A 72,089-nucleotide genomic window follows, 5' to 3' on the forward strand; every position below is an offset into this window, starting at 1 on the left:
AAGTGGCCATGTAACAGATGAGTTCTCATCCGAAACCCTGATACTCGGAAGGAGTTTGTCCAGTTTGTACACGAAGTGCGTCCGGTTTTTGCCGTGACCCTCTCTACTCTTTCGCGCATGCTATGCGGGTGATATGATGATACCATGCCAAGTTTCAACATTTTCAGGATTCATTTTGTAGTGATTTTCAATTTCACGGTCATTTAGCTCTCTAAACAATTAGGTAAATGACCGAAAAACAACAAATGATGTCAGAACATGTTGGAAATTGATGACGTCGCTTTAAATGCTGCATACTGAACACAAAAGAAGTCCGAAGTTCAAATAAGTTTAAAAAACATTGAAGTGGCCATGTAACAGATGAGTTCTCGTCCGAAACCCTGATACTCGGAAAGAGTTTGTCCAGTTTGTACACGAAGTGCGTCCAGTTTTTGCCGTGACCCTCTCTACTCTTTCGCGCATGCTATGCGGGTGATATGATGATACCATGCCAAGTTTCAACATTTTCAGGATTCATTTTGTAGTGATTTTCAATTTCACGGTCATTTAGCTCTCTAAACAATTAGGTAAATGACCGAAAAACAACAAATGATGTCAGAACATGTTGGAAATTGATGACGTCGCTTTAAATGCTGCATACTGAACACAAAAGAAGTCCGAAGTTCAAATAAGTTTAAAAAACATTGAAGTGGCCATGTAACAGATGAGTTCTCGTCCGAAACCCTGATACTCGGAAAGAGTTTGTCCAGTTTGTACACGAAGTGCGTCCAGTTTTTGCCGTGACCCTCTCTACTCTTTCGCGCATGCTATGCGGGTGAAATGATGATACCATGCCAAGTTTCAACATTTTCAGAATTCATTTTGTAGTGATTTTAAATTTCACGGTCATTTAGTTCTCTAAACAATTAGGTAAATGACCGAAAAACAACAAATGATGTCAGAACATGTTGGAAATTGATGACGTCGCATTAAATGCTGCATACTGAACACAAAAGAAGTCCGAAGTTCAAATAAGTTTAAAAAACATTGAAGTGGCCATGTAACAGATGAGTTCTCGTCCGAAACCCTGATACTCGGAAAAAGTTTGTCCAGTTTGTACACGAAGTGCGTCCAGTTTTTGCCGTGACCCTCTCTACTCTTTCGCACATGCTATGCGGGTGATATGATGATACCATGCCAAGTTTCAACATTTTCAGGATTCATTTTGTAGTGATTTTCAATTTCACGGTCATTTAGATCTCTAAACAATTAGGTAAATGACCGAAAAACAACAAATGATGTCATAACATGTTGGAAATTGATGACGTCGCTTTAAATGCTGCATACTGAACACAAAAGAAGTCCGGAGTTCAAATAAGTTTAAAAAACATTGAAGTGGCCATGTAACAGATGAGTTCTCGTCCGAAACCCTGATACTCGGAAAGAGTTTGTCCAGTTTATACACGAAGTGCGTCCAGTTTTTGCCGTGACCCTCTCTACTCTTTCGCGCATGCTATGCGGGTGATATGATGATACCATGCCAAGTTTCAACATTTTCAGGATTTATTTTGTAGTGATTTTCAATTTCACGGTCATTTAGCTCTCTAAACAATTAGGTAACTGACCGAAAAACAACAAATGATGTCAGAACATGTTGGAAATTGATGACGTCGCTTTAAATGCTGCATACTGAACACAAAAGAAGTCCGGAGTTCAAATAAGTTTAAAAAACATTGAAGTGGCCATGTAACAGATGAGTTCTCGTCCGAAACCCTGATACTCGGAAAGAGTTTGTCCAGTTTGTACACGAAGTGCGTCCAGTTTTTGCCGTGACCCTCTCTACTCTTTCGCGCATGCTATGCGGGTGATATGATGATACCATGCCAAGTTTCAACATTTTCAGGATTCATTTTGTAGTGATTTTCAATTTCACGGTCATTTAGCTCTCTAAACAATTAGGTAAATGACCGAAAAACAACAAATGATGTCAGAACATGTTGGAAATTGATGACGTCGCTTTAAATGCTGCATACTGAACACAAAAGAAGTCCGGAGTTCAAATAAGTTTAAAAAACATTGAAGTGGCCATGTAACAGATGAGTTCTCGTCCGAAACCCTGATACTCCGAAAGAGTTTGTCCAGTTTGTACACGATGTGCGTCCAGTTTTTGCCGTGACCCTCTCTACTCTTTCGTGCATGCTATGCGGGTGATATGATGATACCATGCCAAGTTTCAACATTTTCAGGATTTATTTTGTAGTGATTTTCAATTTCACGGTCATTTAGCTCTCTAAACAATTAGGTAAATGACCGAAAAACTACAAATGATGTCAGAACATGTTGGAAATTGATGACGTCGCTTTAAATGCTGCATACTGAACACAAAAGAAGTCCGGAGTTCAAATAAGTTTAAAAAACATTGAAGTGGCCATGTAATAGATGAGTTCTCGTCCGAAACCCTGATACTCGGAAAGAGTTTGTCCAGTTTGTACACGAAGTGCGTCCAGTTTTTGCCGTGACCCTCTCTACTCTTTCGCGCATGCTATGCGGGTGATATGATGATACCATGCCAAGTTTCAACATTTTCAGGATTCATTTTGTAGTGATTTTCAATTTCACGGTCATTTAGCTCTCTAAACAATTAGGTAAATGACCGAAAAACTACAAATGATGTCAGAACATGTTGGAAATTGATGACGTCGCTTTAAATGCTGCATACTGAACACAAAAGAAGTCCGGAGTTCAAATAAGTTTAAAAAACATTGAAGTGGCCATGTAACAGATGAGTTCTCGTCCGAAACCCTGATACTCGGAAAGAGTTTGTCCAGTTTGTACACGAAGTGCGTCCAGTTTTTGCCGTGACCCTCTCTACTCTTTCGCTCATGCTATGCGGGTGATATGATGATACCATGCCAAGTTTCAACATTTTCAGGATTCATTTTGTAGTGATTTTAAATTTCACGGTCATTTAGCTCTCTAAACAATTAGGTAAATGACCGAAAAACAACAAATGATGTCAGAACATGTTGGAAATTGATGACGTCGCTTTAAATGCTGCATACTGAACACAAAAGAAGTTCGGAGTTCAAATAAGTTTAAAAAACATTGAAGTGGCCATGTAACAGATGAGTTCTCGTCCGAAACCATGATACTCAGAAAGAGTTTGTCCAGTTTGTACACGAAGTGCGTCCAGTTTTTGCCGTGACCCTCTCTACTCTTTCGCGCATGCTACGCGGGTGATATGATGATACCATGCCAAGTTTCAACATTTTCAGGATTCATTTTGTAGTGATTTTCAATTTCACGGTCATTTAGCTCTCTAAACAATTAGGTAAATGACCGAAAAACAACAAATGATGTCAGAACATGTTGGAAATTGATGACGTCGCTTTAAATGCTGCATACTGAACACAAAAGAAGTCCGAAGTTCAAATAAGTTTAAAAAACATTGAAGTGGCCATGTAACAGATGAGTTCTCGTCCGAAACCCTGATACTCGGAAAGAGTTTGTCCAGTTTGTACACGAAGTGCGTCCAGTTTTTGCCGTGACCCTCTGTACTCTTTCGCACATGCTATGCGGGTGATATGATGATACCATGCCAAGTTTCAACATTTTCAGGATTTATTTTGTAGTGATTTTCAATTTCACGGTCATTTAGCTCTCTAAACAATTAGGTAAATGACCGAAAAACAACAAATGATGTCAGAACATGTTGGAAATTGATGACGTCGCTTTAAATGCTGCATACTGAACACAAAAGAAGTCCGGAGTTCAAATAAGTTTAAAAAACATTGAAGTGGCCATGTAACAGATGAGTTCTCGTCCGAAACCCTGATACTCGGAAAGAGTTTGTCCAGTTTGTACACGATGTGCGTCCAGTTTTTGCCGTGACCCTCTCTACTCTTTCGTGCATGCTATGCGGGTGATATGATGATACCATGCCAAGTTTCAACATTTTCAGGATTCATTTTGTAGTGATTTTCAATTTCACGGTCATTTAGCTCTCTAAACAATTAGGTAAATGACCGAAAAACAACAAATGATGTCAGAACATGTTGGAAATTGATGATGTCGCTTTAAATGCTGCATACTGAACACAAAAGAAGTCCGGAGTTTAAATAAGTTATTAAAAATAAAAAAGTGGTGCAATGCTGGTTAATTTGCTTCAAGCCATTCGGAATAGTGTAGACTGCACTGCACATAGCTCAGTGCAATCTATGCTATTCCGCAAGGCTTGAAGCTAATGAACATGTAGGTGAGCATTGCAACTCTTCGTCATTGTTTGTGCACTCACGGCTTATAAACCGCTCATACTGCCTCTCTCTTGGCGAGGTGGGACTAAAAATCAGCTTACAAAGATACTCTAGTACCGGTTCATGGCATGAACCGGTACTAAAGGTCTTCGTGGGGGCCCCAGACTGACCATAGCCTGACACAGCCTCATTAGTACCAGTTCGTGGCATGAACCGGTACTAAAGGTTACCCACGAACCGGTACTAATGATGCCCGCTCGCCTAGCAGTTGGAACCGGCACTAATGGCCACATTAGTGCCGGCTCAAATACAAACCGGCACTAATGTGCTTCACGTTTGACCCTTTTTGTACTAGTGTAACGTGGTCATATTTATAGCAGCCACCTACCGCGGGCCCACGTGTTAGCCAGTGGAAGCTTCGGGAGGCCGTCCTTTCTTAATCACGCGTGCGGAGGGGCCAGCCTCATCCACTTCCACTACCCGTCCACATCTAGCCCCACATGCTCCCCCGCCGGCGACAACCAAACCCTAGCCATGGGTTTCTTTAGCGGCTCCGGCAAGATCAAAGGGAAGTTCACCCTCGGTGCTTCCCCCTTCTGCACGTTTCCTCCTCCGCTGCTGCTGTGGCCTGCCCATTCCGGTGCACTAGGCATGGTGGCACTGGCAGTACCGGCAGCTATTGCCATACCCAGACGTCACCCTGCCACATGACTGACATTTGGATCTGCAGCGGATCCCGGTGCTAGTGGTGCCGCAGGCGGAGCGGGCGCATGCCGAGGAGGTGCACAAGCGGCGGGCGCTCCTGATGCCGAAGTAGTGCGCGCATCCGGCATATGCGCCGGACTCTCCCGATTGGGAGATGTGGTTTGCCCTCGAGCACAAGGAGCAATACCGTCTCGACGTCCAGCAGCACCACACCAACCAGCTGCCGCCCCCAGTGGTCCAGCTGGAGGAGGAGGAGGCTACGTACCAGGCCGCGCTGGTGGCGGCCATGGATACCTCCATCGAGGACAAGAGGCGCAAGGAGGAGGAGGAGGAGGAGGCGGCCTATGAGGCTAGGCTGGCGGAGGCCCTCGCCCTCTCTACAGCTAGCGACTGCGTGGTTCTGCCGTAGCCGCCGTCGAGGCTCCCGGAGCCCAAGGCCAAGCCGCCAACGCCGGAGTCGGAGCCCACGGAGCGCTATGTCTGGACCGGCATGCTGCGCGAGTGGGTCAGCGCACTCCCCTCCCTGTGTGGCTCGGCGCGACACTGGCACAGGAGCAAGCCTACCTCCAGCAGTGGAAGGCCCAAGCCTTGGTGATGTACTGGGAGGAGGCGAGTAGCTGATGCAGCTCGAGCGCGAGGAGCAGGAGGAGCGTCATGCATGCGACCGAGCAGTCCAGCCGGCGATGCAGGGCGACGTGGGCCTGTTCTAGGAGGCGGCATTCCCTTAGGGTGGCTCGACACCGGAGCTGGTCGACCTCACTGGGTCGGACGACGAGGAGGCCTAGGGCAACACTTGCGGTGGCGCAGAGTTTTTTCTGTTTGATTAATATTTAATGTTTAGATGGACTTTGGCCGGCGGTTGACCGGTTTTTAATGTATAATTATGTTAACTTTGGACATGATTGCTCTTTCTTTAAAAAAGTATGTATTTAAAAATATGGGTCAGTCTAGTGTTGGGGGTGCGCGGCGACCCAAATGAAAAAGGGAACACGGGGGACACGGACGTTCGTGCGGCCGACCCAAACGAACGAAATACGGACAAAGTGCGCGTCCGTTTGGGTCGGCGCGTTGGAGTTGCTCCTAGGGCAACTCCAACGCGGCGACCCAAATGGATGCGTCTTTCATCCACCTTTTTCCGTTTGGGTCGGCCAAGCGGACCGGTGTGTCCGTTTTTTTGATTTGGATCGGTCGGTGCGGCCAACGAAAGATAGAACCATATTTACCCGTGTCCAAAAACTAAAAAACACAAGGCTGAAATAAACATAGTTAAACATAAATGGCCGGCCAACCTCCGGCCAAAGTCCACTTAAACATTAATTAAACAATAAAAAAACTACGCACCCGTATGCTTCCCTAGCGCCGGCCTTGCCCTTGCCATCGTCGCCGTCGCTGGTGAGGCCGATGAAGATGGCTGGCGGCCGAGCCCACCCGAACACGCTTTGTGAGGCCACCAGGGCAGCCTCCTCCGGCGTCTGCTGCTGTGGCGGCATTACAGCGGGCACGCTCCTCCTTCTCCTCCTCGTGGCTGAGGGGGTCCTGGATTAGGGGGTCTCCGGACAGCCGGACTATATCCTTTGGCCGGACTGTTGGACTATGAAGATACAAGATTGAAGACTTCGTCCCGTGTCCGGATGGGACTCTCCTTGGCGTGGAAGGCAAGCTTGACAATACGGATATGTAGATCTCCTCCCTTGTAACCGACTCTGTGCAACCCTAGCCCCCTCCGGTGTCTATATAAACCGGAGGGTTCAGTCCGTAGGACAACAACAATCATACCATAGGCTAGCTTCTAGGGTTTAGCCTCTACGATCTCGTGGTAGATCAACTCTTGTAATACTCATATCATCAAGATCAATCAAGCAGGAAGTAGGGTATTACCTCCACCGAGAGGGCCCGAACCTGGGTAAACATTGTGTCCCCCGCCTCCTGCTACCATCCGCCTTAGACGCACAGTTCGGGACCCCCTACCCGAGATCCGCCGATTTTGACACCGACATTGGTGCTTTCATTGAGAGTTCCACTGTGCCGTCATTGTAAGGAAGGATGGCTCGTCTCTTTGTCAGGGAGAACATCACCTCTGGGGGAGCCCTGGCTGTAGGCCAAACTCTCCGACTAGGCGGCTTCGTCATGACCGCTCGTTCGGCCGCTGCGCCGACGATGACTTCTCGGGTCATCAAAAACAGCCTCCACATCGGCTCGGAACTTACCGAGCGGATGAATCCAATGGAGCTCTCCTCTCTAAACGAGCTCTTGGATCGCATTACCGCTTTGGGAGTTGCTACGGACTATGATCGGATTGGGCTTAAACCCGACCAAAGGGAGATTAACTCTCCGCCGGTCACCCATCAGATAGTGGTGGTGGAGGAGCAACGTGGCGATTCTTCCTCTATCTTAAGGACAAACTATGTCCGGATTCCCGAGCTATCTGAGCCGGATACCTGTCTATGGGAGGATACCGCCCAAACCCTGAACCTAGAATCAGGCAGCAGGCTAGACCTATCGGGCAACATCCCGGAGCCCGAACTCCCAAGATTGAAAACTCCTCTGCCCCTGGTCTCAGATCGGGTCAAGGTTCGGACTTAAATCCACCCACCCACCCAGACATAAACAATCTTTCCCACATTAGACAAGAGCTCCAGGAGACTGTACACCACTATTGGGCCAGATTCCTCCTTGTAATGAACAAGGTCAAGGACTGTCGCGAGGAAGACGCAAATTCATTCTTTTGCAATAATTGCACGGACAAGGGAATCCTCAACGCCATAAGTCGCCGCGACATAACACGCTTCGCAGACTTGGCGGCCATAGTACGGAAGTACTGTGCGATGGAAAGCGCCTAGAAAACCCAAACAAAATTTTGGGATAATCCGGCTCTGACAAATCCCCCAGTCCGACTTAAAAGGGTGCGCTCTCACAAGTCGCCCGACTCAATTACAAAGAAGAAAAAACCCATTATAGGGCATGGAACCGTATTGGAGGGATGGCTTAACGGGCCCTGCAAAATTCACAGTACAGCGGATACCATATCAACACACAGCCTTAGAGCATGTTGGGTACTCCGGCAGGTGGGCAAGAGCGGTGAGGATCTCCTCATTCAAAACACCCAATACAGTATTGACAGTCTTCGAGACCTTTGCCTCCAATAATAGGCGTAAGCGAGCACTCCGCAGCCTTGCCGAAGTCTGCCACGTGGCAGCAATAAATCCATGGAGCGACACGGCTATCACCTTCAATGCCAGTGACGAACCTAAATTCCGAACAGTCCGAGCACCAGCCGCCTTGATCCTCAGTCCAATTGTGGACGGCTTCCGGCTTACTAAAGTGCTCATGGACGGCGGCAGCGGATTAAACCTCATTTATGAGGAGACTCTTCAAAAGATGGAAATAGACAGAAACCGCATTGAGCAAAGCAGCACGACATTCAGAGGAATCATCCCCAGTCGGGAGGCACGCTGCGCTGGGAAAATCACACTAGATGTGGTATTCGGCACTCCGGAGAATTACATGTTCGAAGAAATTACATTCCAAGTGGCCCCGTTCAGTAGCGGATACCACGCCCTTCTAGGGCGGGAGGCATTCACTATCTTCCAAGCCATACCCCATTACGGGTACATGAAGCTCAAAATGCCCGGGCCCAATGGAATTATCACTCTAGCTAGTGATCTAGACATAGCACTCCGCGCCGAAAACAAAACAGCCGCAGTGGCCGTCGAGGCGTTATCCGAAGCCCTCGCGGCGGAGGAATTAACCGCGCTGCGCTCAACAGTGGACAGGGACGACATGATACTAGACAAAAGATCCAAGTCCACCTCTTTTAAACCAACGGATGAAATAGTCAAATTCCAAGTCCACCCAACGGACCCTACAAAAACAACATCCATCGGGGCACAGTTAAACCCCGTTGTAGACGCCGCACTACGGGAGTTCCTGCGTGAGAATTGGGACATATTCGCCTGACATCCTTCAGACATGCCAGGAATCCCAGGCAGGCTGGCCAAGCATAGCCTTAACATTATAAAGGGATTCAAGCCGGTCCAGCAGGCTCTTCGGCGTTTCTCTGAACCTAAGCGACAAGCCATGAGAGAGGAGCTAGCCAAGTTAATGAAGGCCGGATTCATTAGAGAAATAAAAGATCCGGACTGGCTAGCAAACCTGGTGATGGTACCAAAAAAGAACAAGTCCTGGCGCCTATGTGTCGATTTCAAGGACCTTAACAAGGCTTGCCCCAAGGATCCCTTCCCCCTCCCCCGCATTGATCAAATTATCGACGCTACCACGGGACACGACTCATTGTGATTCCTCTACGCATACTCCGGCTACCACCAAATTAAGATGGCGGAGTTTGATCAAGTCGCAACGGCATGCATTACTCCATACGGCCCCTTCTGTTTCAACACAATGCCCTTCGGGCTCAAAAACGCCGGCGTGACGTATCAACGCATGATTCAGACTTGTCTGGAAAAACAGATGGGCAAAACAGTGGAGGCATACGTAGACGATGTGGTCGTTAAAACCAGACACGTTGAATCCTTAATAGAAGACTTGAGGCTCACGTTCGACAATCTCCGAACATACGACATCAAGCTCAATCCGGAAAAAATGCATTTTCGGTGTTCCCGCCGGAAAACTCCTGGGCTTCATCGTCTCCAGCAGAGGAATTGAAGCAAATCCGGCTAAAATCCGAGCTTTGTCACAGTTGGCTATCCCAACTGACCTCAAGCAAATCCAGAAGTTAACTGGATGTGTGGCGGCCTTAAGCCGCTTTATCTCCCGATTAGGAGAAAAGGCACTACCCCTTTATCTCCTCCTTCGGCGCACCGAACACTTCGAGTGGACGAACGTAGCCACGGCCGGATTGGAAGAAATAAAGGCCATCCTGGCCACCAACCCAATCTTGGCCATGCCAAATGTCGGCGAACCAATGTTGTTATATATATCGGCCACTCACCAAGTTATAAGCGCAGTGCTCGTCGTCAAACGAGAGATGGACGGACATAAATTCCCACTTCAAAAGCCGGTATATTATGTATCCGCTGTCCTCACTCCATGCAGATCACGGTACCCACATTATCAAAAGATAGCATATGCGGTATTCATGGCATCCTGGAAATTGCGACACTACTTTCAAGAGTGTTCAATTACGATGGCCTCAGAAGTACCACTCAACGACATAATAAACAACCGTGATGCCACAGGCCGGATTGCCAAATGGGCTATTGAGCTCCTCCCGTTCGACATAACATATAGACCACGGCGAGCCATTAAGTCGCAAGTACTAGCCGACTTTGTCGATGAATGGACAGAAGCCAAACTCCCTAAAGAATACGACGCGTACTCCAATTGGATCATGCACTTTGACGGCTCTAAAATGCTGGCTGGTCTGGGGGCTGGCATCGTTCTGACGTCCCCCACCGGAGATACAGTCCAATACGTACTCCAAATACTATACACAGACTCCAACAACTCAGCCGAATATGAGGCCCTGTTACATGGTCTCCGGATGGCAGTTTCCATGGGCATTCAACGCCTGGAGGTGCGTGGGGACTCAAACCTCGCAATATCTCAAATAAATGGAGACTTCGACGCCAAGGATCCAAAAATGGCAGCATACCAAAACACCGTCCTCAAAATGTCAGCTTGGTTCGAGGGGCTTGAATTCCACCATGTGGCTCGGGAAAACAACCAGGCGGCGGATATCCTCGCCAGTATCGGCGCTAAGCGCGACCCTGTCCCACCTAACATCTTCTTGGAAAGGCTGTTTAAGCCATCCGTGGTATGGGAAGGAGACACCGGTAACAATAGTCCGGACCCGGCCACAACACCAGATACCGAACACTCTGACACAATTGGAGGCTCTGCCACCGAAATAACACCTTCAGCCCACGTGATAATGGCCGTCATCGCCCCGTGGACAGAACCATTCCTGGCCTACCTAACCAGGCATGAACTACCCGAGGACCAAAATGAGGCACGCTGCATAGTGTGGCGGTCTAAAGCCTACAAGGTCCACGAGGGAGAGCTTTCTAAGACAAGCACTACCGGAGTCCTTCAAAGGTGCATCTCTGGAGAGGAAGGGCGTAAACTTTTGGCATAAATCCATGCTGGACTCGGTGGCCACCACGCCGTAGCCCGGGCCCTTGTAAGCAAGGCCTTCCGTACAGGTTTCTATTGGCCGACGGCCCGAGCAGACGCACAGGACCTCGTTCAACGTTGCGTCGGTTGCCAGGTTTTTGCAAACCAAAGCCACATGCCGCCCACCGCTCTCCAAACAATCCCCATTACTTGGCCTTTTGCGCTCTGGGGGCTCGATATGGTCGGACCCCTCAAAGGGGGGACCCATAAGAAGAAATACCTATTGGTCATGGTGGATAAATTCGCCAAATGGATAGAAGCCAAACCAGTTAAAACGGCCGAATCCGGACCAGTGATAGACTTCATATCTGGGGTCGTACACCGTTATGGCGTCCCCCACAGCATCATCACCAATAACGGCTCGAACTTTATAGCCGACGAGGTAAAACTTTGGTGCAGCAACATGGGCATCAAGCTCGATTACGCTTCTGTCTATCACCAGCAAACTAATGGTTAAGTCGAGCGAGCAAATGGTCTTATCATGAGCAGCATTAAACCCAGATTAGTGCGGTCCTTAAAGGAATCAAACACGCACTGGGTAGAGGAGCTCGACTCTGTACTATGGGGGCTGCGGACCAAGCCAAATCGCACTACCGGATACACACGGTTTTTATGGTGTACGGCGCAGAGGCGGTTCTGCCCTGCGACATAATTCATGACTCACCTCGAGTGCGCATGTATGAATAAAAAGAGGCCGAGCTCGATCGGCAGGACAGTTTGGACGCCCTGGAGGAGGAGCGTGACGTGGAAAAAGTCCGTTCCACATTCTATCAACAACAGGCTCGAAGGTATCAAAGCAGAGAAGTGCGGGCCAAAACTTACAATGTTGGCGAACTCGTTCTACTTCTCGAACCATAGGGTCCGCACGCTTAACGTTACGATGACAGTTATTATGAGTTTATACATTTTGATGTACCGAAGTTAGTTCGGAGTCCCGGATGTGATCACGGACATGACGAGGAGTCTCGAAATGGTCGAGACATAAAGATTGATATATTGGATGACTATATTCAGACACCGGAAGCGTTCCGGAGAAGTTTCGGATAAAACCGGAGCACCGGGGGGTTACCGGAATCCCCCGGGGGGTTAATGGGCCTCATGGGCCTAAAGTGGAGACGAGGAGGGGGCTGCCAGGGCAGGCCGCACGCCCCCTCTCGCCCTAGTCCGAATTGGACAAGGAGGAAGGGGCGGCGCCCCCCTCTTTCCCTCTCTTCTCCCACCTCTCCTAATTGGACAAGGAAAGGGGGGGAGTCCTACTCCCGGTAGGAGTAGGACTCCTCCTACGTGCCTCCATAGGGCCGGCCGCACCCCCCCCTTGGATCCTTTATATACGGAGGCAAGGGGGCACCCTAGGACACACAACTTGATCCTCGTGATCGTTCCTTAGCCGTGTGCGGTGCCCCCTTCCACCATATTCCACCTCGGTCATATCGTTGTAGTGCTTAGGCGAAGCCCTGCGTCAGTAGAAAATCATCATCGTCACCACGCCGTTGTGCTGACGGAACTCATCCCCGAAGCTTTGCTGGATCGGAGCCCGGGGAGCGTCATCGAGCTGTACGTGTGCTAAGAACTCGGAGGTGCCGGAGTAACGGTGCTTGGATCGGTCGGATCGGGAAGACGTACGACTACTTCCTCTACGTTGCGTCAACGCTTCCGCTTCGGTCTACGAGGGTATGTAGACAACACTCTCCCCTCTCGTTGCTATGCATCACCATGATCTTGCGTGTGCGTAGGAATTTTTGTGAAATTACTACGTTCCCCAACATACGGTGTGAGCGGAGACGTAAGATTTCCACGAATAAGGGAAGAGGAGTACCTCTTTCTGTTGGCAGTGCTTTGTCCTCCTTCTGTTTTTCAGATGATCTTCTTGTTGTTCGCCGGAAACCAGAAGTTGTGGAGGACGGTGCAGCCTTGGACGAACCCATGGCCAAGTTGTTGAGTGTGGTGCGGTGGCCGTCTATCGGCGGCGGGGAAGCAGATCCGAGGCGGCGAATGCCGGCGTAGCGGGAACAACTCCGGTGCGGTGGACGGTTGCGACAGTGGATCCGCAGCAGTGAGGCGCAGGACGGCGTGGTCAGAGTGGTTCTGGTACGGCGCACGTCGGTGTCAGCGTCGTGGAGGCAGCTCTGCCTCGGCTTCAGCTGCTAAGTCCTTGAGGGCGTTGCGGTTGCGGTTGCGTTGGACGACGACGTTGGGGTACTGGCTCTAGCTTGATGGAGGAGGGCGGCGGTGGATTGGCCGCTATGGGGTGGAGGACGGAGGAGGCTGGGGTTTCGTGGCTGGTGGAGAGGGCGTTTTCGCGCCCATGGAGTATGAATGGGGAAATAGAGGGAGGCGGGGAACTAAGGGGGAACAATGTTTCGGTTTGAGATGCGCTTGTTTGAAATTTGGGGAAAGTTACAAACTTTGCCCCCATCTATAATTTCGGACATATTGCGGGTTGGGGGTAGGACAGTCATGTCAGGTGTCCCAAATGTGGGCGGGATAGATTTCGGCCGAGCGCATGGGTAGGCTCCCACGGCGTATGAATGCTTCTCGGAGGCGGTTGAGACTGGCGTCTTGGTGAAGTTACAAACCTACCCCGGTTTAGACCTTTGGACATCGGGCCGATAGGCTACACGGGCCAGAGTCAGGACAGTAATTTCCTACCACCAAAACATTAGTCTCGCGCGGTTTCGGGTGACCAGAGGCCTATTTGGCGCTTCGTTCAATATTTGGGAGCAGAAGCATTAACGTTTTCGGTTCTCTTGAATTGAACTTTCAGGATTTGTCAAACTTCACAAATCTTTACTCTTGAAAATCCTAAAGCTACGATTATTTTGGAATGTAGGGGGTCCATTTGAATATACATTGTACACGAGTATATATTAAAAAATATGCAACTTACCTGAGTTCATGCATGGTTCCAGATATAATCTCCTTGGTTGCAAAAAAAGTTAGATATGCGTATGAATATATATATCATGTTCAAACTCACAACAAAGATTGATGCCCCCTTTTACATCTGATTTATAAATGCCATTATCTCGGGTTTAAATAGATGAATGCACTTCCTATGAATTCGAATCTTCGAAACCCCCTTTATGTTGGATTCGACATGTATCCTATTTCATAGCTAGCAATTTGGAATGTATCCATGCAAGTGACAAATGTATAAAGTGCTTCACACTAACAACATGGAGTGCACTAATTAATGTTTATATATTAGTTGCAAAAGCATCCATTGCCTGCATTTCAAACCGCTCTCACTCTATGGATCGATAATATGAAATAAACAAATGCACATGCTAGAATTCAATAGAATATGGGTGTCTGATAGACCGATTTTCGTCCATACGCAATTTGCAAAATTCACGATCTCATCCAAAAATAATAATGCCATTTATATTTTAATTTAATGCGTAGAACCGCCTTTTACACGTAGATGCACTATGCCTCACCCCGTTCTCACAAACGCGTTACATATCTCTCTATCTAACGCATAAGTGCACACACTTTATATGCATCGGCGTTTCTCTTTCACACATGCTCACAATCTTTCTCAGGGTGTCAGGGTGTCTCACGCACATGCTCTCTATTTCTCTCTCTCTTTCTGACTACTATGTACCACTCTTTTCACTAATCTCAGTTGGAAAACACTATTTCTCTCACATGCATATATACACATGCACGGTCTCTACTAGCCCTCTATACGCACATATATGTGCCTACGTGTCACCCGCACGCACATTATCTTTAGGCCTCTCTCGCACACATTGCCCCCCCCCCCGACACACCTCTCTCTTAGCAGTTGGCAGATATGATTTCATCATATCATTCGGTAGGATATCCTTGGCTGTTAGGCTGGATGGTTATACAAGGCAAAGTTTTACCCTAGTTCGGATCGGACCCTTCTAGTTGAAGAAAGATCCTACTCCTGGTACTGTATATTAGTGATAGGGGTGTGTACAAAGTACACGTGAATACCAGGCATTGTGCGTGTGTATACTATCGACAAACTAGCCCCCAAGCTTGTATAACATACTAAGGGCCTAGGGTTACAAATCATATATAGTCGGCTTATCACCGGTGGGGATAGAGTCCTCCACGACTCTGGTAGCTTCGTGTTGTACACCGAGTCCTCCACATGGGTCTTCGTATAACACGTCTCGGTCCAACCTATATGTGGCGCAGGATGGAACCGACCCATGAGTCTTCATGTTGACCCACCACAACTAGTAATGATGTGCCCATCAGACCACACACGCAATCGGCCACTAAGAAAATAAGCATATACAATAGTACAACGGTATCTAGCTCACGATACGTCTCCATATTTTGTTGATGACACTGACGGACTTTGCATTTGATGCGTGCTCCGTATTTAGTTGACGACACTTACGGTCATTGTATTTGAAGCGAAAGCACGATATGGTCACTGGACTTCAGAATAAGCTCATCACGGTCACCACATACATTTTGTCGTGCTAACTAACATGTGGTTGGATGGTTAGAGGACAGTGGTTTCTCAAGCCCACCAAGGTTAGTGCTCGCATTTATCTTGTGTTAATTTCAGTATTTTCCGGCGATGTATGTTCAGTGGGAGGAGACGTTCCACTCGACTACGAGGCACATATGGTGACTTCGTAAAATCTCAAGATCATATATGCTGGCCCACTCTCTCGAAGGTGCTCATAGGGGTAGGGTTCGCGTGTGTGCGCTTATAGCAGTGAGTGCTTGCGCGTATATATGAGCCCTTGCGTCTGTACCGTGTTAAACAAATACATATCATGATTATACGGTCACTGGCTCACCCGTACAACTCCGTATTTTGTTGATGACACAATCAATTGACCAGTCAAACGTTCCACGCGTCTCAACTAGTGTTGCACCATCGGGGCGCGTAACCATGGGGCCCACCTGTCAGCCCGTATATGAAAGAAAGAAATGGTAGTTTGAGTCTGTACTGTGTTAATAAAATAGGAGTACATTTTAGGGTGATCATATAGTCGCTGGCTCACCATACAACTCCGTAATTTGTTGATAACACGATCAATTGACTAGTCAAACGGTCCACATTCAACAGCACACATTACCATAGGGCCCACCCATCAGCGCGTATATGAAGGACAGAAATGGTAATAAATTAGTGGTCGGTGGGTATTCGAAGTCGTGAGACCTCTGGTTGGCAGTCACCGGCGGTTGGGGCGCTCATTGGGCGGTGGGGTGGGGATCTCCTAAGAAAAAGCTCGGCGCGGGGGGGGGCTAGAGGGATGGCCGGTGTGGCGGCAGACCGGCGGTGGGGAGTGGTTTCGGGAAGGGCGGGCCGGCCGCGGGCGGCGGGGGCTGGCGGTTCGGCCGGTGGTGGCTGGCGGCTCAGGGGGGTGGAGTGTGATGATAAACTGGAGGCCCTTGATTTCGTATCCAACAGCTAGAAAATCTAATGACCAGAGATGAAAAAGCCAGTCGACCGACGTGTAGCCTCACCCCGCACGTACACATGCACGCACACAAGACACGCACGCATGTAGGCGTGCAACACTGACACGTACACACGCACACATGCTGGCGTGCAACACTGACACGTACACATGCACTCACGAATACACGCACGTACGCACCCATGCATGCAACACTGAAATATACCCTTGCACGCACGCAACACTCGCACGCCTGCAAGCACACAGCACACGATGCAAGACACACACTCAACCTATACATGCATGCACCCTTTGTTAAGGACATGGATTGTTACGGGTATTAATCAATCTTATCTGTGATAAGCAGAACATTGATGTTTGCAGCGGTCTTTATGAATCACAACGTATCGAACGGGCTATCAACATAGTAGGCTTATCTACATGAAAAAGATGACGTCACACTCAATGAACAATCATCGGTTTATGAAATGCCCGCTTCTGACCGCCCTGGCCCACCAAAGGTTCCTCTACTGTGCGCTACCTGCGTTGGGTCACTGACATGAAGGCCATGCACCCAAAGAACCCACACGTCAGTGGAAGAACGGCGCGGTGTCCTAGGTCAGAGTCGAGGGTGCCACTCGCAGCACGCCCGGCTGAACACGCCTCCGTGCCGCATTCAAACGCCTCCATGAAACCCGCCCGTGTGGAAGCCGAAAACCCCACTCTGGACACACGTCCGTTCATGACCGGGCTGGCGTTAAACGCAACGCCGGCCGAGCTCCTCCCGTCCGCCGTCTATTTAATCTCCTATTTAAACGAGGCCAAACGCCGGCCAAGAATCGCACACCTCCGCCGCTCCCCTATCTCCTCCACCATTTTGTCCACTCTTACAATGGCGTATGAAGAGTAGTTATTCCGCATCCAAGCCAGCTGGGTAGCCCGCCGGATACGAGCTATGCAGCTTGCTGATCCACCTCCCTCCCCTTGCCCGACGGAGCCAGTTGCCGCCCCAAGCCGGCGCGTGGTTCAGCAACTCGCCACTCTAGGCCAGCTCGACGAGGAGCAGCGCACGGGCGTCATTGCTGCCGTCCACGCCGCCGCCTCGTACCGCGTCTCCCGTTTCTGTGGCCGAGACTCCCATGCCGGCGGCCGCGCCATGCAAGCAGTGACAGAAGCCGGGTGCGCGGAGAGCGACGAGTCGGTGGCCAGCGCCTCCGCATCCGCCGCCATCATCGAGGAGAAGAAGAACACGGGAGGCCGCCGCCGCTTGGGTCCCATGAAGGCCACCGCGGAGGCGACGCCGGCGTACACAGCAGGTGTCTTGCCGGATCCTTTTGTTGTGAGGACCTTCGTCGACCCCGCATGGGCTCCACGGAAGAGGGGAATATTAGGATGAACTCGAGCCGGTGCCGACCATGGCGAAGTAGTGGCCGGTGATGAACTCGAACCGGTGCCGGCCACCATCATCTTCGGCACCAGCCAATGATATCAGTTGGGCAGTGGGGAAGCGAGCCGTCCTTTGCGCTGAAGCATATACCTCCGGGGCTCCCGGCAGTCCGGTGATCGTGCTGCCGGACATGAGGAACACAAATCGATCGGCGGGCGACCATTTAGGCCAGGTATTATATACATGTGTTGTCCAGAACTAGCACCACGTAGTTCATTTGAATGTAATGAAATCTGTCATGTTTGTATGAAAATCTGGTATTTTATATGATTTCCGTCGTTGTTCATATGAAATATTAGTTTGTCTACGTGTTTGCGTGAATTTCGTCCGGTTGGTTGAGTTGCTGTCATAATGTGTGCGGCTACGGTTGGATGGCGTAATTTGCGGGTCGCCAGTCGGTCTGTGGGCGGCTCGGGCGGTGTTGTGGGACAAAAAAACACAGCTCGTGCGAGCTCGTATCCAACGTGCGCGCTGGAGGATGCATGACAGCATAAGCACCCGAGCCATTCCTCGTTCGTCGATGGCAAAGGTATTGGTGGACAAAAGGGTCGTCAATATTTTGGTTACCCCGGGCAAGATCCAAATAGCCCCTCCCAACAGATTCAAATCCCTCGTTCGCCGTGGAATTTTGCCATGTGTTGTTTTCATGGACTAGCAAGATGCCCGTGCATTGCACGGAACATCAAGATGCATTTTTTACAAACTCCCGCATGCATGCAAGGGATAATTAATGTCCTCCTTTGCTAGTACCATGAGGCAAACACCATTAATATTGTATCGATTAATGTTAGTGGCCTTGTATATCTGCAAATTGTAATTTTGATAGTGGCCCCTTGTATATAAAAATGGAGGGAGAAAGATGAGAGATAAGGTGAGGAGGAGTGGGGCGTGGTGGTGACTGGTGGTCGGACTGGGCGGAGGCATGGGGATGGACGGCGCAATATGTCTAGGTTTGTATCTCTCTCACACACACCCACGTAGGTGGGGGACGTGCACGAAGAGAAGAGGTGCACGCACGGCGCACATACTCCCGTCTCTTTCCCAACCACACCCGCGCGGGTACACGGTGGAGCTCATTTCTGTATGAAAAAGGCAGCCCACGTGGTAATTTGGCACGTGTACTGGTTGTCCACTTGGTGGAGGGAGGATCGTCTACCACGGGTGAACAAACAAATTGCGACTTGACGCGTTATGTTAAATTAAAAAAACAGGCAAACCATGTGGGGCCTACCTTAGAGGCAAGGCTCTATACACTGGAGTACTTTTGATGTGTCCCGTCAACTCGCAGAACGAGGAGAAGCTTGCTTAGTATGCCGTCTCCTCCGCCCACGGGCGCAGTGGCTCGCAGGATGAGGTGAAGCTTGCTTATGAGTAGTAGTAGTAGTAGTAGTAGTAGTAGTAGTAGTAGTAGTAGTAGTAGTAGTAGTAGTAGTAGTACAGTACGCCTTTACGCCCCCTCCCTCGCCCACGCACGCGGTGGCTCGTAGCACGAGGAGAAAATTTTACTACTCCCTCCGTTTACTCCTCGTCCCTACTACGTACTTTGGTTAGTACTCCCTCCATTTAGTTATACAAGGCCATTATAAAAAAATACATTTTGCATCTATACAAGGTCACAAATAGTAATCGAGACAAAAGTTACTACTCCCTCCTTTCTAGTTTATGGCTCAATTTCAAAATCTCTCCAACCAAGGTAGACGGTGAGTGGTCGAATTAATTTCGTAGTTTGCACAAGTATTAGTACACTCGTTTTTATCAAGAAGTTATGTTTACCGAGGCATTAATTAGAACGAATGCATGAATGACCACTAAATTTCCATGAACTTGTACATGCATTGGTTAGTTTCCTCTTGACACTGCTTGCGTCGGGTGATCTAACGCACCTCGAAATCCAACATTTAATGGTACTACTACTAGTATAGTATAATTGAGACTTATCAAACGGAAAAACGAATGTTTTTTAGATGAGCCCTATAAACCCTAGTGGGTACGTACTCCGTAAAAACCGATTTTTCCAAAACTAAGTCGCTCCCTTTCATGAATTCTGTAGTATACTCCTCCGTCGATGCTCCCTTTCATGAATTCTGTACTTCCTGTTGCCTACATGTGGGACATATAGCAACCGGGTCGACGTGTCAAGCACCAAATAACAGTGCAGAACAGCAGGGGGGACGCACCCCACTCGTACTGGCCTAGTAGTAGTAATGAGCAATGAGACGTCAAATCACAATGCCGCACCTTCCCAGACGGACGAAGCAACCATTATTTCACACTTCGGTTCGCCATCATCTCAAACCACATAGTATTGCTTCTGCCTCAAGAGGGACACGCGCATCGCCTTGGTACATCATGACACATGGGACCGCATGACAGGCCATGCTCCCCCGCCGATCGCTTGGTAAAATCACCTCATTTTTATTATACTTCCTTCGTATCGGTTTACTACATGGCATGCACGTCGTTCTAGGTTGAGAATTTAACTAGCTATATATGTGATGAACATTACTCTAGCCTTTTAAAAAATGTATACTTTTGTACAGTAGTACTATCGATGGATTGTGCCATGGAGCAAAAATTGAAATTAAAAAAAGGTGGTACATATAGAGAGCGCTCGTCGCCAAATTATGCATATAGTACTATTAAAAAAGCTAGTACGTGCTTAATTGGGGTGCTAAATTCTATTAAAGAAAGTAGTATGTACATACTGAAGAGTTAAAGTAACGAGAAGAAACATAACATAGTTCTACTGGGGGCTCAACACAACACACCCCTCAAATTAAACTAAGCACATCTGAAATTAAACTATGCAACTAATCCGATAGACACTACATTAGAAGTTTAGAACCACTATGAGCAACGACACTGCCACCTTACTCGGAGTCCTCGTCCACGTCCTCGACTTCGTCCTTGTCCCTCTTCCTCTTGGCCGATACTTCTTTGCTTGAACCGCACTCTTGGTTGTTGCTCTTCATCCAACCCTTGTAGATATTGAAACAAAGGTAGCCATCCATTGCAGCGTAGTGGATGTGATCTATATCTAGTACATTCCGCTGCCATGCATGACGATGAAACGTGCAATGAGGTTTCTATAGTTTATGGTATGAAGGATGAACCATGGCTCCTGCCAGGGTCAGCATTAAAGGCTGACGAGAGGGCACCAGCCGATTCTTCTGGAGGTCGAAGGGGTTGCCTACAACGAGGCCTATCCGACCCAGGACTTCTTTGTCGTTCTTAAAGTCTACAGTAACGAATTTCACTGTTTTGTCCTTGAGGAAGTTCTTAAAATCCTGGCACTCAACGCCGGCATGGCATATGTGGTAGACCAAGCAAACATTATGTACACAAACCTGGATCACGGCGGGCTTCTTCCTCTCTTCGTCCTTTAGATCCTTCTCTCATCCCAGGACTGTGGTGTACTCAACATCTAGCCCAGCGACCCACTCATCATCTGAGTTTTCGAACATGCGTCTGAAGCGAGAAAGGCATCCTTTCACCGTCGCGGAAGAACGGGTGAGATGACGTCGAACTCATCGCCGGTGATGGTTCTAACCTTGTACTCACCGCCGATCGTGGATATTTGGGACGCATAAATTTGGGAGGAGGGTTAGGATTAGTGGAACTGCCGTAATGTGAATGGACGGGATGACTAGGAGCGAACCGCCGTAGTATTGAAGGACGTGCGGGGACGAGTAGGAGCGAACTGCCAGCGTGCGAACGGCAGGGTAGTGGCTTTCCATTCTCCCATGATACGGGCTTCCGAGAGCCCTTGGATCTGAGATCGAACGCTTGCATGGCGTGATTCTACACCTATGGGTGAATATCCTATCCTGGAGGGTTATTCTGCAAATTTTTAGCAACCTAGCATGCGACCGTTTGATCTCAGATCCAAGGGCTGCCAGCAGCCCGTATCATGGTCGCGCCTACCACGACCGTCGCGTCGCTCGCGCGGCTGCGCCCTTGGAGATTTAACACGGTGCGTTAGGCTATCTGATGTTGGCATGTCATACATAGTCATCACTTAGTCACTCATACTACAACAAGGTTGGCTATAAGGTTGGCTATAAGTGTATTTTTTTTACTCCTCTCTATCTCTTTCTTCATACTCCCTCCATCCCATAATATAAGAACGTTTTTGACACTAGTGTAGTTCCAAAAACGTTCTTATATTATGGGACACGGGGAGTACTAGTATTTATTGCATTTTCCAAGGAGTGACCTCTTCCAATGAAATGGTGTTGCTAAGTTTGCTTCATTTAATTAGCTATAGACTCAAAATTGTCTTTTCACCTAGGTACACGCGCTTAGCACCGTTTCTTCCTTGGGTCACCAAACTAGTCTCTCTCTTCTTGATTAACTTGCCACATCGGAATTTATGCCTATGTGGCAAGCTTAAGCACCTGTAGGAGCAAGTGAAAGTAAGTACAATAGTGCGCTTTACATGGCATTTTTGCATATGTGGAGGAAAGAGAGGCAAGGAAAAAGTGGAGAAGTGGGCTCTCATGCAAGAGCCAGCCTCTACTACATGGTGGAGCATTGGGAGAGGCACCTGTATGGAGGTGGTCAGGAATCGGGAGACTCGCGCCATAGTTAAAATGATAATGGCAAGTCAAATCACGGGGGCCCACCTGTCCAGCAGTAACTCGCTGTCAAATCACACAACCCTACGTTTGCGGCAGCCTACTCCCTCGTCTTCTCGCGTCTCTGTTGAACCGACTAGGCGGAACTGCCCCGCCTACCGCGCAGGAAAAGCCGCACCCTCGACTTTTAAATACAACTAAATCCGCTTAAGAATCCAATGATATACTTTTTGTGACATAGTAACTCATATTTAGTTAGTCAAATGGATGACCTAGAACTACGTGTAGGCCCTATAAACCGAGATGCCTAAAAATAAAAAAAACCAAGACAGAGAGGGTAGTTTAGCACATATCTTTTTAGATCAATATAGTCGGGATTCACCAAGGAGCAAAACCAAGTGGTAGGATGCTCCTGTCGTGTTGGCGTAGCAACTCAAGTAGGGTCAGTTCACACACGAAATGGAGACACACTTAACAGGACCCCTTTGGCCGACATGTGGCTCATCCACCGTCTTGTTCCACGTGCGATGCACCAAATTACAGTTCGGAGCCGCGGTTGGAATTGGAGGCACCCCGGTCGTAGCGCCGCAGTAGTAGAAAATGAGCGATGAGGGGTCAAATCACAAAGCCCCACCTTTCCCGCATTAAGCTGGATGGACGAAGCAACCATCATTTCACTCTAGGGTGCAAGAGCATAAAGAAAAGAGAAAACAATGATGCGTGCGGCAGCTACCTAGGGCACCCTAGGGTAGGGGTATCCAATACAGATCCTTTTTTTGGAAGCGCCTCCACTACAAATCGGCTTCTCCCTCGTCCTCTTGAAGAAAACCGATGATGAGTGTCGCGGTAGGGTTTGTAGGAGTACTACGGATACCTCACATAGTTTCGTTTCGTTTTTTATAAAATATTAGTTGAACTTTTCAAATATCATTCGGTTTGAATTATCAAACTTGCTTAAATTCCATCCGGTATGAATGAATTTTGTCCTCCTTCAATTTTCATTTGAATGTTGACGGACTTTGATGCTTGCATTTGCGTAGCCGGTTGCCACGTGTCTGGATGTGTCCACGTATGATGGTGGAGATCAGTAACGAATGAACTGGACAGGCTTTAATAGGCTTGAGCCTGCCCTCCAGCAATGAAAAAAGGAAATTAGTAGTTAATAGTACATGTTCTTAGTAGTATTATGACAAATTCTAGTCTTCTTTGAACAAAAGAATTGAGACTTGGTGGCTTTTTCTTCATGCCATTGACTTTGAGTTTGCTTTTGATTTTTCTCCAAGATTCGCCAGTGGTGAAGATGCTCTATGCCTTCGCTGCCCTCCGACGCGGAACACCCCACCGGGATCGAGGCAATTGGAGCCGCCATGCCGGAGTACGTGTGCGAAGAACCACGCAACGCGCGGACTACCACATGTCGTAGACCGCGTACTTCCGTCGACGCTACGCCGAGCAGCTGGCGTTTACCAATAGTGGCCCGACGCCGAGGGGGCGCCACCACTCAGAGGGCCGGCATCAAAGGTGGGGCGTGCCCAGGTGAACTCTCTCTGCCATCCTTGCGCACATTGTGGGAGGCAACGAGCCACGGATGGAGTACCCATCACCGTCCTTCTCTCGCTGCCGTGGAAGCTCCTGGTTGCCCTAGGCGCATGGACACATCGTCCTCTGGCTCCCACTCCTCCGGGTTAGCGGCGCCACCCGTCCCCGTCAAGCCTGAACCCCAGGAGACGCCGCTCCGTCGGCGCAACTGTGGCGGCAACCTCGTCATAAACGAGGGCCGCAGCGTCCCTTCCCCTCCCCGCAGCCACATTCGCCTTCTGAAGCCGAAGAAGGAGCCACCTACCGTGGCGAAGCAGGAGCACGAGAACATGGTCGTCAACCCCGAGAGCGGCCTCGCTTGGTCGCGCGCAGACTACGTGGTGCAGGAGATGAAGCGCCAGTGTCGTGCTCTGGAAGAAATCGCCGAGCGGCGCGCGTCCGCGAAGAGGGCGGCGTCATCGTGCTTTCCGACAGCAACAAGGAGGTCGCTGTGCCGAGCAAGCCATTCCGCAGCCGCGATCCAGGGCTGGGCTGCAGCCAGGACGCCCCGATGGATGGGCCGCCTAGCGACGGTGACGACGAGGACTACACTGTCTTCTCTTTTTTTGCGTGAAAACTTTCGATCTATTCATCAACTGTCAAGGTAGTACAAAGAACACTAGAAGTAAAATTTACATCCAGGTCCGTAGACCACCTAGCGACGACTACAATCACTGGAACGAGCCGAAGGCGCGCCGCCGTCATCGCCCCTCCCTCGTCGGAGCCGGGCAGACATTGTTGTAGTAGACAGTCGGGAAGTCGTCGTGCTAAGGCCCCATAGGACTAGCGCACCAGAACAGCAACCGCCGCCGATGAAGAGAAGCATAGACCGGAAGGATCCAACCTGCAGACACTCAGACATAGACGAACGAAGACCGGATCCAGTTGGATCCACCAAAGACAAACGCCGACCGGATCCCACGAGATCCGCCGAAGACAAACCTCTACACGCCTTTCGATGATGCTTGAAACATCACCGGGACAGGGGCTAGGCGGGGAGGAACTTATTCCATCTTCAAGAAGACGCCGCCGCCTCATCTTCTTGAGTATGGCACAAACCCTAACAAAACTCAGAAAAGCATCTAAAAACGGAGCCCTCCCACCGGCAAGGGCCGGGATCCACCGTGCCTCCATGATCCGAGGACCATAGAAGATAAGGCGGACCGGCGGCGCCGGCGAGAGGCAAGGAAACCCTAGATGGGAGTTCGGGCGTGGGCAGGAGCTGTCTTCTACAACCTCCTCGGCATGAACTAGGCGTATTTTTTATATGTTTTTATCTATGTTTTTTTAATTCACCAAAAATATAAATGAAATTACCTATATTTCGTTCAAATTGACTGAATTTCATCGGGTGGGCATTTTAAATTGTTTTGGCCTTCTGCCATTGCGTTCGCGGCTGGGAATCGGTGCCCCCTACGTAAAAAATTCGGTCGGCGACGCCCCAAGAGGCGCTATTTTCACTGGAAAACGCCTTTGAGGGCCGAATGGCTAACACTTTTTTCTCTTGACGGGTGCGAAATAAAACATTTTGTATTCCAGAATTTGCAGGGATCCTCTCCAAACACAGGACAACTGAATTAAAGCCTACGACGTACGTGTCCTCTTTCCACTCGTCCCCTCTCCCCCTTCCCAGTATACTACAGTACAATCATTAGGCTTGGAGCAGAGCCACACTGCAGCAACCACTGCGCACAAGCACATTCTCGAGCAATGGAGCAAGAGAGCAAGATCGAGCCTGTGTTCCGATAGAAAGCAAGAGCGCAAAGATTGATTGACCCTGCCGCCTGCGGAGGCCCTCGTTCCCCTCCGCCGGCACCTTCGGATCGGAGGGACGAACCGCAACGCCGTTGTCTTTAGATCGAGGTCAGATCCCCTCACTGCTCATTTCAGCAATTCCTTTGTGATATCTCTCTGTTCCCCTTGTACGAGTAGTCTCTTGATGTAACATTTCGGTTATTTTTCCTGTGGTATTCAGAACATTAGGTCAGTCCCCCTCACTAACTAGTCAGTAGCTTTAGGAATCTCTGTGTGATATCTCTCTGTTCCCTTGTAATTTCTTGTTGTTACATTCTGCCTTTTTCTCCCTTGTGGTGTTCAGATCGTAACCCCATGCCCGGTGACCATCAACAAGAGAAGATTGAGTGAGCCATGGATCTGGCCATGGGGGCCATGAGCTCCCTCCTCGGCAAACTGGGCAAGGTTATCAAGAAGGAGTACAAGCTACAGAAGGGAGTCAAGAAAAAGGTCAAGTCCTTCTCTGACGAGCTGGATATTATGCACGCTGCCCTTGGCAAGGTGGCAGAGGTTCCGCGGGATCAGCTCGATGAGCAGATCAAGCTTTGGGCTGCTGATGTTAGGGAGCTGTCTTACGACATGGAGGATGTCGTTGACTCTCTCCTGGTGCGTGTTGAGGGCAGTGACCCCAGTGCTGATCAGTCCAACTTCAAGAAGCTCATGGACAAGATGCTAAAGGTCTTTAAAAAGGGCAAGAGCAACCGTGAGATTTCCACTGCAGTCGAAGAGATCCATGAGCGGTTGCAAGATGTGGCCGAACGACATGAAAGGTATAGGCATAGGCTTGCTAATCTACCTGCAGCAAAAGTGACCACCACTGACCCTTTCTGGGAGGTTTTTTATGGAGACAAGAAGAATATCATCGGCCTAGAGAAAGCAAGGGACGATATTATCGAGAAGATCAGTGACGGCGACCGTGTGTCCAAGGCGCATCTCAAGATACTCTCAATTGTTGGATTTGGAGGATTGGGCAAGACTACACTTGCAAGAGAAGTATATGATGCCCTTCCAACAAAATTTGATTACAAAGCTTTTGTGTCTGTGTCTCGGAATCCCGACATGAAGAAAGTATTAAGCAATCTTCTCTTTAAACTTCACAACAGAAGACATGCTAGACTGAATGCAGCAAACTTGGATGTAGAACAGCTCATCGACCTAGTCCGAGAATTGCTTAGCAAGAAAAGGTACGTCATCCACACAAGCTGGCACATACACCTCCAGTACATAATACATTATGACTTCCTGTGTTCCCTAGATGTACATGATCTAAGCAATATCCATAGCGTCAATCCTGACCAGAAAGGCGATTATAATTTAGTCAAATTAAGAAAGACATCATGCATAATATATAACTAACTCGTGGGTGACACATATATTTATCTCTATATTTTTTGCGAATGTATTTATCTTTATATTTGATATTGAATTTATATACTTGGTGTAGTTCACTAGATAAGGGAGAACGCCATAGCTCCAAAATCGTCTCACCTTATTTTTCATGCATTTCCCACTATACATGCCTATGTATGTTCCCACACACCTCTGGTTTTTCTCACTATGCCTATCGTGGCCTCTTAGGGCATCTCCAGCCGTTCGCCCCCCCAGGACGCCTAAAAATCGCCCCCTGGGGGCGCGCCGGCGCTAACCCGCGCACTGGGGGCGTGATGCCCCCCAGTCGCGGCGCCCACGTTTAAAAAAAAAATTCAAATACGGCGCAAACACGACTGAAATTTAACGCAAACATCGGCGAGTTCGTTCAAACTTAAACATATTTTACAAAAAAAGAAAAAAACTTTGGCGGGCTACCCCCGCCGTCCCCCTCGCTGCCCGCCTCGCCGCCCGCCCACGCAGTTTACATGCCAAGGAGGCGGTAGAACCGCGTGTAGTCGCCGCCGCCGTCGTCATCGTCGTCGTCGTCGCCGCCGCCCCCGCCCCCGCCTGCGCCTCCGTCGTCCCTGCTGCATCCCTCCCCCGGTTGGCGCGGCGGGTTGGACGGTCCGGGAGCGTCGTCGTCGTCGTCGCTGTCGAGGACCACGACGCCGTGCTCGTCCTCGCGCCCACGCTTGCGGGCGGCGATCTCCTCCAGGGCCCGGCGCTGCCGGACCATCTCGTCGCGGAGGTAGTCGTCCCGCGCCCACCGCAGGGCGTCCTCGTCGGAGATGCCGCGCCGGGCTATCTCCTCGTACTCCGCGGGGAGGCCGCGCTCCGACTTGGGCTTGACGAGGACGAAGCGGCCGGTGGGTGGGGAGGCGTTGGCGCCGCCGATGCGGACGCCGGAGCTGCGCGTGCAGGCACTGACCGACGTGCCCTGGGGCTCTGGCTTGACGGGGCGGAGGTAGGGCAAGCCGCCGAACGACGAGGAGGACCCCCCGGTCTCCATGCGCCTCGGGGTCCAGGAGCTTCCCCAGCGGCGTGAGAAGGACGGGGGATCGGGGTACTCGAGGCGCGGCGTGTTGCCGCCCTCGATGTACTCGAGGACGGCCTCCAACGTGCGCCCGGGCACGCCCCACCACCGGCGCCGGCCGTTGGAGTTGAGCCTGCCGGAGGGCTCGACGCCGTTGGTGGCCTCGAGCTGCTCGGCGTGACGACGGCGGAAGTAGGGCTCCCAGAGCGGGCTGTCGGGGACGTACCGTGGCCCCTCCCTCGCCGCCCGCGGTAGGGACGCGCGGATGCGTGCGATCTCCGCACGCCGCGCCGCCCCGGTGGGTGGTGGTGGCACCGGCACGCCGCCGGCGCTGATCCTCCACGCGCCGGGCACCCGCATGTCCGGCGGGACCGGGTACCCGTCCTCGTAAAGGAGGCGAGCCTCGTCTTCGTGGAGATGGCGGCGGCCGAAGCCATTCGCCGCCGCGCCGTCACCAGGGAAGCGCTCGGCCATGGGTGGAGACGGCGAGAGAGAGGAGAGGGAGGAACGACGGCGGCGAGAGAGTGTGGTCGCCGAGCACGCTGGTGCGCGTCTTATATAGGCCGAGACGCCGCCTGTACGCGTGGCCGCCGTGTGTACGCGTGGCGGGCGAGGGAGGGCGAGGGACGCGCGTCGTCCGGCCTTCACTGCGCCGCCCGTGAGGCATCAATGGCGTAGGCTGACCGGCGCGGCAGCGCGGCAGCTTTGGCATTGATTCGCCGCGGGAAACGAGGCGATGAGGACGACGAAAGGGCGAGAAGAGAGCCGTGTCGCTGACGCGGCGGGCCCGCGGCTTTTTCGCGCCAAAAAAGTCCACCCGGCGCCCCCGGGCGCCCCCCAGCGCGCCGGGTTCGGCCTGGGTCCGCCGGCGCTGTTTTGGGCCCAAGCCGGCGAAAATCGGGCTCCTGGGGGCGCGACTGGGCCGATTTTTCGGCGCCGGCGCAAGAAAAACGCCTGGGGAGGCCTTCCTGGGGGCGCGGCTGGAGATGCCCTTACCCCCAGTGGGACTCCTTGTCATGCTCAACTTCATCCTTTAACTTACTTTTTTCTATATTAAATCTATATTGTTCTTTACAACTTACTAACAGATTAAATCTCCACCATTATCGCTAGATCAAATTTTGACCATTTTTGTTAACTTTGTAAAATGTCAACTCTAGAAATAATATTACTTCAATATTATAATATATTTTGACAACCTCATATCATGTGTAAGGATTGATTTCTACATGATTATCCATTATAAGTCAATATTATACTAGTATCAGAGGATATGTCTTTCGCCATTATCATATTTCTCAACATATTTGTTTTCATGGACATAAATCGTAGAAACTTCAAACACAATGTTTTGTAACCAGAAACTCCCAATGGGGAGCATATACGTGTCGGGACACTAAAATGCGCTTTAATCCCCTCTTGTATAAGTAACAATATTCGCTAGTTTCGCCTAAGGTGGTTTGTTTCTTTATTAGCTTTTAATATAGTATTGCTTTTTATTAGTCGATATGTTTGTGACAAGAGTAAATGCATCGCCGTACTGCACTAGGTCTAATTGCTTTTTTGGAGGGGTCTAATTCCTATGATCGACATGGTTTTCTTATTTTAATCGAGGTGCATACATGCATTAAATGTGGTAGTGTGCACACTGTTCCATGGGGCAGTGTTGCCTTGATTTACATATGTATATGTGTGACAGTAGTATTGGTTGTTAGTTAGTATTGATCTCCCCAAAATTTCAAACATTCATATCCAAGTCAAACACCATCTACTGCTCAAGTGGTAACAGTAGTACCTCGCTGGAATATTGAGGTAGTTGACATGCTTTCATGTTCTTGACAACTATTTTGGTTTGTTTCGCTAACTTGTAGCTCTTGCTTTGCCATGTGCATAGGTACTTTATCATTATCGATGATCTATGGGATCAAGAAGCATGGAGAACAATCAGATATGCACTTCAGGATCATGAGTGTGGAAGTATAATAATTACTACAACCCGCCAGGTTGAGGTCTCTAAAGACTGTTGCTCTTCTAAAGAGGATATGATTCATCAGATGAAACATCTCTCTGATGATGACTCCCAGAAACTTTTCTATGGAAGAATATTTTCAAGTGAGGTGTGTCGCTCTGGATTCGAGGACGTATCTGCAAAGATCTTGAAGAAGTGTGCCGGGGTACCATTAGCCATCATCAGTCTGGCAAGTTATTTGGCTAATAATCAGAAGAACAACCAAATTGACCAATGGTATGTTTTGCTGAACTCTATTGGCCGTGGACTTGAAAAAGGTGATGATCACGTAAAGGAGATGAAGAGGATATTGTCATTGAGCTTTTATGCCCTCCCTTCTCATTTGAAGACTTGCTTTTTATATCTAAGTATCTTTCCAGAAGATCATCAAATTAGCAGAGATCGATTGATAAGAAGATGGATTTGTGAAGGTTTTATCCAAGTAAAAGATGAAACTGATAGCCTGCTTGAGCTTGGAGATAGCTACTTCAACGAGCTAGTAAACAGAAACATGATCATGCCGATAAACATACATGCTGATGGTAGGGTTGAAGCTTGTTGCGTACATGATATCATGCTGGATCTTATATTTGAATTAGCAAGTGGAGAAAACTTTGTGACTATACTGGATGTTATCAAGGGAAGCGCACCTTTGGAAAAGAAGTTCCGCAGATTGTCCCTCCAGAAGAGCATGACAGATCTCACCAATGCTCAGATGGCTACCACAAGCATGTCACAAGTGAGGTCTTTTACGTCTTTTAGTCCTGCTGTTAGTAAGATCCCCCCTCTCACTATATTTCAACTTTTACGTGTATTGGATCTGGAAGGTTGTGATCTTCGAAAAAGCCCTGGCGTTGATCTTAGGCATGTTGGGAAGTTGTTACATTTGAGATACCTAGGGTTAAGAGGCACAAAGGTTGGGAAGCTCCCGATGGAAATAGGAAAGCTACAGTTTTTGCAGACACTAGACTTGCAATGGACCAATTCAAAAGAATTGCCGTCCAGTGTTGCTCAGCTGAGGCATTTGATGTGCCTTATCCTTGATTTAGGTATGCCACTACCAAACGGGTTCAGCAACCTGAAATGCCTTGAACAGCTGACGGGACATGGAGTGGGCATTTTTACTGAAGACAGCGCAAAAGAGCTGGGCTATCTGATCGGGCTAAGGGAGCTCGCCTTTCATTGGAATGTACAATGGCGTACGGGCTATCTGAGAACAGTTAAAGCTTTGTTTGAGTCCCTAAGCAATCTGCACAAACTCGAGAGTCTAGAGATCTCTGCTATTCCTTGGGTTGTTAACCTTATGCTGGAGCTGGATTGGGTGCCGTTTCCAAACCTCCGCAGGCTTAAATTAGAAGGACATTTCTCGAGCTTGCCTACATGGATTTGTTCTTCATCACTTCCCCTACTTTCCTACCTTGATCTAACAACCTCGGGGGAAGTGCAATCCGGGGCTATTGAGATCCTTGGAATGCTGCCGGCTCTCCGTTATGTCAACTTCAGCGTATCCATGTTCAGGGTACAAAATACATTGGAAAATTTGGTGCTTAGTTCTGGTGCCTTCCCCAACGCAAGAGTGTGCCTTTTCCACAATATTTTACTGCTGCACCCTACAATCCAACCAGGAGCTATGCCAATGGTTCAACGCCTTCGCTTCGGTCTCGGAGTGTATGACATGCTCAGGCCTGACTTTGATTTGAGCATAAGGAACCTTCCTTCGCTCAAGCAACTCAGAATTGACCTTTACGATAGTGGAGTCAAACATGATTATTACCGAGCCGTGGACATGCTGAGGCGTCTGGCAGACGACCATCCCAAAAATCCCACCCTTCGTGCTGATAAATTCAACGGATGATGGAGAGGTAACCCTGCTTTTGCATTTAGTTCAGTCCCCTGTTTCTTTAGGCGTGTCTAACAATTGTTTCTTCCAATTCAGGCCGAGTTGAGTCGAGCCAAGCGATGACCAAAATCCTGTGTCCTGAAGGTACTAATTCCGTCCAGTTGCTTTCTACATCACGCATGTGTTAGTTAGTAACTAGTACTCGCATTATTCTTTCAGCATCTTCTTCAGCTCTCCACTGTCCGTTTACTTCAGCATCTTCCTTGTGCAACCTGCACTGTATGTGATTCTTTGTCTCTGCCTTTGGTTTCAGCTAGCAGGAGGTGACTTCGTCGGCGGCATCGACTCTATCGTGCAAGTCTGCATCTTCCTGGCCCCAGTTCCATGTTTCAGAGTATCTGCATCTTCAATTCATGTTCTTTCTATGTCATCAAGATGAACTTCTGTGTGCTTTTGCATGTACTGTTTATTTGCTGAACCTTGTTTGCTCAGTGTGTAATAAGGCTAGTTTGGTGGTGCGCCAGGTTTTTTGTCCCGTAGGTTATGTTCCCAGCGAATGTAACTAGAGGGTTTTCCTGGTGTGCGTCGAACTCAGCGAACCTATTTCCCTTTCTATTGTTGTGTTGAATACTGTCTACATTCTTCTAAGATAAAATTGCGTGATCCTCTGTTATGTTCTTGCTTTCCTCGGTTCAGGAATCATTACATTTCTAAGGTCGTAAGTTCACTGCTTGAAAGCTACCTTCGTGGTTTGTTGTTGGCTTGTTTGCCTGGTGCCGATGCTGCCTTCGTGGCTGCTTTAAGGCTCCTTGTTAATTCCTTTCTCAAAATCGATAAAACAAAGGTGTAGTCAGTTCATTTATTTGGATGCTTCACTTTCTAGTGGTACAAATGCAGACAAATTTTCTTCATCAGCAGTGAGCTGATCAGTTATTAGTTTAGTTCAGAGTTAGTGTTCCACCGGCGACAACACGGTGGTGTACTTTTGATTTTTACATTAAGATCTCAAGCAGGTACTTCTGACAAGAACGATAATATATGATCTCACTATATTTGCCAAAACCTTGTACACAGCAAGCTGAAGGTACTTCAGCTTAGTCTATACAGAGTAACAAGTATCGCATATTTAGGTATATATAATATGCACCAATACTTTCACTTGTGAATTTTCTTAAATTTGAACAAATCTAACTAAAAATGGCTTTTAATTCTAGAATTTCTAGGGTAAATTACAGAGAATAGCTCACCTAGTAACCGCGTGCCGCCGGTGGTCACCCGCCGTCGCCGATCTGCTGCTGCTTGCTACTTTTCTGGTTCTAGCCTTGCGGCAGCTAGGGAACTCGCCGGTACTGCCCTCTTGGCTATGGAGCGCCGACGAGCCACCGTCCACTGGACTAAAAATCGCTCCGGAGGGGTCGCCGCCTTAGATCCCCTGCCGCCGACGAGCGACCCATCAATTCGGTTTCAGCTTCCCGTTTCTGTATTCACGAGCCTGTGGCCTGCTGCGCTGGCCTGATGTGGCCCAACTAAGAGAAAGACTAAATGGGCCTATGACTATTACATGGAGCTTTTTAAAAAAAATTAGAAAATCATATTTTGAAGTTTAATTTTTTTCGAAAACAAATATACATGAACATACAGATGTATACTATATTCCTGTATAATTCATGATGAAATACATTTGGTGTGAGCTGTACAAAAACAGAAAATTATGGACTTTTATACTGAATAGCATGTGCTAGAAATACATGATTTTTTTTGTGTAGCTTTCATCAAAATGAATTTCATCATGAAAATTTACAGAGAAGTACTATACATGCCTAGATTCATTTGTATTTTTTCAGAATTTTCAAAACATGAAAAATATGATTTTACTCCCTCCGTCCCAAAATATAAGAACGTTTTTTATACTATGCTAGTGTAAAAAACGTTCTTATATTTTGGGACAGAGGGAGTAGCTTTTATCAAGAAAAAAAAAAGCCCCGGCAAGCATTTGCGTACAATGAGGTCTTGATAGATGGGCACAAATGCTATATCTAACCTATTGCCAGATGTAGCATCTCGTTGCCTATATGTGCCTCCAATTTGGGCTGGCCGAATATGCTCCAGCATTGATATGGATGATCTTCTTCTTTCGTGCCTCCTGGCGTCGCATGCGCCTACAACTAAGAAATGGTGCCAACACATTTAAAATATATAATTTTCATTGTGTACCTAGAAATGTTCAATGTTTATTCAAAAAATGTCCACCACGTATCGAAGTCTGTGCATTGTATTATTTTTAAAATGTTCGTCATGGGTTAAGAAAAATGATCATTGTGTATTGAATAAATTTCCACTATGTATCTTAAAAATGTTCAACATATTTAAAAATTTCACCGTGTATGTAATTTTTTTAAACATATTTAAAGAAATATCACCATGTATTTAGGAAAACGTTCAATGTGTGTTTGAAAAATTATTCAATGCTCTGTTAAAATATGTTCACATTGTATTTTCTTTTACATGTTCACTATATATAAAATACATGGTGAACATGTAAAAGAAAATACAATTCACCATGTATTTTAAACATATTTGACGAATGCTCAGTTGTGTCTATCTGAAAAATGTTTAACATGCATTCCAAAACAATTCAACATGTATTTGGAGAAACACCGATGTGAATTCAAAATAGAAAAATGGTACAAATAATATGAAATAAATAGAAAATTGAAAGCCCAACGAAAACTGATAAAATGGTATAAAAACACAGAGAAAAGATAAACGAAAAACCTATCCAGAACCTTCGCAAAACCAGACAGAAGGTTCCGCAAACCAGAGTCTTTATACATAAAAGCTTCTAAAACCCAACCTATTAGAACGCGGGATTACCACTTTGGAATGCGGGATTACCTTAGAGGGGTCGTCTACACCGCTTAAAATCTCGATCGGCGGATCATCTTGCTTAAATTCTCGTGCCTGGGAGGTATAATCTAGCTGAGAGAATCATCATGCTTCACCGACAAAGCTACACCGCTTATGCTACTCTGCTCATCAGTGACTTTGACCACCCACACCTTCATAGTGTTCTTGGGTGTAATCATGTAGCCTAATTTTTTTGTAGCATGTCCCGCTACAATGCCGTGGGTGCCGATCCGGCGGCCAAGACACAGGGGCCAAGGGAATAGGGAGATCGGCCTGGAGCAGCGGCGAAAGGAGGCAGGCGGCTAGTCGCGAACAGGGTACTAGGGAGAGAGGGGATCGATGGCTAGAAGCCGGCGCTGACAGAGATGCTTTGGTGCGCCCCCATGGAGTTGGGCTGATTATCTATGGGAGAAAAAATTGGGATAGAAAAACACTAGGCCACACGAGGGTATGTTTTGTATTTAAGAAAAGGTGGCAAGTTGTTGACCGCTTGACTAACAGAATTCCTTTTACATGTAATGGAAGTGGTATTTTGGCATGAAAAACTGGGATTGTAGTGCTATTTTGACAAGTCAGTTTTCACTAGTGGTATTTTGACATGTTTGTTTAGGTAGGCATTTTGGCTTGTTTTGATTCTTTTTTATTGGGGTGCGCCGAGCCCTAGTAGTAGTGCAACACTAAGGCGACACAAAGAACCCATGCCGCAAGCTACATATGGGGATTCTTCTCGACAAAAAAGAATTAACTTCATATTGTGTAGACTTAAAATTCTACATATCAAATATCAAAGTGATAAGAACCGATACTACACTTGATTTTAACCAAAAAGCCTAGAAAAGTATAGGCATGTCTGATTTATATTAGTGGTATTTTAGCTATTATCTCAAAGAACAGTCTATGAGCCTTCACGAGCGTGTAACGTCATCCTTCGGCCTGTTGTGGCCCAACTAAGAGAAAGACTAAATAGGCCTATAGCTAGTCCGGCTCAAAAAAAAAATACAATAGCGCTTTGTGGATGGGCGAGCCGTGAGGATGCTATATGTCACCCACAGAAGCTATATCAAGATGTAACCCAGTCTCGCCTATGGCGTCTGCACATTTAGCCTGCTCCAGCAATCGAGTTTTCAGTTAGCCGGTTCTTGTTGGGGTCGCTGCTCGGATGTAGCACACGCTTGCTCGCTCGTTGTACGGCGGTTTTTCTTCTTGTTTGGTGTATACCGGCGGCGGTGGGTGTGGTCCGGTTTTCACTTGTTTTTTTTCTTTCTTTTTCTATGCTTCTTTAAGGTTTCTTTGGGTTTTAGAGGTTTTTAATTATTTCCATTTTTATCTTTAATATACAGTTTCATAGTTTTTATTTTCTTATATTCAATACATATCTACTTTTTTTCAATATGTGTTTTACATTTTTCATACACATAGAACATTTTTTGATACTAGTTGAATATTTTGTCAATACATGATGAATAATTTTTTCAAATACATGTCAAACATTTTTTAAATACACATGATTTTTTAAATGATACAAAACATATTTTCAATGTTATATGAATATTATTTTACATTTCTTAAAGAGATTGTCAAATACTACATTATTTGAACAATTTTATTAATACTTGTTAAAAAATTCAAATCCAAATATACATTGAAAGTTTGTTTGATGGCACAAAACCATTTTTAAACTATGTTGAATTTTTTTCACACTGTATAAACAAAGTTTTCAAATACATGTTTTGAACATTTTTTTAATATACTTGTTAACATTTTTCAAATAGACATTGAACATGTTTATGGCAGGAAACATTTTTTGTAAACATTCTTTTGAATGCCAGGAAACATTTTTTGTAACCATTCTTTTGAAATGCCTGGAATCTATTTTAAATATTGAACATTATTTTTAAATGCCAAGTACAGTTTTTAAACGACAGATTTTTGAAAGTACGCGAACATTTTGTTACGTTGTATAATTGTTTTGAAATGTGAGAAATATTGGTTCAAAACATGTGATCATTTTTTAAATGTAACAGACATTTTTCTGAAAGTTTTCAGCATTTTGAAAAGTTGCAGGGACATTTTTTTAACAGGCATGAATATTTTTTGACACGTGATGATTTTTTAAAATTTATATAATACAGATGTCGAAATTTATTTATTTAGAATATTTCAAAATATTTTAAGAAAAATAATGAAATAAAAACAAAAAAAGGGAAAATGCTGAAAGTGGAAGGTGGAAGGTCGCACGCCTCATCTCGTGTGCCTGACCAATCTGCTGTTTGAAATCAATGAGTAACTTCAAATGGCTGACTGAAATTTTAAAAATTTATGAACATTTTTTGAAATCAATCAGTAATTTTTAAAATTCCAGACAACTTCATCCAAGTAAATACTACGACGTACTAGCATTGCCACCTTAGGTGACCGGTGCCACCGCCCCCGCCTCTTGCCTCCCTATCCCCTCGTTTGTTCTCCTTGGCCCCCCTACGTTCCAGCTTGCCATTCCCAGTATGGAGCAAGCAAGCTCTAGGCGCGAAGTACCTCATTTACAGCGGGGTGAGCACAATCCGGTGCTATGCGGGCAACCTCTAGACGGCACGACCAATCATGATGGATAAAGGGATCTGGAGGCATGGATAAGCTTCTGACAGCAGGTGAGCTCGGGCCGACACTAAGGACCGAGGTGGTGGGCATGTTGGTGCGCCAACGATTACACCTCTCACACTTCATGCTGCAAAGACCACATCGGCTGCCTCCATCGTAGAGTCGGCCGTCCCATCCCCTTGCCTCTCTCTTCCTTCCCTCACAGGTACCACATTGAGTCTTCCTTCCAATACTCCACCCTTTCTCGAATCTTTGTCGACTTTCTTTGCGGGTCTAAAGGTGAAGCCGCTGGTTGTCAGTGGTGGTGGTTGGAGGTGGTGCAGTCGGGTGCGATAGGTCAGGTGGGATAATAATGGGATGTGAGGAATTTTACATTTCCTCATTAGGTTCGACGGAATCTACAGAATGGCTATGTCAGCCATGATTACCAGACTTGAGGAAGGAGATGTTGTGGATGATGAACTTGGGCATGGTACAAAGGGAGAACTCGGGGAGGTGGTACAGGCACCGGAGATTGAAAGAACTCTGATGAAGAAAGGCAAGTCCCCATCACCCCCACTTTGTGGTGCAACAGGCCATGGCATGCCCATCCTAGAGCCTGGCGAAGATGGCCGCATGTGCTTTGCCCTCGAGGTTAAGGAGCAGCTGACGGTGCAGATAGCGTGTTATCCTGGTTGTTGTGACACAACGCATCATGTCACGTCGAGCAACCCCCCCCCCCCCCCCCCCCCCCCCCCCCCCCCCCACCCCACCCCAATCGCGGTGAACGATGAAGGACAATGGGGAGAGACGAAGACACTTTTAGTATGACATATGGGACCAGAAAGATTATTTTGCCGGTTGGATTCCGCATTAATATTGAATAGTCCATTGAAATGTGACGTCGTAGGAAACCACCTTCCAAACCTCTAGGGTAATAAAAACGGTATCGATAGTTTGAGGGTGAAGTATAATCGGTTTCATAGTTCGTGGTTGTAGATTAAACTAGAGCAAGAGTTTGGGATTGAAATGCACTTCTCTATCTATTACCTCCGTCTAAAATATAAGGTGTATTAATCTTTTCAAAAGTTAAACGTGTCCATGTTTGACCAAGTTTCTAGAAAAATATATCAATATTTATATTCCCAAATTTGAACAATTTCATCCATCATGGAATATTTTAACTTTTAGGTATTGTAGATGTTGATCTTTTATTCTATAATCTTGGTCAAACATACTAATGTTTTGATTTCACGAAAATTGATGAACCAGAATGATTTCTTTGTCCACTTTGAACTTTTGAAAACAAAGCACTTGTAATAATTCCTTTTTTCATCAAAAGGGGTTTACCCACATCCCATCTTAAGAAAACGAAGCAGCACTTGTAACTAATTGTTTTCTCCTTACCACGTGATAAATGTGGTAAGCAATCCAAGCAATTAAAAATTCTTAAAAGTTTGTAGAATTCTGGTCATTTTCGTTCGAGAACAAGCATATACAGTATATAGGACGCACATAAATATAAGATAAGATAGGCACTAGATGCACGAGAACAAGTACACACGCACATTACAAGGATACCTTCTATAAAGCAACAAAAATAGTACAACATTTTGACTATATGTTGCAAAATTCAGGAGAGATACGCATAATAACGGTTGCAGTATATACGTTGCAGATGCACAGCTCGTGAGTCGTGACCCTATCGTGGTACATATATGGAAAAAACAAAGGAAAGGAGAGAGAAGCGCGAGAAATAGAAGCCCAGATTCTCCTAATGTTTCCCAAACCGTTGCCCACACCCCCCCCCCCCCCCCCCCCCCCCCCCCCCCCCCCCCCCCCCCCCCCCCCCCCCCCCCCCCCCCCCCCCCCCCCCCCCCCCCCCCCCCCTCGCCGCCCTCCTCCGACCAACCTCGCCGCCGGCCATCCCCCTCCCCTCCTCCAACCTCGCAACTCCAGAAGCCGCCAGATCCGCCGCATCCGCACCCACCCATCCCCCTCGCTTCCCATCTCTCTCTCTCTTCACGCGGCTCCTCGCTGCGCCACCTATGGTGGCTGATTCAGGTGACGACCGGCGAATCTCGCCACCGCGAAGCACAGACTGAGGTCCCCTCGCACCGCGGCGCCCTCCCATCCGGCTAGATCCGGAGCTCACGGCCACCAAAGCCCACCCGCGACCCTCTGATGCGACCGTATCTGCTACGGTGGCAACGGACATTTCGAAGGCTGGCCAAGGGCAGAAGGAGATATATGTCGTACCAGCTCGACGTCGGGCGAAAAGTGTACATGCAGTTATTCAAGATGACACTCGTGGGACCGACAAAGTTCAGATCATACCAGCGAAGGAAGTGAAGCCAACATTCAGGACTCCATGCAACTTTTTGACAGTGGGCAAAATTCATCTGAAGTTAAATTGAAGTCAGGTCAACCTAGGTGTGCTCTTTTTATTTCTAGGTTCAGTAGTACGTGCGTGTACTAGCTACGCACCTAGCCAAGTATTTAAATTAGTATTCTCTCCGTCTCATAATATAAGAGTGTAAAAAACGCTCTTATATTATGGGATGGAGGGAGTAGTATATATGGGCTGCCTGACTACTACTTTGTTAGGTGTTTTGTTCGGTTCAGCTTGAGCTGACGTTTTGGTTTAGGAGTCTGAGTCTAGATCTATCTGGTCGGCCATATAAAAGGTCAGGGCGCTGCCCTTGTATGCACAGTTTTTTATTACGTGAGTAAAACAAAGAAAAATCGCCATGGTTCTGGCGGAGAATACTGTGTGCTCGTGAGTTGAAAACCCATCGCGGTTGTTCTGGCGCGCGTGGATTGGGAAGCTTCTCCAATTGCTACGCGTGATCTGCTAAAGACCGTCTAGGTGATTCCAGCCGTTGCGGGGTTCGCCTGTTGTTTGGTTGGGTTTGCATCTTGGTAAACCTAATTCTGGATCGTTGTGAAGCCTCGTCTAAATTGATCGGTACTGTGAAAGATTGGGATAATTATTTGTGCTATTGTTTTTCTGTCAACGGTCGCTTCAAGTGGTATTCAGAGTAAGGTTGATCACGATACAATTTTTTTCCTGCTATTTGATTCAACTATTTGAAAGATGGTGAACTCGCAGCATGACAAATTTGATCATGAGGAGGTCGATGAGCTTCTGGAGGGGCTGGAGATAAGTGACGATTTGCGTATTCATCTGATGGCGATCAAGGAAGCCAACAAGAAGCTTGGGACAAGGGTGGGGGAGTTGTCTACAAATATTATAGGCGTCGAGGACAGGTTGAACGAGTGTTTGACTGCCAGCGACCGACAACGCACTAATAGTCTACAGGTGGTGACTGAGAGTCTTAATCGGCTCAACACAGCAGTTCAGCGCCTTCAGGCGAGAGATGTGGCACCCCGATAGTCCCGCTCACCACGACGACGTCGTGACCGTGACAACGACGATGATGGTGATTTTTCTGAGAATTCTGATGCCCGTGGAGGCTTACCTCACCGACCACGGCATGATGCTGGGGCTCACCACCATGCTGCGCGGCGCCATGACTATGGAGGCAATGGTGCCCACGATGATGATGGTTTGGGTCGAATCAAGATAACCATACCTGAATTCTCAGGACGTTGTGCTGACCCGGAGAAATATTTGGAGTGGGAAATGCGCGTAAATCAGATTTTTGATGGTCACAACTACTCCGGAAAGAAGAAGGTTCGTGTTGCATCAATGGAATTTACAGAGTATGCTCTTGTATGGTGGGATAATAAGAACCATACCCACGAGCGACCAACGACATGGGCTGACATGAAGCGAATCATGAGGGAACATTTTGTGCCTGCTTATTACACTCGACAGCTTCACAGTAGACTATGTCGTCTAAGTGCAAGGTACAAAATCAGTTGATGAGTACTATAAAGAGATGCAAGTTTTGATGATCCGTACAGCTGTGCGTGAGTCTGCAGAGGCGACCATGGTACGTTTCTTTGAGGGGTTAGAAGAAAAGATTCGTGACCGTGTTGATTTAGCAATATAATGATACTCATGAGTTGCTTCATCAAGCGGAGCGTGCAGAACGTTGGGTATTGGAGAAGCAAGCTTCAGAGACTTGTCCAACTTACAACAGTTGGCAACGTGGTTCTTCTCCTATTAATGGTGGGTTTAGTGCTAAACCGACTCCTTCTTATAAGTCGGGAAGCATTGAACAGGGCAAAGTGGCGTCTGCGCCAAAGGAGATTTCTCATGTTTCATCTAGTGCAACATCATCTCATCATCGTAATATTATTTGCCACAAGTGTGGAGGACGTGGACACATGAAGCATGAATGTTCCAATCAACGAAGGGCTCTACTTGTTGATGCGGAGTATATTTTGGAATCTGAAGATGAGACGCCTAAGTTAGAGGATGGAATCCAAAGAGGTCATGGTGATACCATACTATGTTATCCTCAAGATGATCCTGATATGGAGAGTTTGCTAGCACATAAGGTCCAGCGAGATGACAAGACCATTGTTGAACAAGGACAGCGGCGGAGTATTTTTCAAACTGCATGTACCATTAAGGGAGAAATTTGCAAACAGATAATTGATGGTGGCAGTGCTAGCAACATGATTAGGAAGGATGTGGTGGAGTCTCTTTTGTTGCCAACATGGGAGCACCCAAGACCATATTATATTGATAAATGATGTTGGCAAAGTGAAGGTAACTCACAGGGTGAAGGTTCTTTTTTCTGTTGATGGCTATCTTGTGCAATGCGACGTTATGCCACTACATGTTTGTCATCTTATTTTGGGGCGTCCATGGCAGCATGATGTTAACGCCCTTCATCATGGGCGAACAAACAGGTACACTTTTATGCATAAGGGTCACTTCTGTGCTATTATTTCTAAGGATGCACAGAATATAAAGTGTACTGTAGATTTCAATGATGCTTACATAAAAGAAAAGAATTGACACATAAAGAGAGCATCATGAAGAATATGACTAGCACATTTAAATCTAACCCACTTCCTATGCCTAGAGATTTTGTGAACACATAATTTATAGGAACAAGAATCAACTAGCATAGGAAGGCAAAATAAGTATAACTTCAAAACTTTAAGCACATAGAGAGAAAATGATATTATTGCAACTCCTACAAGCATATATTCCTCCCTCATAATAATTTTCAGTAGCATCATGAATGAATTCAACAATATAACCATCACATAAAGCATTCTTTTCATGATCTACAAGCATAGAAATTTTTCTACTCTCCACATAAACAAAATTCTTCCCATTCGGAATAGTGGGAACACTAATTCCTAAAGTTGACACTCTTCCAAACCCGCTTCAGATGATAGTATTATTCATACTCCAAAAGATATAAGGGAAGTTCATGGAGAATTATACAATTAATATAGACTAACCAATATCCAAACTCAAAATATATAAGTGAAGCACATGAAGCATTCTATAAAACCATACTCAAATGATTTAAGTGAAGCACAAAGAGCAATTCTATAAGATCATACTTAAAAGATATAAATGAAGCACATGAAGTATTCTATAAATTAATGAAGGGCTATCTCATACTAGCATGGTTCTTAAAGGAAAAACAAAAACACAAAGGACACAAATCATGTGAATTAAACAAAAACCGAGGTATACCGATAATTGTTGAAGAAGAAAAATGGGATGCCAACCGGGGCATTCCCAAGCTTAGATGCTTGAGTATCATTGAAATATTTACTTGGGGTTCCTTGGGCATCCCCAAGCTTGAACTCTTGCCTCTCTTTATTCTTCTCACATCGGTAACTCCTCGTTCTTCGAACACTTCATCCACAAAAACTTTACAAAAACTTTGTGAGATCCCTTAGTATACTAAAGCAAATCACTAACTTTAGTTACTGTTGAAAATTCATTTCAATTTCATATTAGCACTTTATCTACTGTATTCTAACTTCACCATGGTTCATACCCCCCGATACTACCCATAGATTCATCAAAATAAGCGATCAATACATAGAAAACAGAATCTGTCAAAAACAGGACAGTCTGTAGTAATTTGGAAGTTATTTATACTTATGTAACTACAAAAATTCTAGAACAAATATTAAAATTTTAAAAAACTGTACAGAAGTAATGTGCAAAAAGTTTCAGACCAATTTGACTTTCCAGTAAAAAATGTAAATTCACGCGCTACAGCTAAAGTTTCTGTTTTTGTACTGCACAAAGTAAACAAGCAATCTAATCATCCTAAAACCAAAGCTTGACACATTATTTTTATAATACAAAGGATATATGCAAGGGGATAATTATTTACAGAGAAACTTCCATGAAAAAGTTTACATTTTTTCCATGAGCATGAACTCAAGTGCTCAAGGTCGACCCTCACTTCTTCAATGCATAACTTTCCAATCACTTCTCTTTTTGAAAAAAAAATTAGGCATGAGAGGCAAGTAAATTTTTTAGTATTTTCATTCTTTAAAAAAAATTGTATGTTTTACCCAAAACTAAACAGAAACAAAAAGGAAAAACAAAATCTACTTAGTGAATAAAGCAAACAAGCACACACGAGAATATCAACCCCACTCTATTGCTCCCCGGCAACGGTGCCAGAAAAGAGCTTGATAATCCCCAAGTGCAGGGAATCATCGTAGCAATTCCCAAAGGTGGAAGTGATAAGTATGGAGTGTCCAACCCACAAGGAGCTAAAGGTAAGATCAATATTCTCTCAAGTCCTATGTGCCACTGATACGACTCTACGTACACCGAATGTTTGCTTCCAACTAGCAATGAGAAATGAAACTACGTTGTGGGTATGAAGAGGATAACTTTGCATGATATCGGAGAGCTAAAACATAAAAGTAGGTGATGTTATCATAAAGTTAGAATATATTACTAAATATTATAAATAGCGAGTGTGGAATAATGATGGGTCGGTGTGCGGAATTATCCTAGGCAATCGTTAACAAGACCGGTAATCACTATTGCAATTTCATATGAGGGAGAGGCATGAGCTAACATACTTTCTCGTCTTTGATCATATGCACTTATGATTGGAACTCTAGCAAGTATCTGCAACTACTAAAGATCATTAAGGGAAAACCCAACCATATCATTAAAGCATCATGTCCCCTTTATCCCATACGCCGTGACCCACTTATCTGTGTTTACGCTTCTGTCACTCAAGCAACGCAGACAATAAGTAAACCAGGGACATATTGCAACACCCTACAGCGGGAATCCCTCATGCTTGCGCGGCACGGAGGGCACGATAGGACATCACCAAAATAAAACATACAACTCATACCAATCTAGATCATCAATCAACCCAAAGATAAAGGATGTCTACTCAAAACATCATAGGATGGAAACACATCATTGGATCATAATATGTGGCATAAAGCACCATGTTCAAGTAGGGATTACAGCGGGGTGCGGGAGAGTGGACCACGTAAAAGAGATGATGATGGTGATGATGATGGTGATGTTGATGAAGACGATCACCGCGACGATGATTCCCCTCCCGATGGCACTTCGGCGCCACCGAGAGAGAGGAGGAGAGGTTCTCCCCCTTGTGCTTCCTCCTCCATGCCCCCCTAGATGGGGAAAGGTTCTCCCTCTGGTCATTGGCCTTCATGGCGATGATGGCCCCTCCGGGATCCTCCACCATGGCCTCCGGTGATGATGGCCCCCTCCGGCAGGGTGCTAGAGAGGGCCTAGATTGATTTCTCGTGGCTACAGAGGCTTGCGGCGGCGGAACTTATGATCTAGGTTAATTTCTGGAGGTTTGGGTATTTATAGGAGAGGTTGCCGTCCAGAACAAGTCAGGGGCCCCACAGGTAGTCCACGAGGCATAGGGCCGTGCCCAGGGGGGTGGGCGCGCCCCCCACCCTCATGGGCCTACGGGACTCCCCTCCGGTAGATTTTTGTTCCAGTATTTTTTATATTTTCCAGAATAATTCTCCGTTGATTTTCAGCGCATTCCGAGAACTTTTATTTCTGCACAAAAACAACACCACAGTAATTCTGCCGAAAACAGCGTCAGTCCCGTTTAGTTCTAATCAAATCATACCAAAATCATATAAAACAATAGTAAAAAAGCCACATGCGGCAACGCCCGAAATACACAAGGGCAAAAGAAGAAGGAAGACAACGATCTGGCTTGTTGATCTCTACTTTCTTGATGCGTTGCTACAGGCCACGAGAACTAGTCTCCGGCGAGCGGCAATGAGCTCTTTCTTGTCCTCAAGATGCTGCTTGAGAGCATCCACGGATTCCTCCACCAGCCTTCTGCGCTCGATGCGCAGCATGGCATTCTTGTCCATAAGTTTCTCAAGAATGATGCCGGTCCTCTTCAACAAGGCAGTGGTCTCCTCCTGCTGCTCCGCACTTCCGACGATCTTCGCCCTCAGCTGGTCGCGCTCGGCCCGGAGCTTCGCATTGCTCTCATTTAGTTGTCGGATGACGCCGGTAGCCTGTTCAAATGAGGCTTTCATGTCGTCCTACAACCTCGCCCAGCCGGAGATCTGATCCATCTGGCTAAGGATGATGGAATGCATGCGCCTGTAACAGTCCTCGCCTGCCCGCGAGACATTTTCCCATGCCGCCGCGGCGTGGGAGGACATCTCTGCTGCATTTGCGGCGCGGCCGGACCAATTTTCTGCATCGACGGCGCGGCGGGACCTCCGTGCTGCTCCGGCGGCGCGGCGGGACCTCTCTACTGCTACGGCCGTGCGGCGGGACATGTCGGCTGCTTTCGCGGCGAGGCGGGACATCTCTCGTGCTTCCGCTTCCATGCTCGCATCTCCCTGGTGGCAATCTCTCGACCCAGAACTCACGCTGGCCATGGCACATGCAAGGGAACGATGATGAATGACTTGTTTGTTTTTGTGGATGAGCAGTTATGGAGGAATGTGCAGTCATCTTGGAGTAGTAGTATTTATAACTGTGCTAATACGCTCCTAAATGGGAAACCGTTTAGGTTTTGATCGGTGTGAACAGGATTGCAATTTGGAATGTGACGGGACGGATGCTCAAAATTTATTGACGGTTCTATAATTTCTAAGTACGGCACTATTCCTAGACGGCGTAATGTGGGCACGCTTTCTCGGCCATGCACATGGCGTTTCTGTTATGTTGCCTAATCGCAAATAGTTAATCCTTCTGAAGTGTATGCCCTAAATTGACATTGTCAAAAAGTAATGCGGTAGACCTTCTTTAATATGTGTTAAAAAATCAAAACAAGGACCTTGAGGTTAATTACACTGATGGGATGTGTCATAAATATCCTTAATGGACATTTAAGATACATCCCATCAATGGGATTAACATCAAGACAACTTCTCATCTTGTCACCCATCTCATGTCTACTCCAGCCTGAGCACAGTTAACTTGAGAGTTCTCTTAGATGAGCTACTAATGGAACAACTGGTCCTTGCTGATATAGGATGCCCTCTTCGCATCCTTATGGCGTACCCGGATGACCGCCCATCACCCAATGGCCAATAGATATTGTGTAGATAGAGCATATCACAAACGTCTTATTAGAAGCAATCGTCTGTGTTATTATCGGTCTTCACACATATTTCTGATTACAGACCTGTTTGCCGCGTATCACACACATTTTGTTATATTGAACCGTTTATGTTCTCTTGTCTCAACGCAAACAGTTTATCTGAGTGAACCACATGCCGTATATCGCACACACCTTGATCTGGCTGATCGTTTCTTTTGTGTTGCCTAATCACAAACAGTTCATCCGAGTGAACCGTCAACCGTATATTGCACATGCCTTCATCTGGCTGCCCGTTTCTTTTGTTCTGCCACATTGCAAATAGTTAATCAAACTGAACCGTATGCCCAGCATCGCACACGCAACTAATATCTGAACCATGTTTGATGCATCCTCCATCCCAAACGTTTTGCACCTTTTTTGACGGGGTTTTTACACCACCGTTTGCGATTAATGCATCGCACACAGTTTCATCGAAGGGTCTCTGATCGTAGTGTCGCGTTAGCAGCAACCTGCAGTAGTGTCTGCTTACATCAACGGGCGAGAACACACTCTAAATAAGTGCCTCATCCCATTGACCCATATGCGGGTCAATTATATCTTGCACTTTTGATAACATAACCCCCCTCTAGGGGTGATAATTTTCCTTGACGGCCTTGCTGGAATCCATGGATCCTCCCAAATGTTTACCTGTGAACCAGTACCCACTCTCCAAATACATCCCCTCTTGAACGTTTGTATTCCCGCAAAGAGACTTTGCCATGTGAACGAGGAGCCTTTCTTCGGGCTTGCTCTCATGATATTACCATCAGGGTAGTATTTTGCACCTAGGACACGTGCACACAAAGAGTTAGGATTCTGGATCAGTCGCCAACACTGCTTTGCTAACATAGCAAGGTTAAAGCTATGAAGGTCTCTGAATCCCATTCCTCCCTTCTTCTTTGGTACATACATCTTCCACCATGCAAACCAGTGCATTTTCCTTTTCTCCTCTCCATCACCCCACCAGAAGCTCGATATTTCATCAGTGATTAATTTGCATATTCCTTTTAGTAATTTAAAAACAGACATAGCATACGATGGAATTACCTGAGCTGCCGCTTTTAGAAGGATTTCTTTACCTTGAATTGATAGGAATTTTTCCTTCCACCCCTTCAGTCTCTGACATACTCTGTCAACAAGATGTTGAAAGCAATCACTTCTATCAACACCCACAATTGTCGGTAGTCCCAAGTACTTGTCAGACAAATCTTAAGGTAATATATTCAACATTCCACAAACATTCTCTCTTTCATTAACTCTGGTATTAGGACTGAAGAATACACTGGATTTGGGTGTACTTACACGCTATCCCGAGCTCTCACAGTACGTATCTAGAACCCTCTTCAAAGTACTTGCATTATGTACCGTGGCTCTCATGAGAATGAGAGAATCGTCTGCAAACAAAAGGTGAGATATTGAGGGGGCATTCCTTGCCACTTTTATTCCTTCAATACCACCAATTTCTTCTTCATGCATTAACATACTTGATAGTCCTTCAGAGCAGATCAAAAAAAGGTAAGGAGATAGAGGGTCTCCCTGTCTTAGGCCTCTGGTTGGCGTAAATTCATCCGTCTCTATGTCATTAATCTGATATGATATTTAATAGAGGAGACGCACTCCATAACTAACTCAATCCAGTGTGCATGAAACCCCATCCTCATCATCATTTGCCTCAAAAAAATCCTATTCTACTCTGTCATATGCTTTTAGCATGTCCAATTTAACTGCACATACCATTCGAACCATGTGTTCGCTTATTTATGGAATGAAAGCACTCATAAGAAATCAACACATTGTCAGTGATTAATCTACCTGGTACAAAAGCACTCTGTGTAGGAGAAATCAACTCAGGTAGGATTTTTTTCAACCTGTTCGCCAACATTTTTGAAATGATCTTGTAAACCACATTACATAAGTTGATGGGCCTAAACTGTGTAATTAACTTTGGACTGCCCACTATAGGTATTAGCACCACATTAGTGTCATTCCACCCATTAGGTATTTTCTTGTTATTTATCACTTGCAGCACTTCATCTGTTAGTTCGTCTCCAATGATATGCCAAAGCGTTTAAAGAAGATGGCACGAAGCCCATCAGGGCCTGGGGCTTTCATATCTCCTATTTGAAACATTGCTTTTTTTTACCTCTTCCCTCGTGTATGGAGCAGTTAGGAGATCATTCATTTGCCTCATCACCACAGGTTTTACTGTGTTCAGCAAGGCTTCGTCAATCAGCCCTGCCTCCGATGAGAACAGATTCTGGAAATAATCAAAAATCAGGGGCTTGAGGTTCTCATTCCCCTCGACCCATGCATCATTATTATCTTTCAATCTCTGGATTAAGTTACAACGCCTACGGGCTGAAGAAAACTGATGATAAAAATTGGTATTACGGTCACCGCGGCGAAGCCAATTTGCATGCCCCCTTTGGGCCTAGTAAATCTCCTCCTGCTCTAGGAGGTTTTCAATTTTGAGCGTCAAGTCCTGCTGTTTTGCCTGTGCATTAGCATCATATGGCTCTCGCATCAGTGCTTCTAGTTCATGCTGGGCTGCTTTAAGTCTGGCGCGGGGGCCCTTTAGAACTTTTCTGTCCCATTGGTGAAGATCCTTATGCACTGCTGCTAGCTTCTCACTGGCTGAGGGACAAAGCCCCCTTACAAATGCTTTCTGCCAAGCCGTTCTCACTACTTCCTCCACCAATTCCTCCTCTAGCCATCTTGCCTCAAATTTTCTTCCTGGACGACGTCGCTGAGCTGCGACACCCACTAGGTATTCAGTATCCAAACAAATAGGTCGGTGGTCCGACTTTCCCATATCCAGGTTCAAAAGACCACATAAAGGATGCATATCCATCCATCCCGAATTTGATACTGCATGATCCAACCTTTCTCGCAATCCTCCTCTGAAAAAGGTAAACTTGTCACCATGGTAGCCAATATCCTCTAGGGAGCAGTCTGACAGGGCATCTTGGAAAGCTTGTAGCCTAGAATGTTGCCGCTGGGCTCCTCCTTCTTTTTCCGACGACAATAATATTTCATTGAAGTCGCCGATAACAACCCACGGTAAGTTAGAGTGGGCATGAAGGTCTCGGATCAGCTGGTATGTTTTATTCTTATTATCCCAGCTTGGTTCTCCATACGGACCCGTCAGCCTCCATAATCTACCATCCACTTCTTCAATTGAGACATCAATGCAATTAAACGTATTAGTCCGGGAGTAGATCCTCACATCCTTCTTCCAGACTAATAGTAAACCTCTGCTTCTACCATCAAGACAGGGGACCACAATCCTATGATCCATCCTCAGTTTCCTCATTGCCTCTTCTGCCTTAGTCTCATCCAAATGTGTTTCAGACAGAAAAAACACATCTGGATTATTCCTCTCTGGATGTCCAGAAGCGATCTCACTGTCGGGGCCCCGAGCAAACCCCGACAGTTCCAACTTATAAGTTTCATCGCGATCGGCGACCCTCCCCGGAGGAGGACGCCGCTGATTCTTTTGTCGACTCCGACATATTGGCCTTCAGCCTTTTGTTATCATGTATATTTTGAGGGGTACTCATGAGGGTTTTATCAATCTGTCCTCCACCTGTGTGTTCGATCAGTAGGACTTGATCGGTCACAAATCCTGGTGGGGGTGCCATAGAGGAGTTAACTGCTATATTAGCAGTCCCTACTTGATCGGTCACAAATCCTGGTGGGGGTGCCATAGAGGAGTTAACTGCTATATTAGCAGTCCCATCCTGATTTATGAGACGCTTCCTAGCGCTCGGCGCAACATCTCTCCCTTGAAGATCATCCCCTCTCTCCATATCCATGTTCTCAGGTTCTTGGGGATTTAGATCTCTAGTATTTCCCCTTCCAGAACCTCTTGGTGCCATGTTTCTGTCATCACCAAATCCCCTCCCTCTGTTCCACATGTCTTCCCCACGGCCTGAACCACGGCCGCCACCTCGACCATACCCAGTTCCTCCTGACGGATCCTCAAACTTAACCATTAACCAGTTTCCCCATTCACAGTCTTCTGCTCTATGGGTTCCATCACCACATTCTCTTACTAAATGGCCAATCATACCACAGAAATCACAGAAGTCCGGGAGTTTTTCATATTCCACAGGATACCTCTTGCTCTCTTTCAATGTCAGGTGGACAAACAGAACTAGGGGAACATCTAGGGGGAGGAACACCGTAGCTCTTAGATATTCGGTCGGGTTAATTCGTCCTTCATTCACAGTAACCTTTATTGGAGGGATACCGACCTTCCTCGCAATCTTCTCCGCAATTGCTTCGTTTTTCATAAGACCATCCGGGATTCCAACGATACGTACCCACGCAGGAACACAATCCAGTTTGTAGTCATTCACACTCGTAATTCCATCATACTCCTCGATGACTACTGCCTCAGCGCGCGTGACGTTGGGCATACTGATTCCAACGAGCGCCTTGCGCAAGACGGGCCAGGCCCAAAGTACAATTTCTAAACCGGGCCAAAAACTACCATGCTAAAAATTATAAATTTATCACGGAATAAACATATAAATTCTCATACTGTAGAGTAATGTTTTTTGCATGTATACAAAACAACAAATATGCACACGTAGTTGGCATGCTGTTTGGCATAACAGATTTGCCATGACCTACAATATAAATTCGCCATGCTAAAGAGCAAAAAAAATTTGTGTATAAAAACAAAACGCAAAAACAAACATACGAAATTCCCATGATATAGAGCAAATACAATACTGCCTGTCTAGATAGAAAATCATATACAAAACAACAACATCATACCAATATCTCGCAATAAAAAACATACAAAAATGTTGTAATAAATAGTCTCATGAAAAAATTGGATAGTTTTGTTCTTTGAAAAACATGGAATTTTTTTAAAAGGTTTATACTGATCACATGGCAAAATGAGATAATTCTCATTCCTACAAATCAAATTAAGGATTTAAAAAAATTAAAACTAGTTGCATCGCAAAATTTAGGGAAAAGTGTTCTCTAGAAACAAGGCTAATTTTGAAAGTGTTTCTAATGATCACATGGAAGAAGAAAAAAACGTGTTTCTTAAAAATCATGGCAACTTTTAGAAAAATTTCAAGTCACATGGCAAATTAAAGGGGAACTGTTTCTGGGGAAAGTTGCTATGAAAAGGGACGGTGGTGGGAAGGACCCCCCAATGTGGTCGTCGGCAAGGTTTGCCAGACACCACAGTAGACGAGGCAGATACAACGGTGCCAACGGAGCGGGGGAGGGGGGGCACCGGCGGGAAAGACTCCTCCACGTGGTCATCCCATGAATTGTCCTTGCAATGTCGCTGACTTTCATCTGCACACATCAGGACCATCCATCGATGCTGGGACGGTACATGATCATTAGTGCTTGTGTACTACTAAAAGTGCCTAGTGCATATGTATCTTCCGTCTTAGTATTTCCCAATATAAAATTTCTAGGCTTGGAGTCTATCACCTGAAAGTATTAGTCAAAGAGGACACATAGGCAGAGGTTTGCATAGAGCCATAGACATATTTACATGTGTAGAGAGGTACATTCACCAAGAATTGGCGGGAACATTCACTCAGAAAACAAACAGAATTGGCAGGAAACTTTTGTCTCCCCTCGGTTTCTTAAACCGATGAGTCCAATGGGTGAAGTCTTCAATGATATACTTGCTGGAGTGTGGCTCAACCGTGAACCCTTGTGGCCAATATAACAATTGTCCTTGGCTAAGGTTAGTCCAAGTAAGCAAGATTGATTGACCCTGCCGAGGCGCTATTGTCTACCCCTCTGCTTGCCCCTTGGGCAGCACGTCCCACCCGCAACGCTATTGTCTCTAGAGGTCAGTCCCCCTCACTACTCATTACCGATTTAGCCTGCATCAGGACGATGCAGCTCTCTTGCATGCTTGCATCCCTGATGACCTGAAGAACTTTGATGATTTTTGGCGCAGCAACATTCTTCCGGAACCCCCTTGTGAATTATAGATCTTCTGGTTCTTCATGTAATCTCTTGCAAAGTTGCAGTAACATTCGTGTTTTTTTCATATGATATTCAGATCGTAGCCTCTGCCTGGTGACCATCAACAAAAGAGGATTGAGTGAGCCATGGATCTCGCAATGGGGGCCATGGGCTCCCTCCTCCTCAAACTGTGTGAGGTTATCAAGGGCGAGTACAAGCTACAGAAGGGAGTTAAGAAAAAGGTCAGGTCCTTCTCTGCCCAGCTGATGATTGTGCGCGCTGCTCTTGGCAAGGTGGCAGAGGTGCCGAGGGATCAGCTCGACGACCAGGTTAAGTTTTGGGCTAACGATATCAGGGAGCTGTCTTACGACATGGAGGATGTCATCGACTCTCTCCTGGTGCGTGTTGAGAGCTGTGAGCCCAATGCCGATCAGTCCAACTTCAAGAAGGTCGTGACCAACTTCAAAAACCTGTTTAAAAAGGGCAAGGCTAAACATCAGATTTCCAAAGCAATCAAAGAAATCCATGAACGATTGCAAGATGTTGCCACCCGACATAAAATGGTTAGTGAAATGGTTAATTTTGCTAATCTACCTGCAGCCACAAGGACAACCGTGGACCCTCACTGGGAGGTTCTCTACGGAGATAAGAAGGATATTATCGGCATGCAGAAGGCAAGGGACGATATTATCAAGAAGATCAGTGAGGGGGGCCCTGTGTCCAATGAGCAACTCAAGATACTTTCTATTGTTGGATTTGGAGGATTGGGAAAGACTACACTTGCCAGAGAAGTATATGATGCCCTTCCAACAAAATTTGATTACAAAGCTTTTCTGTCTGTGTCCCGGAATCCCGACTTGAAGAATGTATTAAGCAATCTTCTCTTTAAAATTGACAACAGAAGACATACTAGTATAAATGCAGCAAAGTTGGATGTAGAGCAGCTCATCATCGTGATCCGAGATTTGCTTTGCCATAAAAGGTATGCCGCCATGTCATTTATATGCTGCAGATAATAGTACATCTAAGCAGCATACATAGTGTCAATCCTGACGAATTGGTCAAATAAAAAAGACAACAAATATAATATATAACTAATTAGCAGAAAATAACCGATATTGGATAAGGAAAAACATCACCACTCTAGAAATCATCTCACCTTATTTTTTATGCCTTTCTCATTGTACATGCCTATGTTCCCACGCCTACTTTTATTTTTCTCACTATACCTACCTTGGCCTCTTGCTACGAGTAGGTCTGCTTTCATTATTGATTCCTCTAAACAGCCGGCGTTTTTCTTATTATTATTATCAAGTGTGCCACGTCTAGTCTGTGTACTTTAGAACTGAATTATGTATACACTTTGTCTTTTCTTTCCCTAAACCGTCTAGCATATGGTCTCTTACATTTATTTCCTTTTCTTCGACAACAGTTTATATCTTACAGGTATAAAATATAAAATGTCCTTTCTATGGAAAATCTACACCCTAATTCGTGACTGTATTTGCGAGACTATCTTCTCCATTCATTAACTTACTCTTTTTCTATATTATATTTGTACTACTCTTTACAACTTATTAAGAGATCAAATCTACACCATTATTGTTAGATAAAATTTGACCATACGTTAACTTTGTAAAATCTCCAGTCTAGAAACAATATTCCTTTCGGGAAACAAAGTAGTGGCTGCACCCTCCTAAGGTGCACCCACGGCGCACCCACGCAAGAAAATATAGCAAAACATTTCAAAAAAAAGTCTGAAACTTTGTGGGAATGATCATCAACAAACGTTATGAGTGCTTGCAAAGTTTGGTGATCAAATAACATTCGAGGAGCTCTGTACAAAAAAGACAAAATTGCAAAATATGCTCAAACAGTGCACTTTCATCTTGACTAAGTTTTAGTGATTTTGTCTTTTTTGTAGAGAGCTCCTCGAATATTATTTGACCACCAAACTTTGCAACCGTTCATAATATTTGTTGATGATCATTCCCACAAAGTTTTAATTTTTTTGAAATGTTTTGCTATATTTTCTTGTGTGGGTGCACCATGGGTGCACCAAGCTGGGGTGTAGAAAAACCACTCCCCTTTACTTTAAGAGTACAATAGATTTTTCACAACCTTATACTATGTGTAAGTGTTAATTTTTGAATGGTCATCCTTTTTAAGTCCATATTATACTAGTGTCATAAGAATAGCCTTTCGTCTTTATCATATTTCTCAAATATTTATTTTATGGACATAAATCCTAGTAATTTCAGAGACCACCTTTTGTAATCAGAAGCCCCAAAGGTGTGCATATAAGTATGGGACACCGAAATGCGCTTTAATCTCCTCTTGTATTGGGATATATAAGTAACAATAGCTTAAGGTGGTTTGGTTCTATATTTGTACTAGATGACCTGTTGGGCCCATGGCGCAAAAAACGAAATACAGCCGAGGGCTAATTGTAAGGTACTGGTAGCCCAGAGAAACAAAGCATTCAACGTAATTTGTATATAGCATAGTAGGATGGAAACATATTATCATTTAACAGCCCCTAACACGTGTGCACAATTGCACCCAGGTTGCAAACATCAAAATAGCTCTAAGATTTCACCTAAAATTGCATCATAAATGTAGTCTGGATATATCACAAAATGAATTATCATAACCATGTAATGATGTAAAGCTGAAGCTAATAACTTTTTCCTCTAAAAAACCCATGAACAATTCTGGCATTCACGAGTAATTCTAGCAATCCAAATAAGTCCATCAATTATTTCTTCAGGTAGATCATATCAATGTCCAAGAAGACCAGTCGGCCATGGGGAACTCAGACTTGGCCTAGAGGAGTCGACCGTCGGCGATGCTGCAATGCACTAGACAGAGGAGTCAAACTTGGCACGGAATGCATGGACGCCGTGAGGATTCGGGCTCGGCCATAGAGGAGTCTGCCCTAGGTGGTGTGACGCAACGAAGTAGAGTCCTCGAAGGAATCAACATGGAGGAGTTATACTCGGCCACAGAGGAGTCGGACTTGGGCTAGGCGGGGAGTCGGCTATCAATGGCGTGACACAGTGAAGTAGAGCCCTCGGAGGAGTCCACCATGGAGGAGTCAGAGTCGTCCATGGAGAAGTCTTCTATCGAGGAAGTCAAACTCGGCGAGCGTGTGCATGTGGTGTTCTCTTTTTCTCCTCTTACCCATCACTAAGTGGAGTGACTAGACTCCACTGTATAAGTTGGTCCTACACCACCTACAATTCTGGGGTGGGACTAAAGATTGCACGTCCACCTCTTGCAATACATGGAAAACTCAGCCATGATGGAGCCAGACTCAACCGTGAAAGCCCCAGACTCGGCCATGGAGGAGTCTACCATCGAGGAAGTCGAACTCGTCCATGGGGGAATCAGACTCGGTCATGGAGAATTCGGACTCACCCATGGTGCAACCTGGCATCAAGGCCCTGCCCCGGCCCATGCCCGAGCACGGTCGACCATCAAGGACGACGAGGAGTCGGAATCGGCCATGGAGAACTCAAACTCGGTCATGGAGGAATCTGACATTGAGGCGCAGCCCCGAACCGTGCCCGAGGACGGACGGCCCAACCCACCCCGATATCTTTGTGAAGATAGTAAATTTATCGCCTTAGTGCACTAGGTCAAGTTGTTTTTCTGGAGAGGTCTAATTCCTCATATTGACATGTATTTCTTATTCTATTTGAATTGCATGCATGCATTAAATGTGGTAGCGTGCACACCATCTCATGGGGCCGTGGTGCCTCGATTTGCATTTGTGTACTGGTGATAGCTAGGTCAATTTGAAGTGCGTGTCGTGAGTCGGTATTGACCCCCTTTCTCAAACACCAAGCCATCAAAATTTCAAACATTCAAAACGAAGAATCGAACACACCCACTGCTCAAGTGGTAACAATAGTAACTCTTTGGATTATTGAAGTGGTTGACATGCTTTCATATTTTTGGTAAACAAATTGTTTTGTTTTGCTAACCTGTAGCTCTCTATTGCAATGTGCATAGGTACTTTATAATTATCGATGATTTGTGGGATAAAGAAGCATGGAAAACAATCAGATATGCACTTAAGGACAATGAGTGTGGTAGTATAATAATCACAACAACCCGCCATTTCGAGGTCTCTAAAGAATGTTGCTCTAATAAAGATTATATGATTCATAAGATGGAACCACTCTCTGATGATGAATCCCAAAAACTTTTCTATACAAGAGTATTTCCAAGTGAGATGTGTCCTTCTAGATTGGAGCATGTATCCAGAAAGATCTTGAAAAAATGTGCTGGGGTGCCATTAGCTATCATTAGTCTAGCTAGCTATTTAGCTAATAATCAGAGGATCAACCAAATTGACCAATGGTATGGTTTGCTCAACCGTATTGGCGGTGGACTTAAAAAAGGTGATGATCATGTGAAAGAAATGAAGAGGATACTATCATTGAGTTTTTATGATCTCCCTTCTTATTTGAAGACTTGCTTTCTATATCTAAGTATCTTTCCAGATGATCATCAAATTAGCAGAGATCGGCTGATAAGGAGATGGATTTCTGAAGGATTCATCCAAGTAGAAGATGACACCAGCCTACTAGAGCTTGGAGATTGTTACTTCAATGAGCTAGTAAACAGGAACATGATAATGCCGATAAACATACATGTTGATGGTAGGGTTGAAGCTTGTTATGTCCATGATATAATGCTTGATCTTATGTGCGAATTATCAAGCGAAGATAACTTTGTTACTATATTGGATGTTATCAAGGGAGACACACCTTTGGAGAAGAAGTTCCGCAGATTGTCCCTCCAAAAGAGCATGACAGATCTCAGTATCTCACCACTACTCAGCTGGCTACCACAAGAATGTCACAAGTGAGGTCTTTTACCTCTTTTAGTCCTGCTATTAATAAGATCCCCCCTCTTTCTAGATTTCAATTTTTACGTGTATTGGATCTAGAAGGTTGTGATCTTGGAGGTGTTGACCTTAGGCATGTTGAGAACTTGTTACATTTGAGATACCTAGGGTTAAGAGGTACAAAGGTTGGCAAGCTCCCTGTGGAAATAGGAAAGCTGAAGTTTTTGCAGACACTAGACTTGAGATGGACCAATTCAAAAGAACTACCGTCCAGTGTTGTTCATCTGAGGCATTTGATGTGCCTAATCCTTGATTCTGATATGCCACTACCAAAAGGGTTCAGCAACCTGACATGCCTTGAACAGCTGACGGGACACGGGGTGGGAATTTTCTCTGCAGACAGCGCAAAAGAGCTGGGGCGTCTGAACAGGTTAAGGGAGCTCGCCTTTAAATGGGATTCATCAAGGAAAAATCCGAGGGAAATTGTTAGGTGTCCGGATGTTCTGAGAACCAATAAACCATTGACTGAGTCCGTGGGCCATATTGTGGGTGCTAATAAAACTTTGATGGAGACCCTTGGCAATGACCTGAGAACTGATAAAGCTTTAATTGAGTCCCTAGGCAAGTTGCACAAACTCGAGAGGCTGGAGATCTCCTCTGCTTGTAATTGGCTTGTCAACCTCATGCAGGATTGGGTGCCATCTCCAAACCTCCGCAGTCTAAAATTTGACGGATATTTCAAGAGCTTGCCTACATGGATTTGTTCTTCGTCGCTTCCGCTTCTCTCCTCCCTCGATCTAAATGTCCGTCATGTGGAATCCGGGGATATTCAGATCCTTGGGATGCTGCCAGCTCTCCAGTGTGTCACATTATCATTAGTCATCCGCAATGTATGCAATCCATTGGAGAAGTTTGTGCTTAGCGCTGGTGCCTTCCCGAGCGTGAGAGTGTGCCTTTTCCACAAACTTATACTGGTGCACCCTACCTTCCAACCAGGAGCTATGCCAATGGTTCAACGCCTTCGCTTCGGTCTCCTAGTGAATGACATCCTCGGTCCTGACTTTGATCTGAGCATAAGAAACCTTCCTTCGCTCAGGCAACTCAGAATTGACCTCGACAGTAGGGGAGATAAACGCAGACCTGAGTATTATTCTCAAGCCATGGATGCGCTGAGGCGTGTGGCAGAGGGCCATCCCAAAAGTCCCACCCTTCGTGCCGATAAATACTGACATGATGGAGAGGTACTACTGTTTCTGCATTTAATTCAGTCCCCTGTTTCTTTTGCCTTGTCTCATAATGACTTCTTTCAATTACAGACCAAGTCGAGCCAAGCGATGAACAAAATCCTGTGTCCAGGTACCCATTCCGTCCAGTTGTTTTCTACATCACGCATATGTCTGTAACTAGTAGTACTATCCTTTCAACATCTTCTTTAGCCCTCCACTGTCTGTTTACTTCACCACACCATCAAGAAGATGCAACATGAACTGCATGTGATTCTTTGTCTCTGCCTTTGATTTCAGCTGGCACGAGGTGTTTCCGTCGGCATTGACTCTCTATCGCGCAAGCCTCCATCTTCCAAGCACTCCTGCATGTTCAGTTCATGTTCCTTCTATGTCATCGAGATGAAGTTCTGTGTGCTTTTGCCTGTACATATTTATTTGGTGAAACTGGTTTGTTCAGTGTGTAATAAGGCTAGTTTGGTGGTGCGCCAGGTTTTTTGTCCCTTGGGTTATGTTCCCCGCGAATGTAGCTGCTAGAGGGTTTTCCTGGTGTGCGTTGAACTCAGCGAACCTATTTCCATTTCTATTGTTGTGTTGATTACTGTCTACATTCTTGTAAGATAAAATTCGGTGATAGTCTATTCTGTTCTTGCTTTCCTCGGTTCAGGAACCATTACATTTCTAAGGTCCTTAGTTGACTGCCTGAAAGCTAGCTAGCTCATGATTCACTATATATTTTTGCTTTCCTTCCAAATAAGTAGCTTATTTTCTAAGGTACTTCTTTATCAAGTACTGCCGGCTTGTTTACCCGGCGCACTGCTGCCCTCATGTCTGATTTGAGACTCTCTTATTCCTTTCTCATAATCAATGGAATTAAGGCGTAGTCAGTTTGTTTATTTGGATGCATCACCTTTTGTTTCTAATGGTACAAATGCCTATTAATTTTTCTTTATCCGCAGTGAGCTGATCTGTTATTAGTTCAGTTCAGAGTTTGTGTTCCACGGGCGACAGGGTGGTGTATTTTTTGTTTCCGTATCGTGTAGTAGAACAGCTTGAATACACATTAAGATCTCAAGCAGACACATTGTTCCTAATCACTGATAGTCTAATACTAGTATGCACTAACAGTTTCACTTGTGAATTTCTTGTAGTGTCAACAAAGAAATTTCCCAAATCTGAAATTTTAAACAAGTCTAGCTATAAATAGCTATGATTGGCCTTCAATTGCAGAACATCTTGGTCAAATTACAGAGACTGGCTCACCTAGTAGCCGCGTGCCGCCAACGGCAGCCGTCGCCGTCACCGAGCTCCTGCTGCTTGTTGCCTTCTGGTTATCACCGGTGCTGCCCGCTCGGCTACTGCTAACTAGAGCGTCGACGAGCCGCCGTCCACCTCCCCGGAGCAAAAATCCCATCGGAGGGGTCGCCGCCGCCATAGTTCCCCTGCCGCCTCCGGTCGTCGACGCGTGCAAAAGAACAGTCTCGAGCCAACGACGAGAGAGAGAGATACCCAATGGATTCGCCTTCGGCCTTTATCCACGACTGTGTGGCCCAACGAAGAGAAAGAGCAAATGGGCACCTGCTTTTGTGCCGGCCCAATAACTGTTTGTTCGCTTAGTTCGCCAGATAGCCAAGCAGCGCTCGTTCAATCGGTTCACCGTTGACCTGTCAAATGTTGACCATTAAATTTTGGACCCTAATAAATGTCACACGTGTGCCATAAACACATGAAAACTCTGAACATTTTATATGGCAAGTTTAGTGATGCGAGGATGGCAATTTTCGTTGTCAAGCATGACAACTTTCTTTTCGGATGTCAAGTTTCAGTTTTTCTGTATGTTTTCTTTCAGATAGCAACTTTGGATGTAAAAAAACGCCAGGACCGAAGTGTTTCGTGCCATACATGTGGCACTTATTATTTGGGTAAATTTTGGGGAAAAAGCTCATACCGGACTTTTTTGCATATCTGGAAAAATTTCACGGATTTGAAAAAGAGTTCATGGATTTCCCGGATTTGAGAAATGTTCATGGATTTAACTAAAAATTACAAATTCAAAAGGAATCACGAAATTGAATTTTTTTACTAATTTGAAAAACATTTGCGGATTTGATGCATTTGAAAGAAAGTACACAGATTTGCAAAAAGGTAATTTGAAAAAAGTCCATGAATTTTAAATTTTAACTTTTTAAAAAAATATTGAAAATGAAATAAAAAGGGAAATAAAACCAAAAAAGCAAATAAAAACTACTAGAAAAACCCATAGAAAAATCATAGAAACAAACTAAACCGCAATCATGTATAGTAGCTTCCTGAGACAGGAGCTACCTAGAGCTTTATATGGCGAGGTTGGTGAGGGTGTCAAACTCTTTTCCATTATCAATCTAAAGTGCGAGTATGGGCCGCCCGAACTATGTGGAGACATAAGAATAAAATGCGATGAGAGCAGCGGGAACGTTTGACTTCCTACGAAGAGGAAATGTCCACACAAAGTGAGAAAAATCATCTAGCATAACAAGATAATAAAGATAACCAGAATTATTGGGTACTGGAGAGGTCCATACATCACTGTGAATTAACTCAAAAGGAAAAGAGGCAACTGTGGATGAGGAAGTAAAAGGGAGGCGAACATGTTTGCCTAACCGGCATGCTTCACATGAGTGAGCATCCGTTTTACTACATGAAAAGGAAAAACCCCTCATTATTTGACAAAGCGAGGAAGTGCTAGGATGCCCGAGGCGAGCATGCCAAGTATCGACGCCGGCGAAAAGAGCTCGAGGACCACCCGAAGATGATGTCAATTGAACTGGGTAGAGATCGCCGGGACTGTCACATCAGTGAAGTATCATCCTGGTGCGAGTGTCCTTAACAGAAAAGCCAACTTCATCAAATTCCACATTTACAGAATTATCACGAGAAAGATTACGAACAGAAACAAGATTCTGAATAAGATGTGGAGAAACAATGACGTTATTTAGAGAGATAGGTCTAGAGTTAGATGGAAAACTAGCAGAACCAGTATGAGAGATGGGAAGACCGGCGCCGTTACCGATGATGATACGGTAAGAAGTGGAAGTAGGATAGATAGAGGAGAGGTTACTGAAGGAAATATGCCTTAGAGGCAATAATAAAGTTATTATTTATTTTTTTATCATGATAAATGTTTATTATTCATGCTAGAATTGTATTAACCGAAAACATAATACATGTGTGAATATATAGACAAACATAGTGTCACTAGTATGCCTCTACTTGACTAGCTCGTTAATCGAAGATGGTTATGTTTCCTAACCATAGACATGAGTTGTCATTTGATTAAACGGGATCACATCATTAGGAGAATGATGTGATTGACATGACCCATTCCGTTAGCTTAGCACACGATCGTTTAGTATGTTGCTATTGCTTTTTTCATGACTTATACATGTTCCTATGACTATGAGATTATGCAACTCCCGTTTACCGGAGGAACACTTTGTGTGCTACCAAACGTCACAACGTAACTGGGTGATTATAAAGGTGCTGTACAGGTGTCTCCCAAGGTACATGTTGGGTTGGCGTATTTCGAGATTAGGATTTGTCACTCCGATTGTCGGAGAGGTATCTCTCGGCCCTCTCGGTAATGCACATCACTCAAGCCTTGCAAGCATTGCAACTAATGAGTTAGTTGCGGGATGATGTATTACAGAACGAGTAAAGAGACTTGCCGGTAACGAGATTGAACTAGGTATTGAGATACCGACGATCGAATCTCGGGCAAGTAACATACCGATGACAAAGGGAACAACGTATGTTGTTATGCGGTCTGACCGATAAAGATCTTCGTAGAATATGTAGGAGCCAATATGAGCATCCAGGTTCCGCTATTGGTTATTGACCGGAGACGTGTCTCGGTCATGTCTACAGTGTTCTCGAACCCGTAGGGTCCGCACGCTTAAGGTTACGATGACAGTTTCATTATGAGTTTATGAGTTTTGATGTACCGAAGGAGTTCGGAGTCCCGGATGAGATCGGGGACATGACGAGGAGTCTCGAAATGGTCGAGACGTAAAGATCGATATATTGGACAACTATATTCGGACTTCGGAAAGGTTCCGAGTGGTTCGGGTATTTTTCGGAGTATCGGGGAGTTACGGGAATACGGGGAGAAGTATTGGGCCTTATTGGGCCATACGGGAAAGAAAGAGGGGCTGCCTAGGGCAGGCCGCGCGCCCCCCCAAGGCCTAGTCCGAATTGGACTAGGGGGAGGGGCGGCGCCCCCTCCTTCCTTCCCTTCTCCCTTCCCCTTCCTTGTCTCCTACTCCTACTACATGGAAGGACTCCTAGTTGGACTAGGAAAGGGGGAATCCTACTCCCGCTGGGAGTAGGACTCCCCTAGGGCGCGCCATAGAGAGGGTCGGCCCTCCCCTCCTCCACTCCTTTATATACGGGGGCAGGGGCACCCCATAGACACACAAGTTGATCTTTGTGATCGTTCCTTAGCCGTGTGCGGTGCCCCCCTCTACGATATTACACCTCGGTCATATTGTAGCGGTGCTTAGGCGAAGCCCTGCGACGGTTGAACATCAAGATCGTCACCACGCCGTCGTACTGACGGAACTCCTCCCCGAAGCTTTGCTGGATCGGAGCCCGGGGAGCGTCATCGAGCTGAACGTGTGCAGAACTCGGAGGCGCCGTTCGTTCGGTGCTTGGATCAGTCGGATCGGGAAGATGTACGACTACTTCCTCTACGTTGTGTCAACGCTTCCGCTTCGGTCTACGAGGGTACGTAGACAACACTCTCCCCTCTCGTTGCTATGCATCACCATGATCTTGCGTGTGCGTAGGAAATTTTTGAAATTACTACGTTCCCCAACATATAGATCTTAATGCCCAATATGTAAGCAGCTTCACCAAGGTTTTTCATTGAAAAACTCTTATTCAAGTATCCCTTTATGCTATCCAGAAATTCTATATCATTTCCGATTAGTAATATGTCATCCACATATAATATCAGAAATGCTACAGAGCTCCCACTCACTTTCTTGTAAATACAGGCTTCTCCAAAAGTCTGTACAAACCCAAATGCTTTGATCACACTATCAAAGCGTTTATTCCAACTCCGAGAGGCTTGCACCAGTCCATAAATGGATCGCTGGAGTTTGCACACTTTGTTAGCTCCCTTTGGATCGACAAAACCTTCCGGCTGCATCATATACAACTCTTCTTCCAGAAATCCATTCAGGAATCCAGTTTTGACATCCATCTGCCAAATTTCATAATCATAAAATGCGGCAATTGCTAACATGATTCGGACAGACTTAAGCATCGCTAAGGGTGAGAAGGTCTCATCGTAGTCAATCCCTTGAACTTGTCAAAAACCTTTTGCGACAAGTCGAGCTTTGTAGACAGTAACATTACCGTCAGCGTCAGTCTTCTTCTTGAAGATCCATTTATTCTCAATTGCTTTCCGATCATTGGGAAAGTCAACCAAAGTCCACACTTTGTTCTCATACATGGATCCCATCTCAGATTTCATGGCTTCAAGCCATTTTGTGGAATCTGGGCTCACCATCGCTTCTTCATAGTTCGTAGGTTCATCATGATCTAGTAGCATGACTTCCAGAACAGGATTACCGTACCACTCTGGTGTGGATCTTACTCTGGTTGATCTACGAGGTTCAGTAGTAACTTGCTGAAGTTTCATGATCATTATCATTAGCTTCCTCACTAATCGGTGTAGGTGTCACAGAAACCGGTTTCTGCGATGTACTACTTTCCTCCCACTCATTTCTTTCGAGAGAAACTCCTCTAGAAAGGATCCATTCTTAGCGACAAATGTCTTGCCTTCGGATCTGTGATAGAAGGTGTACCAATAGTCTCCTTTGGGTATCCTATGAAGACACATTTCTCCGATTTGGGTTCGAGCTTATCAGTTTGAAGTTTTTTCACATAAGCATCGCAGCCCCAAACTTTCAGAAACGACAACTTTGGTTTCTTGCCAAACCACAGTTCATAAGGCGTCGTCTCAATGGATTTTGATGGTGCCCTATTTAACGTGAATGCGGCCATCTCTAAAGCATAACCCCAAAACGATAGCGGTAAATCTGTAAGAGACATCATAGATCGCACCATATCAAGTAAAGTACGACTACGACGTTCGGACACACCATTACGCTGTGGTGTTTCGGGTGGCGTGAGTTGCGAAACTATTCCGCATTGTTTCAAATGTAGACCAAACTCGTAACTCAAATATTCTCCTCCACGATCAGATCGTAGAAACTTTATTTTCTTGTTACGATGATTTTTAACTTCACTCTGAAATTCTTTGAACTTTTCAAATGTTTCAGACTTATGTTTCATTAAGTAGATATACCCATATCTGCTTAAATCATCTATGAAGGTGAGAAAATAACGATATTCATTGGACCACATATATCTGTATGTATGATTTCCAACAAATCTGTTGCTCTCTCCATAGTACCGGAGAACGGTGTTTTAGTCATCTTGCCCATGAGGCACGGTTCGCAAGTACCAAGTAATTCATAATCAAGTGGTTCCAAAAGTCCATCAGTATGGAGTTTCTTCATGCGTTTTACACCGATATGACCTAAATGGCAGTGTCACAAATAAGTTGCACTATCATTATCAACTCTGCATCTTTTGGCTTCAACATTACGAATATGTGTATCACTACTATCGAGATTCATCAAAAATAGACCACTCTTCAAGGGTGCATGACCATAAAAGATATTACTCATATAAATAGAACAACCATTATTCTCTGATTTAAATGAATAACCGTCTCGCATTAAACAAGATCCAGATATAATGTTCATGCTCAACGCTGGCACCAAATAACAATTATTTAGGTCTAATACTAATCTCGATGGTAGATGTAGAGGTAGCATGCCGGCCGCGATCACATCGACTTTGGAACCATTTCCCATGCGCATCGTCACCTCGTCCTTCGCCAGTGTTCGCTTAACCCGTAGTCCCTGTTTCGAGTTGCAAATATTAGCAACAGAACCAGTATCAAATACCCAGGTGCTACTACGAGCTCTAGTAAGGTACACATCAATAACATGTATATCACATAAACCTTTGTTCACCTTGCCATACTTCTTATCCGCCAAATACTTCGGGCAGTTCCGCTTCCAATGACCAGTCTGCTTGCAGTAGAAGCACTCAGTTTCAGGCTTAGGTCCAAATTTGGGTTTCTTCTCCTGAGCAGCAACTTGCTTGCTGTTCTTCTTGAAGTTCCCCTTCTTGTTCCCTTTGCCCCTTTTCTTGAAACTAGTGGTCTTGTTGACCATCAACACTTGATGCTCCTTCTTGATTTCTACCTCCGCAGCTTTTAGCATTGTGAAGAGCTCGGGAATTGTCTTATCCATACCTTGCATATTATAGTTCATCACGAAGCTCTTGTAGCTAGGTGGAAGTGATTGGAGAATTCTGTCAATGACGCAATCATCCGCAAGATTAACTCCCAGTTGAATCAAGTGATTATTATACCCAGACATTTTGAGTATATGCTCACTGAAAGAACTGTTCTCCTCCATCTTGCAGCTATAGAACTTATTGGAGACTTCATATCTCTTAATCCGGACATTTGCTTGAAATATTAACTTCAACTCCTTGAACATCTCATATGCTCCATGACGTTCAAAACATCGTTGAAGTCCCGATTCTAAGCCGTAAAGCATGGCACATTGAACTATCGAGTAGTGATCAGCTTTGCTCTGCCAGACGTTCTTAACGTCGTTAGTTGCATCAGCAGCAGGCCTGGCACCTAGCGGTGCTTCCAGGACGTAACTCTTCTGTGCAGCAATGAGGATAATCCTCAAGTTACGGACCCAGTCCGTGTAATTGCTACCATCATCTTTCAACTTTGCTTTCTCAAGGAATGCATTAAAATTCAACAGAACAACATCACTGGCCATCTATCTACAATCAAACATAAACAAGCAAGATACTATCAGGTACTAAGTTCATGATAAATTTAAGTTCAATTAATCATATTACTTAAGAACTCCCACTTAGAAAGACATCCCTCTAATCTTCTAAGTGATCACGTGATCCAAATCAACTAAACCATAACCGATCATCACGTGAAATGGAGTAGTTTTCAATGGTGAACATCGCTATGTTGATCATATCTACTATATGATTCACGCTCGACCTTTCGGTCTCAGTGTTCCGAGGCCATATCTGCATATGCTAAGCTCGTCAAGTTTAACCTGAGTATTCTGCGTGTGCAAAACTGGCTTGCACCCGTTGTAGATGGACGTAGAGCTTATCGCACCCGATCATCACGTGGTGTCTGGGCACGACGAACTTTGGCAACGGTGCATACTCAGGGAGAACACTTTTATCTTGAAATTTAGTGAGAGATCATCTTATAATGCTACCATCAATCAAAGCAATATAAGATACACAAAAGATAAACATCACATGCAATCAATATAAGTGATATGATATGGCCATCATCATCTTGTGCTTGTGATCTCCATCTCCGAAGCATCGTCATGATCACCATCGCCACCGGCGCGACACCATGATCTCCATCGTAGCATCGTTGTCGTCTCGCCAATCTTATGCTTCTACGACTATCGCTACCGCTTAGTGATAAAGTAAAGCATTACAGGACGATTGCATTGCATACAATAAAGCGACAACCATATGGCTCCTGCCAGTTGCCGATAACTCGGTTACAAAACATGATCATCTCATACAATAAAATTTAGCATCATGTCTTCACCATATCACATCACAACATGCCCTGCAAAAACAAGTTAGACGTCCTCTACTTTGTTTGTTGCAAGTTTTACGTGGCTGCTACGGGCTTAAGCAAGAACCAATCTTACCTACGCATCAAAACCACAACGATAGTTTGTCAAGTTGGTGTTGTTTTAACCTTCGCAAGGACCGGGCGTAGCCACACTCGGTTCGACTAAAGTTGGAGAAACTGACACTCGCCAGCCACCTGTGTGCAAAGCACGTTGGTAGAACCAGTCTCGCGTAAGCGTACGCGTAATGTCGGTCCGGGCCGCTTCATCCAACAATGCCGCCGAACCAAAGTATGACATGCTGGTAAGCAGTATGACTTATATCGCCCACAACTCACCTGTGTTCTACTCGTGCATATAACATCAACACATAAAACCTGGCTCTGATACCACTGTTGGGGAACATAGTAATTTCAAAAAAATTCCTACGCACACGCAAGATCATGGTGATGCATAGCAACAAGAGGGGAGAGTGTTGTCCACGTACCCTCATAGACCGAAAGCGGAAGCGTTATGACAACGCAGTTGATGTAGTCGTACGTCTTCACGGACCGACCAATCAAGCACCGAAACTACGGCACCTCCGAGTTCTAGCACACGTTCAGCTCGATGACGATCCCCGGACTCCGATCCAGCAAAGTGTCTGGGAAGAGTTCCGTCAGCACGATAGTGTGGTGACGATCTTGATGTTCTACCGTCGCAGGGCTTCGCCTAAGCACCACTACAATATTATCGAGGATTATGGTGGAGGGGGGGGGGGGGGGGGGGGGGGGGGCGCGCGGCTGCCCCTAGGCCTCCTCTCCTCTTCCTCCACTAGGCCCATTAAGTCCCATTAGGTTACCGGGGGGTTCCGGTAACCTCTCGATACTCCGGTAAAATGCCGATTTCACCCGAAACACTTCCGATGTCCAAACATAGGCTTCCAATATATCAATCTTTATGTCTCGACCATTTCGAGACTCCTCGTCATGTCTGTGATAAAATCCGGGACTCCGAACAACATTCGGTACATCAAAATATATAAACTCATAATGAAACTGTCATCGTAACGTTAAGCGTGCGGACCCTACGGGTTCGAGAACAATGTAGACATGACCGAGACACGTCTCTGGTCAATAACCAATAGCGGAACCTGGATGCTCATATTGGCTCCTACATATTCTATGAAGAACTTTTATCGGTCAGACCGCATAACAACATACGTTGTTCCCTTTGTCATCGGTATGTTACTTGCCCGAGATTCGATCGTCGGTATCTCAATACCTAGTTCAATCTCGTTACCGGCAAGTCTCTTTACTCGTTCCGTAATACATCATCTCGCAACTAACTCATTAGTTGCATTGCTTGCAAGCCTTAAGTGATTTGCATTACCGAGAGGGCCCAGAGATACCTCTCCGACAATCGGAGTGACAAATCCTAATCTCGAAATACGCCAACCCAACATGTACCTTTGGAGACACCTGTAGAGCACCTTTATAATCACCCAATTACGTTGTGACGTTTGGTAGCACACAAAGTGTTCCTCCGGTAAACGGGAGTTGCATAATCTCATAGTCACAGGAACATGTATAAGTCATGAAGAAAGCAATAGCAACATACTAAACGATCGGGTGCTAAGCTAATGGAATGGGTCATGTCAATCACATCATTCTCCTAATGATGTGATCCCGTTAATCAAATGACAACACATGTCTATGGTTAGGAAACATAACCATCTTCGATTAACGAGCTAATCAAGTAGAGGCATACTAGTGACGTTTAGTTTGTCTATGTATTCACACAAGTATTATTCCGGTTAATACAATTCTAGCATGAATAATAAACATTTACCATGATATAAGGAAATAAAATAATAACTTTATTATTGCCTCTAGGGCATATTTCCTTCAGTCTCCTACTTGCACTAGAGTCAATAATCTAGATTACACAGTAATGATTCTAACACCCATGGAGCTTTGGTGTTGATCATGTTTTGCTTGTGGAAGAGGCTTAGTCAACGGGTCTGCAACATTCAGATCCGTGTGTATCTACAAATCTCTATGTCTCCCACCTGGACTAGATTCTGGATGGAATTGAAGCGTCTCTTGATGTGCTTGGTTCTCTTGTGAAATCTGGATTCCTTTGCCAAGGCAATTGCACCAGTATTGTCACAAAAGATTTTCATTGGACCCGATGCACTAGGTATGACACCTAGATCGGATATGAACTCCTTCATCCAGACTCCTTCGTTTGCTGCTTCCGAAGCAGCTATGTACTCCGCTTCACATGTAGATCCCGCCACGACGCTTTGTTTAGAACTGCACCAACTGACAGCTCCACCGTTCAATGTAAACACGTATCCGGTTTGCGATTTAGAATCGTCCGGATCAGTGTCAAAGCTTGCATCAACGTAACCCGTCCTTTTCAGGTATTTCAGGATGTTCTTGATCGTTGTCCAGTGATCCACTCCTGGATTACTTTGGTACCTAACATTTTCAAAATCCTCAAAAACCTAACCAAAAAAAGTTACGGGGCTTTTAAGATCTAGAGTGGAAAAAATCGAAAAAAATTCAAACAGTGGGCAAACTGTGGTCAAACAATGGTCAAACTAATTATTCTAGAATATTAGTGTTACTAAATAGTTATTTCAGTTATTTCAATTTTGGTCAAATCTGGTCAAACTATGGTCAAACTGTGGTCAAATAATGGTCAAACTAATTATTCAAGAAATATTAGTGTTACTAAATAATTATTAGTTTTTTAAAACTAATTATTCAAGTGCAGACTTGGAGCGAGGGAGAATAGAACCCGGAAGTTAAGCGTGCTCAGGCTGGGGGAGTGGGAGGATGGGTGACCGTTCGGCAAGTTAGATGATTTGGAATGATGAGGGGTGATTAGAGGATAAATTGAGAAGTGATGAGGGGTGGTGATTACAGACTAGAGGTTAAAAAAAATCGAAAATTTGAAAATAAAAAAAATTCAAAAAAAAATTTCAAATTTTTTTTCAAAAAAAATCATAAAATTTCCTTTAGTCCCGGTTGATGTTACCAACCAGGACTAAAGGTGGAGCTCCACGTGGCCGCGCCCTTTAGTCCCGGTTCTGGATTGAACCGGGACTAAAGGGCCAGGGCATTAGTACCGACCCTTTAGTCCCGGTTCATGAACCGGGACTAAAGGCCCTCACCAACCGGGACAATAGGCCCCTTTTCTACTAGTGCTCAAATGATGTTTCAAATATATCAACTGGCATATGCACTGTACACTACTAGGAAAAGGCCTACTAATGGCGCACCTAATTTGGCCATTAATGGCGCATTAGTGGTGCGCCATTAGTGCCACGCCATTAGTATATTTTACTAATGGCGCACCACTGGTGCGCCATTAGTATCTGGTATACTAATGGCGGACCTCAGATGCGCCCTTAGTATATACAACAGTGCGCCATTAGTATGCCTCCCAGGGGCCATGTATACCCAGGTGCTTTGGCATACTAATGGTGCACAACAACAAGATGCGCCATTAGTAACTTCGGCATACTAATGGTGCATTGTTTAATGATGCGCCATTAGTATCCTTTGGCATACTAATGGCGCACTGTGATGTGATGCGCCATTAGTATGAATATTAGGTTTTTTTATTTTTTTATTTTCTGTTTTTTGCACAGGTTACAAAATGTATAATTGGACAAAATATAGACAGCACACATCAACAACAGATTCATCGAATACAATAGAAGATTAGTCTCTGAATACAATTCATCATATTAGTCTCCGAATACAATTCATCATATTAGTCTCCGAATTTAAAAGACCGAACAAAGATAGAACATTATATTACAAGTCTCGAGACCGCGAGTAGCGAGTTTGTCTTCACATTACAAGTCGATATCGATCATCTAAACTACCATCACATAGAAGAGAGCTGCGGTCATCACGATGAGCATCATCACGATGAAACTCGTCTTCATCCGGTTCCTCCAACGCTCCCTCCCCTCTCCCGCTAGATAGCGGGTGTATCTAGATTCGGCCTCGGCCCTAGTGGTGTACCCTTTGTAACTGTTACCGCTGAATCGGTGAACCTGTCTCCGACACTCCTCCCAGTCGTCGTAGACTCCGGGAACCTTACCCTTGTACACGACATACGACGGCATCGCTATGCACTAGCCAAACGAAACGTTAGTACCAATTC

At 45.7% G+C, this 72,089-nt stretch overlaps 1 protein-coding gene, 1 non-coding gene and 1 pseudogene across 2 annotated transcripts; 2 read left to right on the forward strand and 1 right to left on the reverse strand.

Moving 5' to 3' along the window:
- The first annotated feature begins 25,697 nt into the window (after positions 1-25,697).
- Positions 25,698-32,809, forward strand: LOC125534650 (disease resistance protein RGA5-like). The gene is made up of 5 exons (XM_048697817.1): positions 25,698-25,933; positions 26,169-27,048; positions 30,163-32,138; positions 32,213-32,260; positions 32,430-32,809. The coding sequence occupies exons 2-3, from the start codon at positions 26,219-26,221 to the stop codon at positions 32,129-32,131; spliced, it is 2,799 nt and encodes a 932-aa protein (XP_048553774.1). The 5' UTR covers positions 25,698-25,933; positions 26,169-26,218; the 3' UTR covers positions 32,132-32,138; positions 32,213-32,260; positions 32,430-32,809.
- A 2,857-nt stretch (positions 32,810-35,666) lies between these two features.
- Positions 35,667-35,865, reverse strand: LOC125541924. Its single transcript, XR_007297730.1, has one exon. It is a non-coding gene; the product is annotated as a U2 spliceosomal RNA (small nuclear RNA).
- Positions 35,866-53,222: 17,357 nt separating this feature from the next.
- Positions 53,223-59,487, forward strand: LOC125534651 (annotated as a pseudogene).
- The last annotated feature ends 12,602 nt before the right edge of the window (positions 59,488-72,089 follow it).

The sequence above is a fragment of the Triticum urartu genome, chromosome 2, assembly GCF_003073215.2.
Source record: "Triticum urartu cultivar G1812 chromosome 2, Tu2.1, whole genome shotgun sequence".
NCBI lineage: Eukaryota > Viridiplantae > Streptophyta > Magnoliopsida > Poales > Poaceae > Triticum > Triticum urartu.

Excerpts from the sequence above, each read along its gene's own strand:
- LOC125534650 (XM_048697817.1), top strand. The coding sequence starts at position 26,219 with ATGGATCTGGCCATGGGGGCCATGAGCTCCCTCCTCGGCAAACTGGGC. Across the intron at positions 27,049-30,162 it reads GAATTGCTTAGCAAGAAAAG|GTACTTTATCATTATCGATG; the intron begins GTACGTCATCCA and ends CCATGTGCATAG.